General features: G+C 37.6%; 1 protein-coding gene across 1 annotated transcript; it reads right to left on the bottom strand.

Moving 5' to 3' along the window:
• Nucleotides 1-28,041: 28,041 nt before the first annotated feature.
• CENPF (centromere protein F) lies at nucleotides 28,042-71,633 on the bottom strand. Its single transcript, XM_026846395.1, has 19 exons — nucleotides 71,451-71,633; nucleotides 69,891-70,087; nucleotides 67,571-67,686; nucleotides 65,419-65,510; nucleotides 61,675-61,942; nucleotides 59,925-60,127; nucleotides 57,097-57,222; nucleotides 52,953-53,081; nucleotides 51,247-51,369; nucleotides 47,433-47,568; nucleotides 42,786-46,219; nucleotides 38,885-41,176; nucleotides 38,186-38,338; nucleotides 36,923-37,099; nucleotides 36,009-36,170; nucleotides 34,242-34,425; nucleotides 33,072-33,548; nucleotides 30,923-31,116; nucleotides 28,042-28,434 (listed from the first exon to the last, which is right to left on the bottom strand). The coding sequence occupies exons 1-19, from the start codon at nucleotides 71,610-71,612 to the stop codon at nucleotides 28,225-28,227; spliced, it is 8,835 nt and encodes a 2,944-aa protein (XP_026702196.1). The 5' UTR covers nucleotides 71,613-71,633; the 3' UTR covers nucleotides 28,042-28,224.
• Between the last annotated feature and the right edge of the window lie 456 nt (nucleotides 71,634-72,089).

The raw sequence follows: 72,089 nt of genomic DNA, 5'->3' as shown, positions 1-72,089 counted from the left end.
ATCTTCTGGGGACATGCACCCAAAATGATGTGCCAGCTAGAACAGAGTAAATGTTTGCTATCATCCTGTTTTCAGGAGGAAATTAAGACACCAGAGGTTAATTAACATACCTGTGATCACACTGGAGCCTGTTGTAGAGCTGGGAATTAAATGATAGTTTCTAAGCCCTATCGCAGTGCTTTAATCACAAAACCATCTTTCCCGTCAATTTCAGAGCCAGTGCTGTTGAAAGGAGTATTCATAAAAGGGGAGGAAGAAGGTATTGGGAGATACTGGAGGATGCACAGAGCAGGAGTCTTGTCATAACAATTGTGCACTGACTGCTTTAACTTTGCATTCCTAGTCCACTGCCAAAGGAGAAAGCAGCATATGTCAGCAATCAATCAGTACTTTAAACAGGGATGAAGCATCTTGACATTTCCCTTGTATTCCAACTTCTGGAATTCCTTTCCTCTTGAACACCTCCGTTGCAGCATCAGTGTAAAAAAAGTGCTGTTATCCCTCTAGAGGCTTGTATGTTCCTGTCAGTGATCTGCAGACAGATGTTATGGCTTCTATTTCTGGTGTCACTAACAGCATCTTTTCACCACAAAATATAGAATCAGTTCAAATAACAAGTGACATAGCTGTAGGAAATTTTCTATTGCCAAAGTAATAGAAATTCTAGAAAAAGTTTTCGATTGCTCCTTGGCACAAAGCAGAGTTGACAACAGAGCATCCTTCCACCTGCTGTCTCTCAGCTTCAGGTAAGACATGAAAATCTGTAGCTTGGCTAGAGGTTTGACCAATTTTTAGTAATTTTTAGAATCTTAAAAAAAAAATCAAAAGCAGTAATGTTGGATATATTATTCTGTTGGACCACCTTTTCACAGTATAAATTACCACCATAAATCTGTACTGACATGAGGAAGGGAGGAAGGTCTGTATCAGAAATGTGCTGAGACATGCTTTAGATGAGAAACAGGCTGCAAGAATCGAAGATGCTCTAAGTGTCAGAGTTTGCTTTTACTTGCTTATACAGGAAGTTGTGAATACTTAGAGGTTAAGAACAGGTGGTAGTTACAGGGCCGTGAACTTCACCATTTGAATATATCTTATTTATACTCACTAAAAGATTAAGAAAAATAGACTTCCTCTACATAAGTAAAACAAATGCTAAATTTGGTCTTTTCTCAAACAAGAGAAGAGAATGTGTTCTTTCTTTATTTTGATGCACTCTATGAAGGAATTGTGTCAAGTGCTGTCAGTTCCACTGATGTCCATTAATTTGTTAATAAGGCAGAACCAGTCACAGCAGACATGGGTGACAGTCAAAGATTTCAGGCAGTTCAATATTGCTGGACTGGGTGGTTTATTATGAAGAGCTGATTCCTTCTTGCCTTCCTCCTGAGGAATTTCCTGTTAATGTCAGAATGAGCACCCACATGTGCAGAATTTGGCATGGGATTAGAAAACAACATGGCAAACAACAACAGGCAGTGTTGCTCGGCAATGTTTCCTGAGCATATCTGACATTTCACAGACTTTTCTTTCCCTATAAAACTCATTGATAGTGAGTTTTGATAGTGTTGTGGCATTTCAATACTGCTGAAAACAAATAATGTTGAACCAGAGCTTGGGCCTTAAAAAACACCCATGTGCTCTAGATTAATGTGCCAACATAGGCTTTCCGTAATGATAGCTAGCATGGCAAAGAGCATCTGAAATCAAATCTAAGCAATTGAGCCTCACTTGCCACTGGTTTATGCTGAAGGAATGGTCTTGTTTGCTCTGAAATGCCAAAACAAGCAGTCCCCAGAGCAGACAAACTATCACCAGTGCAGACTGTGGTATTTGGCCCATAGATGCGAACATTGTGAGTAACCGTCCTTGTATCCCTTTGTATTGCACTGGCCAAAACTCTGCAATCACATCAGTTAACAACAGCAGTAAAAATGGAGAAAAAATGAAATTTCACAGAGGGTGATAGGTGATCCATGGTTACTGACATGTATCTCAGAATTTCATAGACACAGCATGAATAAATTGCTGCAGTTACATAGCATGTTTTTTTTTCCCTAAGTCTTCTCTCCATTCACTGCTCTTTTACAGAGTGGGGAGAAAGGGTTTAGATGTCCAAACCTTACTAATTTACATCCCACTTCTCACTAAACTGTTTCAAAGGCTGACTTACCTTGCTATGAGGAATATATGCCTTTCTTTTAGGATTAATTTGTCCAGTCTTGGTAAATCTTTGTTTGACAAACTGCATTGTTGAATTTCTATTCTGTCTGTAGGTGCTCGTAAACTAGAATAAAGTTATTTCTTAACCACCCTTTTGAGGAACTAAGTACATTCAGCTCCTTAAATCTGTCACCATGAAGAGTGTTTTCCAGACTTAATCATTCCTATGGATCTTCTCTACATCTTACCCAATTTATAAATGCTTCTTGAGTAGCAAAGTTTTAGAGCAGGATATATAATTCCAGCGGCAACCATCCATCTGTCAAAGGCAACTGCAGTAAAGGCTCACTATACTTACACTTGAGATTTCCACTCTTTATGGGCAATGATATTACACTAGTTTTGGCTACACGGTCGCTGTGGGAAATTCCAGGCAGCTGTTTGTCTAGGAGAAGGTATGAAGGTTTTTCAGCAGCACTGATTCCCCAATAAGACTCACCTCCTTTAATAAGAGTCTGCATTTTCTCAACAGAGATGTTCTGTTATCCATGCTGAAAAGTATACTGCTTGCCTACATCTATCCTGTCAAGCAATGCAGGTCACTTTGTTACAGTAAAGCACTGCTTTATTATTCACAAGTTCCCCAGCTGTAGTTAATCAAGCTTTAGGAGGAAAGATATGTTTTCTTTCAGATAACTGAAAGAAATAATAACACAATTTTTAAAATGATCCTGGGATAGAAACACCTGCCTTGCGAGGAGTCTTCACTTCTAATTCCATTTTCAGATCTGTCAGCCCTTTTGTAAACACATATAATTTTGTAGTGTTCTAATTTCTTGGTCAAAATGTCATGCAGAACAAAGGCAGGGAGCTTACAGAAGTCTTTTAAACCAACACCTTTATCTCACTCAACCACAGTCAGAATCTTTCTTTTTTTTCTGATCAAGTTATCATGGTGATTTTTTTAAAAACCTTTTTGATTGGTGTTGCTCACATTATTTACTTTATCTGTGTCTTGTAACAGCCATTCAGTTGTTATGCTCAGGACCGATATGATCCTGGAGTTCATTTACCACTTTTGCTCTTCTTTTTTCCCTGCAGTCCTTTGAAACTTCCTTGTTGTTTCAAAAGTCATCAGAAGTTAAACATCAGCCAACTCTCTTAAAACACTTGGTAGGAATTAAACCAGAACTCCCACTCTGAGCCAAAACTGAAGGCATGAGCCAAGGTGTGGGTTCTATTTCTAACTATAATCACTGAGTTTTATAACATCTGGTAAACAACTTAGGGGAACCCTGTTCCGGCTTTATATCCCGTGTTCATACTTGGGCCATAATGTTCTTTCTTAGACCTGAAAATAACCTTCTGCTTTAGGAGGCAGCTGTGGAATCAGTCTAAGGTGTTTGCCAGCTCTTCTTACTATTTAAGACAAATATAAATAGAACTGAAAGGCACTAGATTTTTAAATAAAAATCTTTTTAAAAGTGGTTCAGTTTGTTTCATTCTGATTGACCAGTCTTATCAGCTAAACTGCTCCTACTATGTTGAGTAAGTTTGTGTCCACCATAGGCCTTTCACATAGCAGCAAAGGAGAGACAAGTTGTTTTATTAATTGGCAAGCAAAAAGAACTGCCAGGAGAACAGAATGGGGGCTATAGTATCTGAATCTTCCTGTGTTTTTAAAAAGACCAGATTTCAACTAAATCTCTTTTATTTTGTGTACTTTTGTTGCACTGACAAGTACCAGACACCAGTACAAGTATCAGTGAACTTGTACAATAGCACTGATAAATTAACACCTGCCACAGTAGGAAGGATGATAAATTAGCAAATAAATGAACTTAACAGAATGGTTGTTGAATACATTTGCCTAAATAACTGCAGGCTGGTCATACCACATGTTTCTATTCCCTGGGAAGCAGCAAAAAGGCAGCCAAGAGATATTGGCTGTTGCAGGAATAAAAATAGTCATTTCCTGAGAGGATTCATGTGACACACTGAATCATTATATGCTTCCACAGGTGAAACCTTGCTCGCTCCCCACCCCCTCCAGTAATTATTCCCAGTTATGGTTTTAACCATGAAATACAGCTGGTTCTTAAACACTTCAGCTAGGACATGAGATCGAAAGGCAAGGGATGTCTAATTTTTTCATTCTCCAAAAGAAAAAGAAAAATCCCTAAACCTATCATTTGGGATACAAAGTTTGTGTGTTATTTTCCTTTTTGTTCTTGGTCATTGCTAGTTGTTATTAGAAAATATTTGGATAAAGGCAGAATGGTCAGGTGATCCTTTTCTCCCTATGTAGCTCTTGTCAATGAGCAGTCCCTGTGGCTGGGCCAGGCTGCTCAGTGTGGCATGGCCATAGCTCACTTTCAAACAGATCTGTAAGGAGTACATGTGAAAGCCAACGTGACCTGAAAACCTAAGAATGACTTCCACTCTTAGCCCCTTCATTCATACATCTGGGGAGCATACCAGGTCACCACGGGCAAGGTCATTTTAGGAAGGAAAGTGGCTTAGAAAGGGAGCGGCTTGAAGCACTACTGGCAGCTGATGGGCCCTGGGATCAGGCGAGACTCAGCAACCCTGGAATCATGAGAAGGTGCATAGGGAAAAATGTGAATGAGAAAGAATAGTAGAATGAGAAAAGAGAAACCAGAGAGAACAGGGCTAGAAGATGGTGAGGCACATAAATCCCTTAGCAGACATGTCAGCAAACCAGGATGTGCTGCAGGAGCCCTCAGTCTGCCTCACATGGCTGAGGCACATATAAAACCCAATAGTCTGGGCAATGAAACCTGGCATCTAACAGGAGAGGGAAAGGAGAGTTTCTGTGAGACATTCTGGCCCAGGAACTTTTGCTAACTACTCAAAACATAAAGTTATAATACAGTGAAATAGTACTTATTTGAATAGGCTTGATGCCACGTGACATGTTTATAACCCATATTTATAGTAAAAATATCAGTGAAATACTAGACAAAGTCTGTTTTAAACCTGTGGCTCTTTGACCTGGAACATTTTATTTGCTTGTCCTTAGCAAGGCTTGGTGAAGGCTCAGCCATGACTTGGGTAGACAGTTGTTGTCCTGCCTCACCTGCACACAGACGGCACATGCAGAAGAGCAGAGAGGCACAAATGTCACTTCTTTCCAAGGCCTCACAAGTCATCAGCACTGCCATGAAAGCAGCCAGGCATCCTGACTAGTGGTACTGTTGCACAGACACTACAGCAAGCTGCTTTATCTGTTGTTTTTCATAGGACTGCAGAGTGCAAAGTCTTTAATCAGAATTGGGGGGTACTTTGATTGGGCACTGTACAAACCTAGATAAAAGACAATGGTATTAATCTCTGTATGAATGCGATTGAGCAAGTACATTTTGTTATTTGTTCCAGTGAGTTGTATAATCCTGCTTCTCAGTCATCCAAATAGGATTTAGCATTGTCAACATGTTTTTCTTAATAGGATGATGCTATGAACTCATGTCCATGCAAGACTGGAAAGCCAGATTACATGCCTCGGGAGACTATATATTGGTTTTAGCTGTTAGTGAAATCTGTTTTTTTCAATGACCGGGCCACAGCCTTGAGGCCATCTTACAGGGGAGTTGTCAAGAGATGGCGTGCCCTATACAAGAGCCATCAGAAACTTTGGAGGAGCCGAGTGTTTAGTGCAGTATCTAAGTAGGGATTTTTTTTAAAAAAAAAAAAAGTCTCAGCTATTCCTTTTCCGAAATTAATATTACTTTAAGACTAACTAAAGCCCTGTAACCCTTCTGCTAACTCAGAAATGTGTAATACTAAATTCAGGTTGATGCATCTCCCCCTCCAAAAGAAAATCTGCAGTAAGTGCTGCTCTGCCAGGTTTCAAGCATTATTCTGTCATATTACTGGTGAGACATGCTGCAATTACACCACTTTGGAGGAGGACTTGCTTCTCATTAAAAAAAAAAATAATGCAGCATTTTGTGAGCTTAAGTTCTAGTACATTGCCACAATAGCAGTGTAAGGGGGTCCTAGGCTAATCATGAACCAGTCATGCATCGTGTGAGGAATAAGTCAGTATTAACCAAAGCAACATCACACTGCCAGAAGTCACCTTTCACTAGCCCACCTGAAGCCTTGCTAGCCCTCTAGGATTACCTGCAGCTGCACCCAGAGGGGAAGGAGCAGAGCACATCTCTCTGCTGGCTTGTCTGGCTGTACTGGCATGTGCTACCACGTGCCAGAGCTCCACAGGGCAAGGAAATTGTGGCAGAGCTGCATTTTCAATCCAAAAGAGCCATATGCATCTTGCAAGACCTCAGTGGATCTGACTTTACTGAATTTGTGTATGAATCCTTAGTTTCAGCTTGAACTGCTGGGGCTAATATTTTTTATATACCATCTACAAAGAGAAAGGTGTTGTTCACATCACAATTCATATCCCTGTCACAATGCATATCCCTTTTCTCAGAGCTATGCCTGGAAGGAACACAGCAGGTAGAAGAATTCTGGTCATGCATCATTCTTGTTTGCATTGCTAAAAGCAAGGTTCTGACAAAAGTTGGTGAATTGTGAGAGGCTTTGAATGTGCTCCTGTGTGCCTCTGTGGTCCTGGGTAATTCATATCCCCTTCTTATCCCTATGTATTCATATTATTTTATAATACTTTACATATAATATATAAAAATATATCATATTATATAGAGGAATAACGCTTATTATGAGAATAATTATTCTTACTATTACTCTCACTGGCATATTTTCAGTAAGATCAGAAGATCCAAAGTCCGTTTCTGTTCTTTTTGGATGAGAGGTGCTAGCAGAAGCATTGCCCTCCTCTTTTCAGCTTGAGTTAGGCTAATACAGAAATCACACCTTCTTGGCATTACGGTCTGCACAGACCCCAGTGGCAGCCTGACTTCGGTCATTCAGCTATTGGTACATAGACTTACATCCTTACCAGATTGCCTCAGCTTTTATTCTGTTTTGACCAGCCTCAGCTTCTGTCTAGGGTAGGGGAAAGAGCATGCAGAAGGTGGAAACAAAATGTTGCCATACTCTCTTATCCCACCAGTAGCTCATTACTTACTCTGTGAGTGATATAATGGAGTCCTTGCTTGCATTTATTTCAAATTCAGACATGTGCTAAGCATGGAAGCAGCAAGTGCCAACTGTAAAAAGCAGAGTGATTGTCTTCTCTGTCTGTGACTTGGTATTAAGAGGACAAAACAGAATAGTCTTTAGTGGCAAAAAGAAGAATGTGGAGTAAGACTCTATGACTTGACCACTGATTAAACTGGAAAGTGTTGTGTTTACATATTTACATGTACAGACAAGGATCAGCAGAAAAGAGACAGACTAATTCAAGACCTTGAGAAATATAAGAAGGATCTTATACATGATCTTCCTGCCTCACCATTCAACTCCAGAAGCATTTCTCCAAGCCAGCAGAAGGTATGCCACACAGGTAGTACTGAGTCATATGTAAGGGACCAGTTTCCCCTTAAGTTAGCTGTACTCTGAAGTGCTGGGGAGTGCCTGTAACACAGCAGTTAAGTGCAGGTTTATTCAGTGTGTCTTTTTATAGTCCAGTCAAACAGAGATAATATTTGACTCTCAGTTTTGCCAACTGGCAGCTATCCTCTCATCTAACTGTTGCTATACCTACACGGCCTACAATGACAGGTACCCATGTCATGGCTACATGGAATTGACTGAAATGTGTCGCTGCACTGCCAGCATGAATGTGCACGTTCACAAACCCACAGCGTTCTCTTTGCAAATGGATTTAGAATTTTTAATAAAGTATTACATGGGAAAAAAAAATAAATTGAGTGAATTTATTGAAAACAGTTTGCTGATGTGTATGAAAACATTATTAGGATGATTCTGTACACAGTATTTTCAAGAGAACTAAATCCCAATGATTTTCTTAGCATTCCCACTGAACGCAATGCGATAAATGTATACTGTTTTACAGCATCCTTTGAATTTCAGAATGCTGTTTACTGGTAAAAACAAGACCCTAAAGTAAGTAATCCCAATTCTATGTATTGTGCCAGATATCAGAAACTGTACAACCTCATGCTAGTGTGAGTGGGTCTGTTCTTCACCAAATTCTGCCAACAGACCTCACCTCAATAGACAAAGTCTTGCAAAACATTTCATTCTGCCATGTTCCAGAGTCTCTCTGGGGCAAAAATTCCTCAGCGGACTATATTTAGACTGGAAAACTTTCTATTTGTTAAGAATTATAGTGGGTTTACCACTAGATTACCAGTGATGATGTTTATTAAAGAATGTCATCCAATCCAAACACAGGCATTATTTTGATTTGTAAAATCTTGCTCCCACTGAGATAAATAGCAAAATGAGGGGCCACAATTTCACCTATGGCATTTATGAGGATAACAGTGGTTCTGTTTGACTTCAAGCTCATGAGATGGAGTCATGCTCACACCTGCACAGGCATACAAGTTGAGAGAATAGAAGATGCCATTGAAGATAGGCTGTGAGATTACCATCGAGACATCAGTACCATAGATGAGAATGCACAGAGTCCAAGGAAGAAAAATTCTCCTATTCTCCCTCTGTGGGACCTGGCAAGTAAACCAGAATTTCTGTAATTCCCAAGACTACTTGTCATTGGCAACCTCAACCTTGTAAAGAGAAGGAAGGGGAAAAAAAAATAGAAAAAGAACTCATTAACTAGCTCTTACACAGTGTCAGGGTGGCTTTACTCCTAACTGCAGTTCCTGAAACCAGGCAGGTCATTTAGACCACTTGAGACAGTTAGAAAACAGTTTCTTAAAATTCCTTCTGTGTGAATCAATTTGTAGGAGGCACTGGTTTTGGTGAATTGCTTTTGCAATTTTTCTATCAGTTAATTTGTTCTTTAACTTACAGGTGAGGTGGTCACTATTGAAAAATGGTCAACTATATTTGACATCTGGTCAGAACAACTGTTCCAGGGCAAAGAGAGAGCAGCGTCCCTCTGTATCTTTTCAGAAGCTCACTTCAAGGACTCCGACACCAGCTCCTACTGCAAGAAAGACTATCCATGATACTGCTCAGCATGCTTTGTCTCAGACTGCTGTTCACAACTCTATTACAGACAGATCACCTGCTTCACCACTTCTGCAGTCTCCCATGCGTTTAGGCAGTTGCAACAGAAAGATGGCATTTCAAAACTCTTTTAATAAAACATATTCTGGGGACCTCCTTGACAAACATTCAATTTACTTCACAGAAAAGAAGCAGGGTTTTACCCCTCGAATCTTAAGGACATCACACCAATCTTTTCTTGTAAAATATAGGTATTATAATCCTCCTCCCCCAAAAAAGAGCTCCTCCCCTGGCAGATCATCACTTAAATCAGCAGACATCAATAATGAAAAGAAAAGAGAGTTGCACAGGTACTTACTTTGTTTATATATCAGTGCTAAAAGTTAAGCAATTTTGCTCTCAAATATATCGAGGCATAACCATTTTTCACTGTGATTTTAATCTTTCAGAGTTTTAGAAGATGCGTATGTGAGACCACATTCAGTTCACTTTTCTGAGCAGCCAGTTGAGGTTGGTGTACCCTGTTTGTTACAAAGAAAAAAATAGAGCCCACTGTTCATATACAGAAGTTATCCATCTCATTTCCACACAGCAAGGACAATGGAGCATATGTTAAGAGCAAAACTGAAAAATCATCTCGTGAGAAGTCAGTTAGATTGCAATTGAGAAATCTAGCATGTGTGGCTAGATAGGATCAACAGACTTCTGTGAATAAAACAGGAACAGCTAAAGTAACTGGTCTCTCTGAGAAACACAAATGAGGTGTTATGCGATGTGAAAAACTGTATTCCAACACGAATCTGCTCTTCTGAAAGAAGAGCTTTTTCCTACTTGACTGACTTCTTGCTGCACTCTTAACATTTCAAGCAGTCATTTCAGATTTTGGTTGATTTATAGCCTTTTACTCCATCCAAATAATAACTTGGAGCCCAGAAGTGTCCAGGCAAAGTGCTAATCACTTGGCCTTACAGTCAGTACTGTAGTATGCCATACAAGACTTTGGAAGTTGCACTCTATCAGTCACCTGGATTTTTAAGATGAAGGGGAGATTAATTTAGTGAATTTTATTGCTTTTAAAAATAAGGGATGCTTAACAGAAGCCAGAGTAATGCATGATAGAGAGGTTCAGTACAATTCCTTGGTCCACTTGCTCATTTATAGAATTGGTGCTGAATTTATACGCAGCTCAGTCAAGACACCACTGGCATGATTTGTGATAGCCCTGTGCTAGATAGGACTATTCCATGCCTTGTTCCAGCCACCAAAACTTTCATTTTACAATATTATCAAAAGAAGCTCCTATTCTCATTTGATAATCCACAAAAAAAGATAAAGTCATTGTCTGGTTTTCCAAGTCTTCTTTCAAAGATACAAATGTATTTTGCACATCCTTTTTTTTTAAAAAAAAAAAAAAAGCTGTCTTATTTGAATGAGGTCTGCAAATAATTTCCATTTTGTCAGAAGTTCTGATTTTCTTTATAGCATCTGCATCATTTTTCTCAGATTATACAAGCTTGTTTCCATTTCTGCTAACACAAACCTACCTCATAATAATACTTTTTCTTTATTTATATGGTGATTGACACTCAAGACATTTATTTTACATGAGCTGGCATGTCACTTCGGTATGATGATGATATGATTTTGATATGTTATGAAATCAGATTTCTTCCCCCTCATGCTCTGAATGGAAATATAAAATGCTAACACAAAGATAATTTTTTTTTTTTTTTTAAATCTACTCTTCCTCTTTACTTGTTTGGGGCAGAACCATGAATTCTGGATTCCTGATTCTGAACTGCCACTTTCTCCAGGATCACAAATTGAAGAAAAGTAAGATATATATTTGTTTATCCCTTTTAACTATTTCTAAGTTTTATATCAAAATATTGAAGTAGGAATCTAGTGGAAAATTGAAAACATGGCACAAGGGCCAGTTACCAGTGGCATATGTTGTGAGTAGAAAAGACTCAATTAGGGATACAGGATTCAGCTACTTGCTTGAGAAGTGCAGGATCAGAGAGTTGGAGGAGATTTTCTGAGTCATGCCACTCAATCCCCTCTTACTGTAGCAAGCTAATTATGTTAAGAATAAGTGAATAATAAATAAACACTGTTAATAATAATATATCTTCTAATACCTACACTTTGTTCATTGGAACTATTTTTTTAACTGATTATTCACAAGAAGCATAGATATTATTAATTAATGAAACTAACTGATTAAAGTAATTAGAGAGTTGTCCAAAAGAGATGTGAAAATCAGTCATTTAAACAAGCATAAACCTGAATAGTTAAAAAATGCAGACTACTAAATAGATTAATAACTTTTGGAGATGTTGGCAAAATTCTTTATCTGAGTTAGTTTAATTACTGTAAAACTGCTACCTTTTTGGATGGTATTGTAAACCTTACTTGTATTCAGCGTATGTGAAAGATGCTGACAGATTGTATGTTTGTATAGAGAAGAAGAGTATCTTCAATTTCTTCAAGATCTTACAAGTGATATTTTGATTAGAAGCTGTTATCACAAAGAGTAAGTGCTTCGCATTGCTTATTTATACCCTTGAGTAACAAAATTTTGACCAATTGTTTAGGCAGTGCAAAGAATTGCTGGTTTTGATGACATGAAAGTCAAACTTAAGTTTAATTTGATTAATACTTTTGTGACTGCACTTTATAGGAGTCATGATTTAGACTGAGTAGCTGAACAGGAAATATTTTCAGCCAGCCTTGTATTTCCCATTTACTTCTAGTAGAAACATGGACACATCATGCTCTCTGACCCTGTTCTCAGGCTCGTTCCTGTATATAGTATGGTGATAGACATTATTGTTACGACAGCCTCATTCCAGTTCCCAGTCAATCCTGAACTAGCCAGCCATGGAGCTACAATGAGTCTTCCCTAGCAAACTGCATCATAGCAAGATTTGGTATTTAGAGTTCTTCCTCCCTCCTGTAAGAGCAAAATAAATAACTGCAATAATTGCTTTCTTTAGGATGCATGCACTATCAAGTTAATGATCCACACATAAAGACTAGAGCCGAATGCCACCAGTGCTGCTAGTATCTAACTGCAGCATCCTTTTCTGGTTTCATGTTCTGTACATGACATCCTGTCTCAAAGACACCACACACTCCCATTTCTAATAGAAATCTATCACGTTTCTAATATTTACAGAGCTGTGATAAACCACAGGTCTGTTTGTAAGCCTGCTAAAAGTGACAACACTGTGAACTCTTTTCCTATGCCATTTCCCAGCCTGCATCTTAAGTGGGAGAAACTCTTCCTTTGATAGAGGGTTTAACCCCAATTTTTAAGATTTCAGTCTTTGTCAAGTGCTGTGCTTTGATTCTGGAGAGGTGCTAATGCCCTAAAATCAATTAAACTCAGTCTGACTCCAAACCAATATATTTCCCTTTCAATCGGGATGATTTCAGTTAAAATCCCTAAGGCTCTTTTAAATATATATATATATATATATATATATAAAAATTGGCGGTTAACATAAGTGGTTAGTTTGTTTTCTGAGCAACCAGTTAAAGATAAGAGTTCTCCTCCTTTCATCTAGGTATAGCATTTTTCAGAAAAACTGCAAGGCCCAAATTATAAGTAAATTTTCTGGTTACGCTCGGAGAAACAGTGGTAGCTTTGAAAAATACCAACTCACCACACATTGAAAAGGTTAATAAGTATCATGCCTGCCCATACATACAGTTAAAAAGAAGATAACATTAAAATAAAATGAAACCTCAAAAAGTTACTGTGTGTCAGCCTCCACATTAACAGGAGGATTAGTATCCTTCAGAAAATAAGTTTTTTTCTCTATAATCTATAGACAGTGGAAAACAAATGATAGAACACAGACATGTACCAGTATGATGAAACAGCAGCAGGGGTCATGTGTGTGTTCACATTAAGCCGACTCAGAACATCGTGAGGCACCAGGGTGTCCATGCTCAGGCTTGCAGGGTGAAAGGACCACTCTCTGTTGACTTTAGATGGAGCCTGTTTAGATGCTGTGCACTCTTCCCTCAAAAATAAAGGTTACTAAAAATACATGAAAAATCACCCATTGTTTCCTTGGGTAGTCTCTTATAACAGAACTTAATTCCTCTGAGAATGAAAGCAAACAATCAATAGTGGCCTTTCATTTTAAATCAGTTGAATTTCTAAATAGATTTTGTGACAGACTAGAAAAGACACAACTAATGGCCTTAGCTAACCTGCTGCAGGATTAATACGATGGACACATAGTTTAAAATCTTCATTTATTTAGACCAGTTTCTCTACAGCTGAAATCATAAATGCCCTCCCAATTCAAATATACAATATAAAACCAAAACAGCTCTGCTGAGCCCTCCAGCTCATTTCAGATATTTTCATTTTTTATTAATGTCTGAAAATGCAACTGTTGGGTTAGATTTAACTGAATTGTGATTGTAGAACCTGGAGACCTCACCTCCCTAGTCAGCCAGGTCTTTATTTTTACCAGGACTCATCACCACGAGTACATCTTTTACTTGAAGCTGGTCATAGCCATAAAAAAAATATATATTGACAGCACTTTCTGAAGGCATCTCTCTTTCTCTAGTACAACTAGTTAACAAAACTATGATCATTTCAACCACTTCAGTGTTTGCCTTAAATATTACTGAAAAGAGGCCCAAGAACAAAGACACTATGGAAATGACCTTCAGACATCTAAAAAGCATTGGCTAGAGACAGTTCCAAAGTCCTCTTTGAGTAATGCAGTACTCTGGACAAAGGAACAACAGCTATAAATGAATCTAGGAGGCTGCTTGCAGTACTGCCTAGCACCCCAGTACCCTCAGCAGTTTCACCCAGTCAATGTGGCGGGACAGTACTTGACAGTAGCAACAGAGACACTTAGGCCCCAGCAAAATATAGAGGGGGAGTATAATGTGTCAGAGAGCTCCTATATTTATGTTAATTGTGGAAGAACAAATTGGAATTATATATGTGAAAGACTGTCCCTGGCACAGTCCCTGCCATACCGCATGCACCTGGAATAAGAATATTCAACAGCCTTAAAATATTTAAGAATTTATTTTTGAATCCATTTACACGGATGTTAGGGATGGGGAGGAGATGGAACAAAAGTGAAAAGTTGGGATGTATTTTGAGTGATCTGAAAGACAGGCTGAGTGGTATTTTTTATTTGGAAAGATATGGCCTCTGAACAGTCTTTTTTTTCTTTTTGCACTGATGTTCCCTTTTATTCTTTTTTTTTTTTTTAAGGGCATTAGAAGATGTATTTCAAATGCACATTAAAAGTAAGAGGCATAACCTTGATGAGGTGAGCAAAAACATCTATTATTAAATATTCTGTCACCTCCAGTAGAAATGTTGTATATCAAGGCTGAGCAACAATTTATGTCCTATTGCATGCTACACAATTTAAATACAAGGCGAGGAAAAACTGCTTCTATAAAAGGGTGTTTTCCATGGACTGGTAAAGAGATTTTTCTTACCTTTTTGTGTATTATTCTAATAAGGTTTCTAAAAGACAGATAACATACTTAGCGTGCAGAATGGCTTTAATTACATAAAACCTGTTTACAAAGAACGTTTGTTGCTGCAGTTTTTTGCTGTGACTGCTATTTTCTGGAGTAGACCAACAAGAGAGACTTGTAGGCTGTGACTAGATCCAGTAAGAAGATTGGTTTTTAGTAGTTTGCTTTTACACATTTGGTCACCAGAGCAGAACATAAAACTCAATATTAAAAAAAAAAAAAAAAAAAAAAAAACCTCAAGTGGTGTCTGCTGAGAATTACACACCTCAAAATGCTTATCTGAACATCTCACATGCTGAGAGGGAAGCGGCCTGGGGAGAATATGAATGCCAGGGACAAATGCCTAGCCACAGTCCTGTCTCTCCTCTGCAAATCTGGCATCTTGTTTAGGATGAGCAAAAGCACCTCTGCCTGTTTTAATCCAGTTCTTAGAGCCATCTCCTGAGAACAGAGCTTATAACTGCCCTTTGAAAAATCAGAAAGAACACACTGGTTTGCTTTTAAGTCATTCACAAAGAAGATGGCATTAGCAGTATCGTTATCTTTGCTGTTATCCCAGATTGATTGAAGCATTTGCCCATGATATGGGGTAAGCAGATTCCAATGCCTTCCCCAATTTGGGGTCACTCAAATCCAACACGATACCTCATGAGCAGATGACTCAACTGGGCTTTTGAACTAGTTCCTCTAGGTTAGATAGTAGGAGCAAAAGGGGTGACACTAGCACTATAAACTGAGGTTGCAGTACTTGTTTAAAAGGCACTAGGTTGTCTTCCTTGCCAGTAACTGTGAAATACGAATTCTTTCTTCTTCGCAGTCTCCATTAAAGAAAAATTAAAGAAAAACACATTGCTAAGGGCCTGGAGCAGAACTGTGAGCTCCAGAGGGTGCAAGAGTTTAGTCACAGTCTAGTCACAGTCTTCCACTTGAATTGCTTGCCAACTGCTTGTTGGAGGGTCCCTGCCCAGTGCACAGGGCTTGGGTTGTGGGGGTCTTTCATCCCACACATCGCCCCTGTCCTGCAGGGAGTGAGGCTGCTTTCTAGCCTCGACAGTGATTTGATGCTTGAGTCCTCCTCTAGATATGACTTTAAAGGCCTCTATACAAGAATTTGGTCTGGTGATCCAGAGGATTCATGGTCGGAGGTTTGAACTTTGTAATTCTAAAACTCATGTTGCCTCACCAGATTCAGGTGGGAACATTTCTGAGGAACTGCGTAATGTGGCTTTTAAATGGGCTACCTTTGCTTATTTGTTTCTGCAAATTTGTAATACTGCCATTTAGTATTGTATTTTCTTCAACACTAGGCATGTGGGAGTTACACATATGCTTTGCACAATGAATAAATAACAATCAAAGGAATTACAAAATAATTAGAATGCAGAAGGTTATTTTTGTCTTCCAAAGTGCTACAATCAGGAGAGAGAGGGTGTTTTGGTATGTTTAGATGCTGGTCTGAGTGACAGTCAGTAGGTGGCAAAAGTGTTTGAGGAACAATCAGAGCTGAAATTAGTGAATTTTAAGTTGGTTTTGTAAGAAAAAAAAATCAACAACGGCACGGCAATTTGAGACAATATGTAATCTGCATATGACTAGAGGATGCTGAGCATATTTGTAAGGTCAGCTCTTGCAAGGCTCTGAGTGTCTTAGAGATATAGCTGAGAATCCCTTAATAGGAAACTGAAGGTACCAGATTCCTTCCAGAAGGATGAGTTTGTAAACAGTAGTGGATCTTTACTATATGCTGTTGAAACACTGTTCTGCACCTGAGTCAAGCTTAAGCACGGTGTTTTCCTCTACCAAAAATACTGATGACTTTAAAGAAACTCAGAAAAGAAGAATAAAATTAATTGATCAAGAACAGAACTAAAGAATTTTTTGAACCCTATATTCCCATGTTTAGTCATGCAACGATGGAAGGAAAAAGACCAAAACTGCCCCTATATATTAGAAGGATGTAGCATACATGGGAGAAAGAAGTGTTCTTTGGAAAGATTAAATAAATGCAAGCACAACCTACACCAAGAGAAGCTTGTGGGCAATGACATTTATTAGAACAGGCACGGTTCTCACAAGAAAAGTAATGTAAGCTGAGTCACTTTGAGACTTTCAAAAGTGAATTGGCCAGTGGATGGAAAGGAATTACAGTGAGTGGACTATTTGTCCTACAAAAATGTATTTTTCTCTTTTACTTTGTTGTCAGACCACTCTTTGTATTCACTATCACTGTTTTCTGGACCAGACAAAATAAGGAGATGGAAACATTTGTCAAGGTCTTTGCAGTATTTTATTTTATTCCCTGTGCTGGATGCCTGCCAACTTGTTATTTGGGTGCTTCCTTCTCTGGACTCTGCTCTTCTGTGTACTTGTTATCCGAAACCCACACCCCTCTCCAAGTTCCTGCTGGCACTTACTCCAGCACAGCGTCTGAGATTTGTTCCTTAAACAACCTCCACGCTGGTCTACTGCCAGTTCATGCTTCATGAGGATGTTTAAACGCATACAGCTGCATTGCCTGACCCACCGTCCTTGTTTGGCCATGCATCACAGCCAAGCAGTCCTCACCACTCACCAGGGAATTCATGGCTGTAGTACCTGTAGCCTTTTCTCCAGCTTTGAGAAAGAGAGTAGCACCATTGTTCTTCCAGGGAGAAGGTTACACGCTCAATGGGATGTTACATGGTGACTGAGGGGAAGAATAAAGCAATTAATTGCCTTATTTTGTTAGGAAAAAAAAAATGGTAACTGTATAGCAGGGAAGGAGAGAGTGAAGAAAACGTAGAAAAAATGTAGGAAACATATATGGAAGGAAGAAAGACAGTGCCTCAAAACCAAGAGCCTTTTAAAAGTGACTAGCACCTTCACCTTTCATGTTATTCTCTGGGTACCTACATGGCATAGCTATTGGTGTGAAGTGGGGCACAAAAGGCAGTTCTTTCACTGGACTCCAGCTCAAGGCAATTTTCAATCTGGTTCATCAAGATATGCCTGAGGAGCAATTTTCTTTGCTTTGGAACATGCAATTTCAAATAGTGTGCCCTCAGAGAAAGCACGCACTAGTCAGTCCTCCCACCAAGATTTATTTCTGCTGTTCACACTGTTTTACTACCTCTGCAGACTGCATTCTGTGGTCTGCTTAGAAATCTTCAGCTGAGGGTTCTTTTCACTTACCCAGCCCTTGAGGTTCAAGAGGTTCAAACTTTTTTTTTTTAATGTTTTAGAACAATATTTTTTTAGCACACTTATTAAGAAATTGGAGAGTTTTTCTAACAAATTTTCACAGAGCACAGAGGTTCTCCCATTTTCTGTAACAATGAAATGGTCTCCACTCAGGAAAGCTTGTAAAACGTTTTTCATCTAGTCACATCAGGCAGTTTTATACCTTTAGAAATGCAAGGATGATATTTCAGCTGCGGAATAGTGGTCTCAGAACCTGATCCATACTCAGATACAATTCAAGCAGCCACCATCCCCATGAAAAATATTTCCGTCAAAAGCAAAAAAACCTGCTGGTTCTTGCTAAGAGATACAGATAAAAGAGTAGCTCTTAGAATCTAGGAGCCTAGAAAAAATGTCACTCCTGGGCTTGAAAGCCACTGAAATGGGTCTGTAAGTGCATCATTTCGGGAAATTAATGGGAAGCTAACACAGCACCTGCAGGGGTGCAGGATGCGGTACCCGTCTGTCTTGCAGTGAGCAAACTGTTCCAAATAATTTATTTCCTGGAATTTTATCATATAAAGCCAAAAGCTCCTGAAGACACGAAGTAGTATCTTACACTTATTTTTTGCCTTTGCTTTTAGGAGGCTCATAAAGCATTCAGTCTCAAAAACATGCAGTGTAAAGATACCAAAAGATTTACCTCAGGTGAGGGGGAGGTGAAAGACAGCTGAAAAGTGGCATCCAGCAGTGTTACCTAATTATTTCAGGACTGGAACCTAGAACAGCATAGGCAGCTGATTGCCACAGTGGTGTGGAAGCTAAAAGGCCATTTTACTCAACCAAATAAAATTATTTACTTTGATTACCACGCGAGCATAGCCTCAGTGATAAGACCTGGCAGGAAGTGTCATTGGGAAGTGTCATAGCCAGTAATGGAAAGGTCTATTTTTAAATATCCAAGGTAAAAAAATCATTTGCACAAAAAAACATTTTTGATGTACCGCACCCCACCACTATCCTGAGTCACACTGAAGCAGACATGGGAGAAATCAATCTCCACTTAATCCCTGGTACTATCTCCTACATGTTCCTTGTTTCCTTCTTCAAGTGCCATACCCTTTCTACTTAGCCCATCACGTCTCATGGGATTGCCTTAGGAGGAGATATATCAGCAGAAGAGTGTGGTTTAGGATGCTAATGCAATAATTATTGGCTTAATCATCAAAGTGAATAAGCAATTTACCAACAGTCCCTTTCAGCACTGTGCAGTGTTACCATTTAAATACAGATTTTTGTAATGTACCATAATTAGATACTGCACATGGGAAAGTTTTAAAAGTAAACCAGTAAAAATGAAAATGACTGCTCCGAGATGAGCACAGGACCCAAGTTTATTCTTCTCACAACAGAAAATGTCAGTGATCTGGTATGTGGAAACTTTCTTCCAAACCAGTACTGACCCAGTGGCCCCATCACAGGCAGAAGGGGAAATGTCCTGTGAAACAAGTTCTCTTCTGCATGGGACTTAGAAGAATCCTACTTTATTTTGGCAAAGTAGCATGGCTCATATTTTTTAGAAATTCCAGGATGAATACTTTCATTTCAATTTCTTAAATTTCTTCTGAAGTTTCAACTGGACATACTGATTTCAGTGCCTGCTCTGGCAGTATATACTGCATAGATGAGTATACAGAAATGTTGCTCCAGCTCTTTCCATTTCATATGCATAGTCAAATGTGTGTGCACAGTGGCAAATACCAGTTTCTTCACATACAGAGATATCTGCCTATGTAAACAAGGGTTTCAATAAATGAAGGCAGTTGGAAAATATGAATGGATGAGTATCGTGTAAACATGGTTCATCTCACAACCACAGGACATGTGTGCAATAGAATCTTCACACCTCTGTAGCTGACAGCTTCAATCACTTTAGCCACTGAAACCAAGCCTAACCCAGACCATGCTTTAGTTTTATGTCAGCAAGCTTCAAAATGAGATCTAGAGGGGAAGAGAGGAAAAAGTGACATTCACATAGTTCAAACACAGGATCAAATCTGCTGGCTCAGCACTGTGCAGGCCTGGCTACAAGATCTCAGTCCTCAGCCTTCTGTAGCCTTGGCTGCTGTACCACATTTTTCCCTTTTGGTGAAGGTTCACTTTAGCAGTCAACTCAGCAAAACAGAACACAGAAGATAGAAAATTACCTTATAATATTTACAAAGAGCAGCCTTGGGTAAAGGTTTTTATAACTTTTAGATTAGTTCAGAAATTATTATAAAAATTGCTTTGGAGCCATTAAAGAGGTTTTAAAGTTGCTTTTTCACTGTACTTGGGCATTTCTTAATGTCTGTTAAGGCCATAAACTCAAAAGAAAAAGGAAACCCTTGACACTGAAGACTACAAATTCCATCTGTCAGTTTGACAAAGCACATGCACAGAGAAATCCATTGGATCTCTATCACAAGGAGTTTGGATTGCTCCATATTTTCTGAACACTAGTATGCTGTGCTAGAAAAGTGAAAAAAGTGCTTTTGAAGCACTGGATATTTATTATGTGTTTCCAAGCTCACGGAGAGTAGATTAACCCGTGTCCTTAGTATGTTTCAACAAGAACAACTAATTTTCTGTTAAAGTGCTTAAGATTAAACGCCCGTCATAAAGACCTTCAAATTGAACTAGAGTTTCAATAATTTCCCAGTAAGTTCCTCAGAATCTGCCCATCCTTTTTCCCTTTCTATCTAGACTCGATTTTTTTGTCATGAATACCCACAGATCTTCTTTCGCAGAACAAAGAGAGGCCATCATGATTATTATCTCTTAATAAAGCAAAATTCCATGGGGATGCTAGCCTATAATCCATTTTCCACTTGATTCATTCTTACTGTAATAATTTTCTCAGTCTTGAATTAGTCAAATCACACTGGTCAGGTGCTCTCAGTCCATTCTACCGTCAACTGCCATTCAGAATCTACTCTTGTACTTTTTAAGGCAGGTGAACTTTTTGCCTGCTTACTAATTAGCTGGAATCCAAACCTCAGTCTGCCTATTTTCCCATCTCCCGTTATGATTATACTGGATCACTGATGTATTTAGCTCAGGTGGTCTTGGCTCTTTTTGTAAGGCTGAAATAGATAGACACATGTGGTCACAGGAAAACATTTTTTAAAAAAGTGTTTTGCTCCAATCATTTCTGGAACTTCAAGTTGGTGTCTTACATCTAAGGAACCTGTGTACGTGGTAGGCATATCTTTAGACTATAGGGAGTCCTAGGCTATGATTTAGTAGCAGTCTTCCACATTATTCTTACAAAGAAAATGTAAATTTGCCGCTACCTTATGCAATGTGTTTCATGGAGCTCTGCTCCATGGTAGCTAACTGCATGCAGGCTCTTATCTTCCCACAGGCACTTACGACGGAACAGGTCACACAGAGAGAAAGGGGATAAGGATGAGAGCCAAGTGCTTTCAAGCAGTTACCTGCACTGTAGATGCCTAAAGACATTCCAGTACCCCAGGTGTTGCTCAAGCATTGCTAGTGCTGTAATAGCTGCAATCTTGTAAAGAAGTGCTTGCTCTTGGCTTTATCTCGTATTTAACATAGACGGAAACTGCAGTTGCAATGTTAAAACTAAACTCTTCACTGCAAAGTTCCAAGAATGTTCCTGTAATGTGCTGTGACTCCTAACTCAAGTCTCGTGCCATTAGTGCAGCACTGTTTCAGGCACATGGCCTTTTGCCATGGCTGGTTTGCAGAGTCTATTCAAATGACCAGCTGTGTTTTGCTTACCTACATTCACTGCAGTTTTGGTTTGATATTGGATGGCTTTTCACCACCTCTTCTGCACTCTTTCCTCTGTGCTTCTTCCCAGCATGGGATGCATTTAATAATAATGCATAATAATAAGAAGAGAGATAATTTGGAGTGCAAAATTTCTTGCAAATGAAAGGTAAAGTCTCTGAGACTACTTGAGTGAGCTAGAGGAAATAAATGAATAAGGATAGTGGGGACAAAAGTGAAACACCTACTTAACTGAAACCTCATTTCAGTCTTTTTCTCCAGTTAATTAAGTATTGAGGAAAATGGATGCAGAAAGCACAATTTAAAGCAATCAAGTACTGCCAGAAATCAAACCAGCAATTTGAAAAGAGAACAACACTGCTCTCTGCCATCTGACAAAGTAAGATATTTGACAGGGAACAATATGTGCTGTACTGGTTAATTGAGAGGCGAGGAGAAGAATAATCACAGCTGCATTACTGAATTTACAAAAGTATCTCCAGTGTACCACAGGGACGATGTGAATTTGTGGAATCCTCCTGCCCGCTGCAAGCAAGCCAGCAATCATTTACGTTCCCATCAACATTTTTACAATGTACCCTAGGCAGCAAAGCAGAAATAGCAACTGTGGTGGCTGAAACTGGGAGATTTGCCTTTAAAATTACTAAAATCCCACACTTTACTTTGCTGGTGAGGAGATATAAGAAATGTGGGGAAGAAATCTTCTTAACGCTTCCTCTTCTTTGTTAGATTTCACCAGAACACAGTACAACCCTTTACCAGTTCACACGGTATGGAAGATGGCTGTTCCTGCAACAGGTTAGGTTGACTGTGTTTTTGCAAAGCATCAGCTTTAGAGCAAAGACAAAACCTTAGTTTTCCCACTTTTTAGTTCTAAGCTGTAGCCACACAATGTGAACTCTTCCCACTAATTTATCTACATTTTGGAAGCTCTAGCAGAACTTTCGAGGCTTTATTCTTTCCTGCACTTGATTCACTAAACTTCCTTTTTTTCCATGTTATTTTAACAAATTAAAATGATGCTTACAACACAGGCAATGTGCTGCTGTGTTAAAGAAGTCAGCAATGGGGATTGAGACACCTGAACAAACCAATCATTTGGTACCCTTCCCATTCATACTAAAAAACCCAGTGTAAGGGGATGTGCAGTTAATGGGAGATTATTATTTAGATTCTTGGATATAAAATAATACTTCCACATGTAACAGCCTGTATCAGCAGATTTGTTGATCTGAAGTTAATATCAGGAGCCAGACACTGAACACTTAAATAAAAAGAGAGGTAAAAGAGCAGTTAACCAAGTTTAAAAAGCAGTTAAGCAAGTAGGAGATCTGGGAATCACAAAACAGATTCTTTCCTTCTGTAACTGCTCCCAAGAAATTGACGAGAAAAAAATCCAAAAGGATGAAGTATCAGTCATCCCCATTACTACTTTTAGTCTTCACAATCTGAATCTAAATTAATTAAAAAGGATCCAAACTATGCTCCTCAGAACTAAAATCTTCAGTCACTTAGTGCCAGACAATGACTAAAGCCACACATATCTTTCAACATCAACAATAGTATTGAAAACAGATTATTTTTTAGCACAGGGTCAAAAGAATACAGAACACTTCCCTTCAGAATGAAAAAAAAAAATCAAAGCAGTTCCCAACCACAATTAATAATTTTCCACTCCCCTTCTTTGTCTCTGAAAATAAACACAAACCCATCAGTAATCTGATGTGGATACATAGACTTGTGAAAAAGGCAATCTTCCTTCAAAATATCAAATACACTTACACTGTATTTCACGTGGTACTCAGCAGACCTTCTAAATAGAGGAATTCTGAAACACCACCCCGTACTGAGAGCGGATTCTCACTAAGCTTTAATCTGTTTAATTTATGAAGCACAGTAGCAGGAAAGCAAAATACAGAAAGTGGCTGATTTTTCTGTGCACCCATCAATCCACAGTGCATTCACTTAAGTATTTCAACAACTGGATTGTCAAAAGAGATTATGATTTGTCTGCTGTTGAAAAAGCTTCCAGGAAGACAAATAAAACAATGCATAGTACTAAGCAGATTTAGCTGTTTTATAGCTACATCCTATTTTTCTAAGTTCCATATAGTTTCTAAACTCTACACTGAAATGAGTGTTTGGGCATGCCTGTATGCCAGAGAATATGCAAACACACGTATATGTAACAAAAGAAATGTGCCTATCTCCTGTCACTGGAACTATAGGTTTATTAGTCAGTATTTTAAGCAAATCCACAACATTGCTTGTGAATACTGCTATTGCAACCTGCTTTCACAGCAGTCCACCATGTATTCAGTTGTCAACATCTTTAGAAAGTTAAAACAGACGTTTTCAGTTACTGTTTACTGCAGAAAATCACTGGCAGCCTATAATTTGTGGTTATTTATGATAAGGCAGCAACAGCAGAGGGAGGTGAAGTCATTGTAAGGGTTAAACAGCTGAACTCTCAGAAGCCATGAACAAGGATCAGAAAGCTGAAACCAGTTCTGGGACAAATTCAGAGTGTTCTCACCACAGAGGTGCAACCTGGGTCATGGAGTGACACTGGTTTCCCCTACGGTACAGTGTTTACATTGTTCAGCTATGTTTTCCTGTCTAAAAGGAACTCATTTGCAATGTATAGTACAAAGAAAATCCCCATTAGATGTCTGTTGCTCTTTCCTCTGTCATTGCTCAGGTTTTAGAGCACTATAGGATTATTGTCCAATATGCAAACCTGAGACTATACAGATTAGGATTCACCACAGCTCTGCCTGGTATTTTTCTTCCTCTGTTTCAAGTATATTAATTTGTATCAATTGTAGGGCACACCAACAAAATTAGAAAGCTGGGTAGAAAGAATGTGTTTCTTCTTTCAGCTCCATCCTTCCCTCGCGCTGGTCATTACCAGACTGGCAGACTGAGTGATCCTGTGTGAGCCAACAAACATTAGTGAGAGCAGCACTGTACTCAGGACTGGAACTGCAATGAAATTGCAGAGCAGCTTCTGGAGGCTGATGATTGAGAAAGTAGCACCGGCTCATGTTCAATAAATGACATTTCTCCTACTAAGGATTAGGTTTTTTTAAAAATGGTACACACTTTACCCAAATGGTAGTTGATTAAACTGTGGCTGTCATGAGAAGCACAGGGGTATCTCAGGCCTGCCACTGTGGTGCTGTTCCCACCCTCAGGGCTTGGGGAACTCCTGATCATCTCTCCAGTGCCCTCCTGAAGTCAGGGCAGGATCTGATCTGAGGGACATTTTAAATTCTGAGATACGAGAGATCTGTTTAAACACTGGCCCTTAATAATAATCCTGGAAGAGCAACAGCCAAACATCTCCTTTCATGACTCCATTTCTTTTATTAGGTAAAAAGGAGAAGAATAGTTCAAAGCCTGAAGAAAGAGCTGAACATCACAAACCAACCAGACCCTTCCATCAGCTGTAAGGGCGCACGGCAAAAGGACGCCAGCATTCTGGCCACGTGCTTTTAACTTACAACTCTGGGCATTTCGGAGAGCGTTCAAAATTATTTAGGACAGCAAACTAGATTTTACAGCAATTACAATGTAAACCTTGGGCAAACAGGAAAATGAAGAACAGATCCAACTAATGCATCTTCCAGGGATGTAACAGTATCACTATGGCAACAATCAGGTTAGCATGAGAAGAACAATACCAGAGCACCAAAGACATTTTTACAGGGACCTTCACAATCAGAATAGAAAGCCAGATACAAATGTCCTTTCATTTGTTACAGATAGCTGACACCGACAAAACACATCCTGTGCAATCCCCCTAACTAGGAATTCTGATGAGGCATTTTGATTTTTTTCCTGCTGCATGCTTGATTTACATATAGGTTGGAAATTAAGTTTTCAATAGAGCTTTCAAAACCCTTTATGAATTGACCTGAAGTCACATCAGTTTGCAATGGGATGTAGAATATTAAGTCCCATTTTCAAGTGACTGAGGTATTAATCTATGTAATTTAAGAACTCTTGATAATCTTAACCTATATTATCCCCTATGCAAAAAAATCTAAGATTAACTACTACTACAATACATGCTCATTACTGAAAAATAACAGGCATTGTAATGCTTCAAAATGCAAACATTTCACACTTACTGAAATCTAAAGGTTTATAAAATACAAACATGGCCAAGTAGGAAAATATGTAATTACTAAAGCCTCAATCTTTTCTTTTAGTGATGATATTTACTTACTTCATTGTAACATGTTTAAATTTGTCTGGTTAAGATTAGACAGCTTTCTAAAGATAGATGTTTTTTCCACACTCTCCTCCAAGTGGGACACTTTTCAAGGCATCAGATTAAAATAGAAAAACAATTATTGAGACAAATAAAACACACCAGTTTTGGGGTTTTTTCTATATCATCTACTACCAGTGTGTTTTCACATCCATGCTTCTACTTAAGAAAGTTAATTTTTTTTTTAATTGCTACAATTCCAAATGTTATCTTAAAATAATTTGAAGATACAAAACCTTATCAGAGATAATTTAGCTTTTATGAGCAGCTTTGCTGATATACTGACAGAAGATGAGGCAATCAAAATGCATCCTTTAAGATGGGCCTCTTTCAGTCTTCCTGGAAGATGCCTCTAGGCATCGTGCCACAAGGATTGTTTTAATTACCTAATAGTTGAGTTAACAAACAACTAGAGATGTTTAAGAAAAAGTCACAAGATCTACTGATCCAACCCCAACCATAGATATATCTAGTTACTGAAGGGTATATCTTGTATATAAAGTTTTTGTTCTTTTGAACTGTGTGGATTATTCTTTTTAGACTCAAGACAAATGCTGAACTTCTTTAAAAATCTTTCTGTTAGACTGGTGAGCAGATTATTTATTCTCATAAACTGTGTTCTAACAGACAATGTGTAAGGAAGGCAGAATAATGGTGTGTACATATATGTAAATAGACAAAAACCACTCCACTTCGACTGTAAAACTAAATGACTTCAAGCTTCATTAGAGAAGCAATTGTTATACTTTGAAAGTTCAACTTGGAACAAAAGTATGGTCTTAAGTTAAGGAATCTTTTTCAAAGAGTAGAACACATCATTACCCACCTTTGCTGAAAGGAGAAACCACATCTTTCTGATAGAAGAATGACGTGAAAAAGCCTCTCTGCTGTGCAGCTTGGAGTCTTAAGGCACTACTGCTCACGTATAGTAGCTTGATTTTCCTAGTACCCGGCCTGAGTCAGCAAGCACAAGTAATAAGAATTATTGGAAAGTAATTTCTGTTGTTGGGTAATGAATGATTTAGTTGATGTCATCCTTTTTTCTTGCACAGAATCGCTCTGTGCTACTGAGCAAACCCAGTTAGACCTTTGAAATCCACAAGTACAAGCTTGTTGTGGTGATCTTGTGTAATTGATCATCCTAAATTCAAGTGTACTATCATGAACTAGATGGGGTTATTTTCTGATACTAATGATACCAGAATCTTAAATGCTACATCCAGGTGAGTTATCTTCCTTTGGGATCTCAAATAGGATTTTTCTTGAATGAAAAGGGGCTAACTCAGGGTGCTCTATGCAGAATTTTTTTTTTGATACCTGACCATTTCTCTAACATATCCACTCTCATTACATCAGGTACAAACCTGCAACAATTTTCATCTAAAGCAACACATTTAAGGCCAGGCATTGTCAAGGTGAAGGGTGACCTGCAGAGAATCGGCAGACAGCCATTACTGGTAGAGCAAACAGTTTGTTGTTATGGTGTCCTTCCTGGCCAGATAAGAGTGCCCACGCCCAGCTTCCTGAGGATTACTGGCTGGCCAAGGGCCATTTTGCAGAGGTGAAGATTAATGTTGTAAGACCTTCAGCTACGGTCAAAGCGAGATCATACTGGGAAGTGCAAAAAGATGAATTGGCAGATGCTTAGTTTTAGGGAAAACAGACAAGCCTACCTGGGTTTGTTTGGATCAGGTTTCACCCTGCTTTGCATAATGTTATTCCTTCTGGAAGAAGGGATACCAAGACACAGTGCACTGGTCGTGTGCACTGAATGCACCTTATGTCTGGGTTTATATTTGGTTTTGCATTTACAAATGAAGTCACTGCTTCAATAGTGCTTGCCTCATTTTTCCTGGAATCTAATATTTTTAGATACTTAGGTGAGTTTAGTTTCCATTTGTAAAATAACCTTCGGTACACAGAAAAAAGGCAACAATGAACTACATGCCAACATGTAGGCTGTTTTTTCCATGGTTTAATTCTTAACAGATTTATGAAGAATTATTTACAGAAAATTCTACAGAATATCAATTATATCTGCTCATTATCATTCCACAAGTTTAAAAGACTATTGATATTAGTAAATATTCAAGAACAAGCTCTGCAGAATCCATATATTGTTAATCACTGGATAAGAGAAAATGTTGCCCTCCATATAGTTCTGATATTTATTTCACAAACTGGTTTTTGATTGTCAGTTATTCTGGAGTTGTGATAAAATCCACACAGATTTACTGCACCTTACAGTTTTCTTTTTGCTCATCTTGCTCAGGCAGTCCTTGTTCATTTAGAGAATTCTTGGCTTTGTGCATCACACGACTCTCCCTGATATTATCAGAGGCAGTTTTTGTGGATCGCTTATATGGGCAAAGTGTTGACTTTGAAGTAGATTTCATTGGTGGAAGAGCTGTTACTGCTTGGGACTGCCATTCATCATTTATCTGTAAAGACAAATAAAAATGTCCTATTTTACTGGTAATGGAAAACCATATTAGCTTTCTGCAGTGCATCAAAATACTTACTCCAATAGACTAAATATTGGGAATTTGCAAAAACATATACATACATGTTGAAAACAGAAAAAATTATTTTGAAGACATTTATCGCTTTGAATATACAATACAGTGGGACCTGATATCAATTGTTTTGGTGGTGCGTAAAATGGAATATCTGCTACACAGCTGGCAAGCTATTTGTCAGGAGCAGAAAAAAAACTATATCAGGAACAGACAGTACTCTTAATCTGTTTACTAGAGTACCAGGGATTGTGTAAGAAGATCTGTATTTCATATTTCATGTAGATATTCTGCAAACATAAAACATAGTTGTCAATTTTTTTGCTGACATCTGGACAGAAACCACTGCTTTCACATTTTAACTGATGTGCAAAGCACTCAATTTAAATTCTACATTAAGTTCACATAGGAAAGTGAATAAATTTGCATATGAAAATGACAGGGCACATTTTAAACACCCTGAGAAATTTGCAACAGTTTGAAAGGAGGTGTCTGAAATGGAGTACATAAGTACCTGTCAAAAGGAAGGAAACAAGGTTTATTTCACTTTCAAAATAAGACACGCTGTTTACTGTATTAATATAAAGCACGAAGCTACACGTTTTGATGGTTTCAACAAACGTTGAAACAATAGTATGAGCGATACCTCCAGAAATTCCCAGATGTACGTCATCTTGAAATAATAAACCACACACATACATCCAGTAAACTCCAAGAAAAGGTGGCACAAATTCCTGGAACTAATGACTTTTGCATATTTACACTTGGGGGGAAAAAAAACCCCAACCCTGAAATTTTAATTTCTTCTATATATTTGAAGGTAGGGATTAACTTGTCCTTAGACCTAGACAATACAAGCTTAGGCAAAGAGAAGGACTGTTTGGAAAATCCCTCCCCCAGTTAAATTAAAAACAATTTATTACTGATTACTTGTTATTTGCTGTAACATTGACTATGGTCACTGAGAGCCTACAAACAGCTTACACCATCATGGCAGGTGATTACTACACAACTTTCTGCAGCTTCCTTTCTTTTTTGCACTGCTGAGTTGGTTTTGGTTTTGTTTTTTTTTTTTTCCAAAAGCAACACCCTCCATTTTCTTCTAAAGTTACAGGAAAACATACATAAATGGGTATAAATAAAATTTATTGGCATCACTTAATGAAACAGTAATAAAACACAGACCTCCAGGCAATGTCTGTAAGAAGCAGCAAATTTTGGCAAGCAGGGTAACTAACCCTTGAAAAAACATACATGAATTCAGTGGATTCACTCTCACTTCAATACAGATTTCCTATTGCTATAGCTCAGAACAAATTATGGCTCTGATCTGACCCATCTTCCCAATGGTGCTTTCTGGCCTCAAAACTATACATCCACCAAACTATGTGGCTCTTGCCTTTACTTACTCTTGGTATTTTGCCAATATCCTTCACGTGCTAACACGAAATAACTGTATTTTTTAAAAAAACCCAAACAAAACCAAACCCAAAAGTTGTACTCTTGCTTTGTGGCTTCACTCCTGGCTGTGCAGCACAATCCACTGATTGCCAAGAGAACGCTTTTGTGTAACCTGGCAAACGAAGAATTTTTATCTACTGGCATATTTCTATGGAGACCTCATGTAAAGAGGTATCAATCTATAATAACGATTCTCTTATTGCTCAGCCTGAGATAGCATGGTTAAAAACTTTGGAGGAGACTTCAGACAACAAAAGGTTTATTTCTGTCCTAAAGCTGGAACATTTTTCTATAATCTGCAAAGCATTTGCATCAGCTTATAAAGAACACCTTATTCTGATGTACTCTGAAATACTCAGCAGTGTGTCATATTACTGAGAACACTTGCAAAGTTAATGTAAACTTCAGTTACTTTCAAAACCAAACTCTAGTATTTATTTGCTTTGATAACCTTAAAATCTGGTAAGCCCTAACATTAAAGTCGCCATTCTTTACCATCTAAGTGTTCGCTTTTTACATGTTTAACCGCCTCTCAAAGATCTGTAGTTATTTTATAGCATCTTGAATCTGGAATTCCAAGAAAACTTGTTAGCAGAAAAACAAGACTCAACTGAGACTCCAAGAAGTAAATTATTTTGCCATTTACTTTTTCCTGTAACCTAAAAAACTACAGCATTATAAGAAATTGAAAATATACATCTAATTTCTGTTTCTCAGTGGGTTTCCCTATGGAGTCACAAATTACAACACAGGAACAATTTGCAGATTGCTAGCATGGTCAAGACCTCTCATGTTTTAGTGATTCAGTATTTATGATCTTATCTTCACTGTATTGCTGAGAAGTGTAAAGAATGAAGATATGTTCTCAAACTTACTTGGCAAGATGAATACATTTAGTGAATGTGTTAGTTTTCCTGATAACTTTCATACTCAGATAATTTTCTATAGTTACCTTTTGTGGTTTGCTGCCACCAGGTGTCGAACAGGAGAGCTCACCAAGATTATCTGGTCCTGATTTTTGTACATCTTGCGTAGGCAGAGACAATTTCTCACTTGTGGAAGCCAGACGAGGACTGCTTCTTAGATTTAGGGTTGTTCTACGTAGGATGTAAGGGCTAACCTTTCCAGTGGGGATATCAGCAAACCCTGAAAAACACACAGCTTCTACTAAAAACAGCTAAATAAGCTACACTTTCTCAAAGAGATCTTCTTTTTTCAAAACAGGGATAAAAATAGCTGATTAAAATAAATAATTTGTTCTGTTGAAGAAAATGGATCAAAAAGATTGCTGAACAGATCTTGTGTATTCCAAAATTCACATGCAAGCCCTGGAAACTGAAGACAAGGTACAACAGTAGTTCTATAGCAAAGTTTTTCAAAGAAGTGTTTGGTCTTTTTCTTTACAGGTACATTATTATCTGAAGAATAATTTCAGTCTGAAAACATGTACTGATTTTACTAGAACACAATCAGAACACGTTACCATGACATACTCGTGATTTTTCATATTTTTCTCTAAGTAGAACTATTTTGTCTATTATCTCTCTAGCCTAGAAGTAAAACATTAACTGGCACGTATGTCCTCAGAACAGGTATACTTCCAGAAAAATAACAATGCTGAAAAGAAAATTAAATGCAAATAATGTGTAGACCTAGAAATCCCGACTTTTGCGAGTGATCACTGATGTTGAGGCAATTCAATATCCCTATGGCTTGTCTGTTAACGATTGCAATTGCAATTATTAAGGGGGTATTTTAATAGGTAGTTGAATGTACAATAGATTTTTCAAGCTCTGATTTGTGCAATCATCTCAGTTATTTTCTGCTACAGTCAACCGTTATATGGAATATCAGGCCACCTAATTTCATTGCATTCATAGGAGAATGAAACTGAACTCTCACAAAGATGGTAATATATTACTGGTGCGGGCAAGACAGTTTTAACTCAGGGAATTTTAATCAAATAAATGTATTGCCAATTAACACAATTACTGATTCTGGTATCAAAAGAAATAAAAGCACACAAATAAGCAAACATTTGAGGAAAACACCTCAGCTTCCCTCCAGACACTTTTCCTCTCCAGTTTCTAGTCTCCAATTGTCTCTCTTCAAGCAACACCTTCAGTGAGGTGATGGGAGTGCAGGAGATTAGGGTCAGATCCTGCTCCTTGTTTTTAATTCAATTGTTTTGGTACAGAGGAACTGACAGGCTGTAGTCCCTTTGGGGTCATATCTGTTCCTCAGTCTCCTCTCAGACCCCCTTGGGCTGCCCTCCAGTTCCTGCTCAGGCCACCACTGCACCCCTCAGCCCCATGCCCTGCTCGGTATGATACATTGCTTCAGCATTACTCCTGTCCCTCCAGCCCCAGCACTGTCTTTCTCTCACCTCAGCATTTACTGCCCCTTCTTACTCACGTTTTCACAGAGGCATGACACACACCTCTGACCATTTTGGCACACAGCTTTGTCTTTTGGGCCAGCTGGACACAACCACATCTGGCACAGAGCAGCCCTGACCTCCTTCCTCAGAGTCTCCCTGCAGCCTTCACCACCAACCACTTGCCTGTCAGACCCCACAGACCCCACTATTAAGCACCTCTTTGACCTCATAAGGAGTAATACTGAAGGAACTGTGGTGATATGGGGGGAGCAAACATGACTCCATCACAGTAGGGTACTCTAGCACTCCAATCTTGTGGTCTTTAAGATTAGATTCACTCCACATCTATTTTCCTGTAAATTTCAGTGAATTGGTCAAGTGATGCTTGATATCATATGCTTAGCCCCTAATACAGGCATCATGAGGAACTACAAAATTGTGACTGCCAGGACCATTTAACTCTTAGCAGAATGGTAGTTATTAAACCAGCATAAACTTATTATGCTAGTCTAACAGCACTGCTCCACAAGCACTAACTTGACACTAACTGGCACATCTCCCGTTGACTACTTTCATCTTCTTGCATCATTGTCACCAAAAATGTTTGCATTAGTCACCTACTCACCCAGAATAAAACTAATTCAGCTAAACAAAAGAGAAGAAAATCCACCTGCCATGCTCAGAGAATGTTTGCCTTTATAAAACACTATACTATAAATACCTTTTTTCACTACTACTGGAAGGCCATCTGGCTCACCATCTGTGTTCTCCTGACCCAGCAGATTTTGACGGATATCATCCTTCCTTTTTTTTTTGGATGAAGTCTCTGGCACAGGGGATCTTGGTTCTCCATTATCTTTCTTGTTGTCTTCATATCTCCGCCTTTTACTTGAAAGCTTCTTAGTGTCTTCATCTGACCTCATCTCTTTGACAGACTGATTGCTCACTGTTAATGAGTTATCCGAATTCAGCAATGGAGTGCTGACAGCATCACTCATTGGCTGTTTCAGCCGAGCACTTAACAAACTGACTTGTGTTTTTAGCATCTCATTTGCTTCCTCTAGTTTATAATATTTAACAATTAGAGAGCAATATTTCTCCAAGTTCTCATTTGCTTCTCTGGTTTTTACTTCTATAGATTCCTGTAATTCTTCCAGTTTTAACTTATTTTCTTCTGTAATGACATTCTCATCAGAACCTTTCAAAGCAAAATAACATTATTCATATAACTGACATAAAGATGCATATATAAAAACTTATAATGCAATGGTCACACATCTTTCAATTAATTATATATGTTCTATAACTGTGCAACTATAAAAAAGTGACACCATATAACAAAATCAGTAGTATGTTAGACATAATGTATTTGCTAAATGGAGAACAAGCAAGCAAAATTTGAAAAGAATCCTTGACTAGTGCATGGGCAAACATTTTCCCTGTCATTTTGTAACTTCTCAACACTGGAGTTTGTACCCCTAACTTTAAGTATCATTTACAATTCTGTGCATCTCATGAGATGAGCCAAAATATCAAGAACAAAGTAGGAGAATCAGAGGGGAAAGCTTGCTGGAAAACGATAAAAAACTTTGTATACAAACTTTTGTTATGAAGAAAAACACTTCCCTTCTTCCTGAAGTCAATTTTAACCACAAAAAATTAATATTTAAAATATGTATTCATAATCCAGAGTTGCCTCTGGTACTTCAGAAGAAAGAAGATTAAGTGGATTTTGAAAACGTTTCACACACTTGCAGTTGCACTTTATACTAGTTAAGAATCATGCTCTGTATTAGGGTTGCATATGCAAAACGGACATTTTAGGGAAAGAAAGTTCTGCAGACTACTGCACTGCCAAGAAAGCATTAAGATTGAATCTAGATTCAATTACCTTCTTCCTTATACTTCGATGTAGTTAGATTTTTCTTTAACAGTTCGTCACATTCAACTAGTTGTTTCTGCAACACTTCCTTTTCCTGTTCCATCTGCTTACACGATTGCATCCAGAGCTGTACTTTACTGTTGGCAAGTTCATTTTCCTTCTTCAGTTGAACTATAACTTTAATATTATCAGCCTACAAAATAAGGAATGTAGTTATTACGCTAGAAATATGGTTTACATTAAACATTGTAACATCAAACAGAAGCTCAACTGTTATGCAATATTAGCTGTAGAGCCTGGTTGTAACATATACTTGTTTGCTTCTTTCTGTACAACTTATTACAGCAGCTCCCTTGCTGCAGGAGACATGAAAGTCCTCTTACACAATGGGTACATACAAGGCGATTAACTCGGAAGAAAAACAAGCCTTCAAATACCAATAAGGGAGACTTATTCTCTTCAGATACACCAATAAATTATGAATGTTCAGATTACTGTTGTCAAGACCAGCATCCTATCTATGAGAAAAGTGGATGAACTCTGAGGCAGTAGTCCTTTTTGCACCTGTTATCACTTCATTGATGTGGCATAAGAAAAGTGCTGCTTTCCAGATAACAGACTTCAAGCCAATACTCTAAATTGTAAAGTGCACTCTCCTAGTCTCAGTCTCCTTTATTCTTTGTCCCTAATGCATCTTATTACCACAGAAGGAAGATAACCCAGGCCTGCTTTGCACTCTAAATTCCAGTTCAAAAATATTATGCTAAGCAGCAGCAGATCATTCCTTTCCACCCACTTCTGCTCTCCTGGGCTGATCCCTGCTCATCTGCTCTGGTACCAACCTGTGTGTAAACACCACACAGAGAGCATGGCTAGAAGCCCTGTACGCTACATTTACACTACCATGGGTACAGGTTTTTGTCACAGGCACATATCCTATAGTACTATATCATTGGACTGATGGTATTAAACAAATTAACACCAGAGTGGAGAGCCCTATGGAATAAAGAACTGTTGAGCAAGATGGATGTATTGAAATTCAGTGTTTGCTTACAAGTAAACTGAATTGACTATGTTTCTTCAAGAGAGCACTTAGAGAGATACTCATTCCTGAAGTGGGAGTACAGAACTGGAGCCAGCAATCAGACAGAAGCAGGACCAAAAAAAAGTAGATGAGAAAAATGCAAGGGAAATTAATACAGAAATTCACTTATATAGACAATTAAACTCCACCTGTGCTACTAGAAAGCAAACAAAGCACATCTAGAACTGTTCCCAGCTATCAGTTGTTCACAGTATGTGGAGCTCACGTTCTATCATCACTGAGAACAGTTCTGTTGTTTAGAGTTATACTCAATAATTGTAATGAGAATTGATGAACTATTAAGAATCAAGAGCAATGTATCAAGACTAAGAACAGAACACGGTATATTTTATCATCAAAGTAATTCACAAACAGCAAAATAGAGGCACTCTTTGAGTGTATTCTAACCAAGTTATAACCCAGTTGCAATGTTCAGTGTAGACAATAGACCACTGTGTTTAGTATCATATAAACCAATTCTAGGTGATCTCAGTCGTGGCACATGTAATAGTATTTTTCTAATGTAGAACAATGTTTCCTTCGTGCTCCATATTCTCATTAGTGAAACAAAGGCTATATCAAAGTCAAGCCAAAGCTCTGTCTGGAGTACTGGTTCCCAATCCTAAATTTATTTTACTACACAGTACCTTCGGTCTCATGTAATTGGCAATGCTTACATATTTTTTTCTTACCTTAGTTTTTAGGAGTTCTTCTAAGGTTTGATTAGCTTCCTTAAGGGAATTATTCAGTTGTTCTTTATTTGACTTCAGATTCTCAATTTCCAATTTCTGTGAGCTGATTAGGTTCTCCAGTGAATTCATCTTATCTTGACAGGCCTCAATTTCTACTTCATTCTAGAAAACAAAAATGTACCTAATTACTACGGTACTTAAAAGAACACCGAGTTGTATTTTAAAGATGTACTTCAGAGCGTATCACAGCCCACAGGAATTCCACAGCAAATTTGCTTATTATGTTTTAAGGAGCTTAAAACTGAAAGAGCAATTTGTCTCAAGTATACATTTTGAATACCAGAATCTTGCCTCTAAGTAGTCTGCCATTAGAAGGCCCTTATATTTTACTATAACTTGCTCTTAAATTTACTTTATATTTGCAAGAATTAAAATTATTAAGAAATAATTGTAAGTAAATTGTTTGCCTGTGTCCTACTGGATACAAACCCATATTCATACAGATATTTCTGAAGAAAAGATGATGGCTCTTTGTATACTGCATGGCTGAGAAACATTTCCAACAAGTTTGCCCTTATATTCTAAAGCAATTAACCTTTCTTCCCCATTCATACCAGAACAATCATTACCTGGACTAAAACATACTGTTGCCTTACCTTTTTCAAAATTACAGTCATAGATAAATTATACATACATTTAACACTTAACTGAGTTCTGAGGTAAATTCACCTTTCATTGCTTGCTATATGGAAAATAGTTAATTTAACACTTTCTGAGTTCCTGAGTTTCTGAGTTAAGTATATCTAGAGTTTGGAAATATTGTTAACAAAGACAATTTCTTTTGCAAAATTTTGTAAAATACATAGAATTCAATTAAAAACTCACAGTCCCATTCTTCCTATTTTCTGATTTACCTTTTGGTTTGCTTCTGTCAGAGCATCCTGATGCTCCTTCTCTGCTTGAAGTAGTCTGTCTTTGTATTCTGATACTTCTCTTTTCATTTCACTTTCTTTTTCTTGTAGTTCTTTCTGGACCATCCCCAAGCTCTTAGTCAGCTCATTTTTTTCTGACATAGTTAGATGCAGCTGAATCTGTAAACAGTAATAGCACATTATTTGGTATTTAGAATTTGCTCAATGAAGGAACAGTTGACCCATTAAACTATTTGACTTTACATCTAAAACATCTTTGCATTTCCAAAACCAAGTTGGTAAAAAAAAAAAAAGTATTTAACAGTGGCAAAAGACATTGTAAACAAAGAATGAAGATCTAAACACAGAAAGTAGGAGAGGAAGCAAAGGAGGGTCTTCTAAAATTAAACATTATGATCTGAGGGATATGCCAAGCACAAGTTTGCCAACACTTAAGCAACACTCCCAAAAATCAAAGCTTAACCTCTCCAAACTCTCTGAGGAAACACTCTGAGGAAACAGAGTGACTTCAGAGGTTAAGGGTCACTTTCCTTACCCCCTTTAGAATGACAAAGCTTTCTCAGCATTTTCATTTTGATCCACTTTTATATCTCTACTTTTTGGACAGCTAGCCTGTATTTCCATACGGGATTTCTTAAAGTTGTAGAAATCTCTTCTTTTCCCACTCAAAATCCTCAACACTACAACAGAAACAAGCCCCTGTTTAAAAATTTATGCATAATGTTAGTAGGTCAGAAGACAGCTTAAGCTGGTTTAGGCACATAATATTGTTCACAAATAAGACCTACAGTCATCTAGATAGTAAAACAGCCTCTAAGAATTAAATATTGATAAATTAAAATCTCTAAAACTATTTTTTCCTTGACTGTCCTGAAAGTACTTTAACACTACTGAAAGACTGAAAGTAGTTTAGTTTTAAAAAAAACTTGAGAAATGTTACATTTTTCTATCCAACATCCTCAGTCTGATGATTGAATGTCTGTAGTAAAGAGAATTTCTTGGCACTGAAAGATTTCTAGACACCCACCTGTGGCCTTTATGCCAAGAAAACATAGTTTCAATAGAAGGAAGAGGGAAAAGCTATTCACTTCTGCCTCAAAAGAGAACATTACATTTTTGGAAATTTGGAAGCAAGAACCTCCGATAACTGTATGTTAGCACAGCTCCCTTGACCAACCTCCACATATTTACTGTACTTGAGCATCTAGTCTTGAACACAGAAATACTATATATGAAGTAACTAACTTTGTTTTTTTCTGAATGCTCTTGAATAAGTTGTATTTCTTCAGCAAGCTTGTTTCTTTCTGCAGTAAATTCTTCCTGTAATTTGGAAATCTTCTGTTCAGTATCACTTAGCTTCACTTGCAGCTCAGTACAACTCTCAGTCAGTTCATTTACCTGAAATTAAATTTTCCAGAATTATTTTTAATATTTGGGTCATGACCTCAAAAAAAAATTTCCTATATGCAACACGCAGTTTTTAAAATGGGTTGTTTTATTGCCATAGCTGGTCCAACTCCAAGCAAGAGTCACAACAGGCTAATGTTTTCACATGGCAGGTGTCCAATTGTTGTTTTACTTTCTTTTGAGCTCCCAAAATACTTATTCTTGATATAAAAACTCACTAACCCAATACTAATTTGTTTTTCCTCTTTCTTCTACAGGAAAGAGGAAACTACCCTTCATTATTTAATTACTTAAACTCCTATGCCTACTTTCGAGCAACCTTCCCATTCATCCTACACAGAACAATGCCATGCTTTCCAGCTCTGTAACTTCAATGCAAACTCACGATTGCATTGAAAACATAATTTTTAAAATAGGATGTTTACTGTAAAAGGTTTAAATTATTTTAGGATATAATTTATTAAGGAAGTGGTAAGCCCTGAGGACACTATCCTTACTCCTAAAAAGGAAACTCTGCCCTAACAGAAATGGTATTACCTTTTTAGATAAAGAGTTCTTCTCACAAAGAGCAGATTCCAGTTCCTTCTCAAGGTCCTTATAGGACACTTTTAGAACATTCAGGATATCCGGAAAGGTTTCATTGTCAGATAAATGTTGCTCCTTCAGCTGCAACTCAACCATCAAATTCTGCAGCCTTTTTTTTTCCTGGTGCCAACATTCATGCTCATGTTGCATGTGTGTCAGCTTTAAAGACAGCTCCTCTGTTTCTTTCACCTGCTTTTGAAAAACACTGTTTTCCTGCACCTTTTCATCAAGTTTTTGTTTACAATCCATCAATTCTTGAACGAGTACTTCCCTCATTTGATCCAATTTGATATTTTTATTTTTTATTTCCTGACATTCCTGTAATAGCATTGTTTTATCTTGCTCCAGACAAGCCACCTGATTAATCAAGACTTGCTTTTTTGCTCTAGCATCTGCTTCTTCCTTGCAAGAAAACTCTAATTTTTCACTTATATCTTTGAGGTCAGATTTCAGCAATACCACAATATTTTCAAACTCATCCTTGATTTGCATCTTTTCTTCCTCCTTTTCTTCTAACAGTTTTGCTGTAGTTAAGTTTGAAGACTCTAGTTCAAGGATTCTTGCTTGCTTTTCTTTCAAATCTTTAGCCAAACACTCTTTTTGTGAGGTGAGGACATCAATTTGTACGTTAAAACATTTCAGCTTTTCAGTCATCTCTTCCATCTCTATTGTTAATGTTTCTGCCTCTCCTTTAGCAGTCTCTGACTGAATAATTGCATCTTCTAGATTTTTCTCTGACATTTCTAGTTCCCTTTCAAGCCTCTCTATTTTATCCAGAAGAGAGTCAGCTTTTCGTTCACTCTCTTTAAGCTTTTCAACAGCGTGATGTTTTTTCTTCTCATCGGATTCAATTTTTACTTTCAGCTTCTCAATTCCATATCGCATTTGGTCTACTTCCTTCTGGGCTGAACTGAGTCTAGCAGCAAGTTCACCTTTTTCCATTAATAAGCCTTCCAAAGATCTAGAAAGTTTTGAGTTTTCCATTTCTGATGAACTTAACTTACTCTGCATCATTTCTAACTCTCTTATAATCAGCTCTTTCTCCCTTTTCAAATCTGCTACTTCATTTTGAAGTTTTTCTTTTTCTAAGGTGAAAGACACAGCATCATTTTCCAAACTTTGCAGCTTCTGCAGAAGATGATCTTTTTCATTTGATAATTGATTTACATCAGATTTTGCAGTCTCAAGCAGTGTGGTTTGTGTCCTCACTTCACCCTCTAACCTTCTAATGAATTCAGCAGAATGCACCTTAGTTGACTCTAGCTCTTTTACTTTCTCTTGTAGCTGCTGATACTTCTGATCCAGTTCTTTTTTATTTTCAGACAAAATACTCAGTTCTTCGCCAATACGATTTCTCTCAGCTGTGACTGAAACAATGTGCTGTTGAAAGCTTTTCAGGTTAACTTCCCTCTCCCCTTCTAATGGCTGACATTTTGCCTGAAGCATTTCAATATCATGCTCTATGAACAAGGTATGGTTCTCAATATTAACTTGCTCAGAGTTTGGACTCTTCTGTTCATTTTCAGATGCAAAAAATTGTTCATGACAATCTCTCTTGGTCATTTCTATATCATCCAATGTGTCTGCTGCATTAGACAATCTAACTGCATGTAACTCCGGCTCAGAATTTATGTTCTCAGGCTCTTTTTCTAACACAACTACTTTAAGAGACAATTGCTGCTTATTGACAGAGACTGATTCCAGTTGTTCCTTTATGTCACAGTTCTCTTCCTTAACAACTACAGTAGCTTCCTCCAGTTCTGCAAAAGCTGAGCTCTTCGGAGTTGATTGTGCATTCTGAAAGTTCAGCTCTGAGTTCAACTGTTGAACTTTCATGAATAAATCAACATGGTTTTGGCTCTCTTCTTTCTCATAGATCAGCTTCAAATTTTCAGCAGTCTGTTGTTTTGTCTCCTCCTGAAACATTTCGGTGGTTATTTGATTTTCACAGAATTTCCCTGCACTCAAAAACTTACTACTAGTGGAAAACGACAATGCACTAGCATGGTCTGAAGGGCCAGTCATTTTTCCTGACATATTTCTACACTCATTTTCTTCAGAAGTCTTCTCAGTATAATCTTCCATTAATCTTGCTTCAGCAGTCTCAGTTAAATTTTCACACACAGAGGTATCTCCTACAGACATTTTCTCGATGGGGATCAGTTTAGGTTTACTGCTTTTCAGAGCTGAGTTTCCAATAGGCACCCCCAATTGATAAGGGCTATTGTTTTCTTTTTCAGTGTTCTGTAAGGGTTAAGAATAAATCCATTAAAAAAAGGAAAAGAATATATACAAGAAAAAAACAAGGTGAGTTTTTAAAGTTTTCTTAAGCTAGGAAAGCTCCTCCTCTTATGCTATATAATAAATAAATAGATAGCATCCTTCTCTACTTTAGAAGCTGCTTTCTTATGGAAAAAATTTACACTTATTTATACACATGTGTATTTTTGGCCAAAAGGTTTTAAAGATACTAAGGGAGAAATTTCTTTTTCTTTACTGAAAGACTAAGTGCAGGGATATCACATACTTCCATATTTTGGAAAAACAGGTGTCTACATGAGAAAGTGAAAAATTACTAGTATCACTACTGGGGGAAAGGTTTACTGCTCACCTTCTATTAGACACCAGAGAATCTTCAAGGTACGCAAGCCCAAATCCTCAAACGATCCCTTTTCCGAATTACCACTGTCAGAGCTGGGCTGACATTTGGCACCACCTGATGCTCTCATTTGTAACAATAAAACTGAGTAACTTTAAAACTTGAGAACTCCCAAAAAAACCCCTGGGTCTGAAGGCAGCACCTGAATGACTTGTACAGAGTATTTAATCTTAAAAAAGCTCAATCTACATATGGTAAGGAACAGTATTTCTTTCTTCAAGTGTCTATGTATCAGTATGGATGCTCTATATGAATTGAAAGAAACATATGCAAGGGAAAGATATTCTTCTCTGCAAGGAACAGTTACTCAGTGTTGCACAGCTGGCCAAAATGTAGAGCTTCAAGATGCTCTGACTACAAGAGCAGTGTTAAACTGTAATTTCTGAGTTTATATTGACTGGGCACTGGAGGCCACTTGCACAGGACTTAATGGTCAAAACTGAAATTCTCACAAGCAGAATATGCACCTGTTAGATTTATTTAGGGTTTTTTAGAGGAATTAGGTATCATACATGTGCAAGAATTAAACTGATTTTCTCCATTCTGAGTGAAGTTTTGATTCTGCCACTCCTTACAAGAAGCAGCAAAATCTAGTTCACTGGTTGCATGCTGTCTACAGCACTGAAAGAAACAGCTGACTCCCAAATTTTGGGTATTTTGAAGGAATTCATGCTGAAGTGAAAATTAACTGTTCTGCTACCAGCTTGTTCTGTTCTGTTGATGGTACTGAAAGGAATTAGAGGGGTGGAAGCAGTCGTCGTTTTCTTGTCCACTGGACATAGAAACATAGGACATGTCCACGGGGACATGGGAAGTGTGTGCATCTTTAAGTGACTGTGTTAAATCAGAGATCTAAACTCATAAGCACAATACAGATACATACAGTGCATGCACATCCACTAACACAGCAGGATCCACGCTGACACAGACCTGAAGAAAACCCAGGAAAGTAACACAGTGTTGCACAACTCTAATTAGACTAAACTTGTTGCTTTTGTCATCATTTATTTTTCATAATCCCTGTGATGCATAAACCATAACTAACAGTACAGATTATTTTTCTAATTTCTCTAAAGAACAGTACTGCTTCTGTGGGACACAATTTTCAACACATTTAATTCTAAAATTTATGTTTGGCTTACTATAAATCAAAGGTTACACATAAAACTGATTTGCATGACATCAATTACTTACATTTTCAATATCCGTGCATAGCAGTGAATGAGAACTTAAATCAAGGACTTGTAGTTGGAGTCTAGCTGCTTCCAGCTCCAAAGACAGATTCTCAGTTTGCTTTCTTTCTGCTGCCAGTTTACACTCCATCTCCATAGTCACATTAATAAGTTTCTGCTGCCATTCTTTCTTGACAGATAGATTTTGCTGTTTGAGGTGAACTATTTCTTTTCTTTCAGAAAGTATAACTTTATTCAGCTCTTGTATTTCCTCATTTTTCATATTCTCTTGAATGTGAAATTGGTCTTCGAGCACCTTGATGGCCTTCTCATATGTTTGACACAGCGTCTGAAGTTCTTCAATTCTACTCTCAAGGTTAGATTTTCTAGGACTAATACTCCCATGCTCTCTAACAGAGTCCAATTTGTGATCAGTATGACATTTCTCAACCAAAACTTTTGTTGCACCTTCTGGAATTATTTCTGCAGAACTCTGCAGTTGATGTGTTTCCTCTGTCCATTTGCATGTACCACTGTTAGAAGAATCAGCCACCTCACTTACTTCTATAAACCAGGGACTTTCACAACAATCTGAGGACTTAGTTTCATCTAATTTAAACAGTGTGTCATTTTGGTTAGGAGATAGTGACACTTTCACAGAATTGATATGAGCATTGCTCAGACTTGTTGACAACACAGAATTTTCTGCCTTCAGTATTTCAATACAAGACTGTAGCTCAGATATCTTTGAGCTCATAATGCAGTGTTGTTCATACAACTTCATATGCTCATTCTGGAAAGACAAAAGCTTCTCTCTTACTTCAGCAAAGTGTATTTTAACTTCTTTACTGGACAATTTCAAATCTTCATAGTTAGAACCGGATCCAGTATTGCATTCTTTAAGTCTGAAGGCTGTTTCTTTATCATCAAAATACATTCTCGTATCACTGTTATCACTTTGATCCATAAGTTCATCAGGAAAAATAGCTTTCTCTGCTTTTAAATTTTTATCTGTATTTATTATGTTCTCTTTATCCTCTGTCACTTTATTAATACCTGTGATGCCATTGGTTTTTGAGTCTTTAAAGCCAGAGGCTAATACAATGTTCTCATTCTGCAAACTCTCACACATTTTCTCAAGCTCACTCAGACTGTTTATTGTTAACTGCAAAGAGGATGCCAGCAAAACCGAAGAATAACTTTCATCCATTCCTCTTCTGCCACAATTCTGGGAAACACTATCATAATTATGCTGTAGTGAGTGGCCATCTTCATCTAATACTGTAAGTGAAGAATTTGGAGTTTTCAACTCTTTAACAGACAGTAGTTCTTGCTGCAGTCTCTCTTTCTCTCTCACACTCTTCTCAAGTTCTACTTCCATGCCTTTTAAAGCAGCCTCCAGTTGCATCACTTCTAACCTGTAGTTCTCTAGGGAGAGTTCTCTGTCCTCAAAATCCATTTGAAGAAGTTCAAGTTTAACTTGGTATTTATTCAGCTCAGTGTCCTTTTCTTCCATGGACTTCCTCAACTGTTCCGCATGGAGTCTCTGTTCACAACTAATGTCACACATTAGAGGTTCACTTTTTGTTTCTAGTTCCTTTCCCAATTGTTCCTTGTCTTGAAATATGATACCACATTTCTCTTGCAGTGTATTGTGTGTTGCTCTGACATTTAACGATTCCTGTCTTAAACTGTCAAGCTCCATAGAAGGCACATGCTGGATATTGGGAAATTCTGACTGCAGCTGCTGAAGTTCTTGAACCAAATCCTTTTTTATTTCTTCTGAGGCTATTAATTTATGTAAGATATCTTTATTCTCACTAAATATCCGATTCTCTAGTTCTAATTTTGCTTGCTTTTGCTCAGATTCAATTCTCTGCTCTCTCAGAATGCTTATCATGTTTGCATTTTCTTCTTCGACCAATTTATACTTTGCTTGCAAAACTTTAAGCTCCGTTCTGATTTCTTCAGTTCTTGATTCAATACGTTGCCTTTCCTCCTTTTGGTTTACAGACATTTCAGAAATTATTTCTTCTCTTTCCTTTAAACTATCAGAAATATTTTTATTTGCTTCCAGTAAAGTTATTTGGTCTTGCTTTAAAGCTCTGCTTAAATCCCTAAGAGTTGCATTTTCTTCAGTAAGTTCCTCAATTTTTCTGCTATATGAGCAAATTATTGAAGACATGTCCTCCCTCTCTGAATCCCATGTTCCAGACATGAGCTTCAGCTGTCTTACTGAATCCTCAAGTGATTTATTATTGGTCTTTAAGTCCTGAAACTCAGCTTGTCGGTTTTCTAATCTTTCATGCAGAGTTTGCAGTTGCATGTCCTTTTCCTCAAGACTAGCTAAAGTTTCTTCAACTAATTTCTGACGTGCTGAAACATCTGCTTGCAAGTTACTAATGTGCTGTTTAGTTTCCGTCACAAAGCTTTCGTGCATCTGTTCTACATTAAATAATCTTTCCTCTGTTTCACTCTTCTTTTGCATTAAGTCTTCATACTGCTGCTGCTGATTTGAATTCAGCTGCTTTTGAGCCACTAAGGAAATCTCAAGAGAAGAGATCTGGTCTTGTAAAATGGCCAGATCCTTAGTTTTTCCTGCTTCTAGAAGAGTAGGACATCCGTGATCCTTAGCAATGGAGTTATTTGCTGCAAGCTGCATATTATCTAAACCAGTTTTATCCTGAACACTTTGTAAATTAACATCTTCTGTCATTTCTGAAGTACTTTTTGCTTTTATAAGACAACAGATTTTTTCATATTCACCAAGCAGGTTATGGTAACTTTGTTCCCTTTGTAGTCCTTCACTTGCTGCTAACTGTAACTTTTCTTCTAGTTCACCTACTTGGTTGGTAAGCTGGAATATTTTACAGGACATATTTTCTATCTCTTTACAGTACTTTTTATCAGAACATTCTGCTTTCCACTGAAGTTCATCAAAAGCCTTTTTTTGTTGTTCTAATTCTGCAGTTTTACATTCCAGCATGTCTTTAAATTCTTTAATTTCTGTGCTTTTCCTGCCACTCTCAGTTTCCATCATTCTGAGTTTCTCACTATGTTCATGATTTTTCATTTGCTGACTTTGAAGGGAACTCTCCAAGTCATTAATATGAGCCAGCATACCTTCCTTTTCAGACTTAAGTTCATTTATAAGATGATCACTTTCGTGTTTCCATTGAGAAAAAGCAGTAGCCTCTTTTTGCAATTCTTCACATTCTCTCTGCTTGAATCCAAGGAGCCTCTGCAAAGCTTCTGATTCCTCCTCCATTTTATTTATTTTACAGTTTTGTTCCTTAATATGATTATCTCTTTCCTTGAGCAGGTCTTGGGTAGAATCGTGTTGTTTTTCCATGTCAGCTAAAGCTATCTTCAGCTTCTCCAGTGAAAGGGAGCTCTCTTGCTTTTTAAGTTTCTCTTCCAGTAACTTCATCTCTGCTTCCTGAATAGTATTCTTATCTGTAAAAGAAAACACCATCAAATGTTTGTCAGTCAATACTGGCAACTCTAACAATAAATATTACTATTTACTTTTACTATTTTCAGTTCACATTCTAGTGCAAAATATTATTCTCAGGTTATATCACTGGATAAAGGATAATTGTTTATTATCACCTTAGGCTATTGGACACTATGTACTCATAGACACTGTCAACTTTCCACTCTGCAGTCTGATACAAGCCTGCACTCCGAGCTGGTCAGTCCTTACTTCGCAGGTATAACTACCTCTTGTTTCCATGTCTCACTTTCACCAAATTCTTAAAAAAAACCCCAGGAAATGATACTTTATATATATATTTTTATATATACTTTTTTTTTTTTTTTTTTTAAACACAGGACAGGTCTAATTCCAGTACGTGACCTTCCTGTGCATCAGTCTTATACTCCATTTTGGCCAAAGAATGTCTAGTTCTACACTGTCATTTTCCAAATTGTCACAATTGTTTCCCTGCCTTGATAGGAACAGACTAAGAACCACCAAAGATAAGTACAGGGCAGGGGGAAGGCATTACAGTCCACTGGGAAGGCTGCACATTTTCTATTCATTCAAAACCAAACCATCAGTTGAAAGGCAATGAAAAAGTTTGTTTATTAATTTTAAGGAGAACAGAATCAAATTCAAAAGCTTCATTATCAAATCTTATATGAAGTTTGATGGATGCCCAGAAACATGTGGTACATGCAGAGAAAAGCGGTAATCTGTCCCCTCTTTTTAGCCAGATCCCACAGAGCAGCAAGGTATATTTCAACTCAATTCCTGAAAAACTGTGTTCTCAATTAGAAACAAACACTGCAAACAAGACTCAACTATCAGTGGTTATGTAACATTTCCCACCTCTTTTTTTAAAAAAACCCCACTGTGAAACACAAAAGAACTACAAAACAGAAGTATTCCGGTTTAAAGAGATACTATGAAATTCAGTCTGATGATAAGCTCAGGACATTTTGATTAACTTCAAAACTGTGTATCTTTAGGAACCGTATATGTTCATAGACAAACATTCATTTCCATTTAGGACAAATTCGATCTTGGTTAAAAACACTAACCATATTCCACAGTGGAAACCTTTTTACTTAATTCACAATGAATCTCACAGGATTGCAGGGAATATAGATCATTAAACATGTAACAAGGTAACAAGAGTTCTGCAAATTTAAATCCATAACTCACTTTTCATTTCTTCTGCAAAATTCTGGCTTTGCTTTAGAGACTGCTTAATCATATTGAGTTGTTCTTCAAGTTGGTGGATCTCTTGTATTTTTTTTTCAAGTTGACAGTCAAGAAGTTTTTTCTCCTGCTTCACTTCCTAAAATAAAACCAAGTAAGACCATATTTCATGTGAATTTCCAAGAAGATCAAATAATTCAGTTTATTTAAATCAAAGGAAAGATACTCCATTAGGTCCTATTAAGTCTCTGGGCAGCTATGCCTAGGTTCCTAAGCAGTGCTTGGAAACAAACTGAACTATTCTTAACTAATTGACAGAATCTGAGAGATGCTGCCAGTTGACGTATTAGCATGCTCCTTGTTTGCATAGAGCAAACAGCTCCACATGACCTGCCCCAAACAGATTAAAACAGAACAGGACACATCCTACAAAATTTGAGCTGATGAAGTTAGGCTACATTCCCAAAGCAACAAATGAAACGAATCCCTGCAATGGCATCAAAATTAACAAGAAATTCATAGACCAGATTTTGCCTATCACCTCATGTAGGGTCCACTGAATATCATCATCATGGCAACACTGGTCAAACTTTATAAGTGCTTACTCTTTCAAAGTGTTGTTTTGCCATTAAGAGTATTTTCTTCTGAATAAACTGAGTTTAAAAAAACAAAAACCCAAACAAACACAAACAAAACTATGTAACTACATTGCATCTAGGAAGCCAAATAAAAGTCCTTTTAAGGAAACTAATCCTTTTTCTCCAAACTCCTGTGCTGCTGGACAACAGATGGCATGGAACTAGCATGGCCCAATTGGAAACAGGCCATCAATTATTCACCCATTTACTACTAGCAGATGGGCAGCAATTCACAAAAGCCAAACTCAAGAAATGGAAAGGTCTGGATGAAAAAAATTAAAAGCTTGCTGGCATGGCAAGCTTGTTTTTGCAACAACATAAATAAATCACCCTCAGAACATGATTAAAATTGTCACTGTCACTAACAGTTAACTTCCCTTCTACTCATAGCCTTCCCTACCCACAGTTAAAAAAACCAAAACAAAACAAAAAACAAAAACAAAAAAAAACCCAAACAAGTCACATGTAAGTTTCAATGAAGAAAGTTTTCTAGTAATCTTAACAATTTTTCAAAGAAGTGTAAGTGTCCAAAGTACTTGTATTCAAAGCGCCATAAGCAGACACAATACAGGTAGACGAACTAAACAAGCCTGATCATTAGAAAAATCTAGGGTGATCTACAGAAAGAAAACCAAACAAATTAAAGAAATTAAAATGGCTGAAAGCTCCAGTTATTTTAGTTTGGTGCAAACATTCCCAATAAGCAGCACTCAGCAAAACCCCAGAACCCATCATTTAATGGGCTAAGTATCTGATAGTAACTAGATATTTACACTTCCCAAAGCTATAAGCAAAAGAATAAATTTGGTTTCAATCCAGTTATCGATTCTACTTGTACACTGTATTAGTCCAGTTAGTCATTCTGCAATTGTCCCTTCAAAAAAGGAAAAAACAAACCAAAGCAAATTCTAGAACCTATATACAGGTGGAACTATTATTCTGAAGAAACTCTTCACGGGGCAGGCTTTGAGCAATTTTCCCAAGGATAGATATGGGCTTGTTTGCACCATCAAAACATAAGCCATATGCTAGGAAGCCAGAATTCTTAAGCTAACAAGATATCACCACTGCAAAGTTTAGTAGTCCTTAGACTAAGCATATCCTGTATGTCTCACAAGTATATCTGTTTAACATTTTTGAACACCATCCTTATTATACAGTAAGGACTAAACACAGCGGTGGATTAACCAGTGGAAAACAACTGTATTCTCCACTGGGTAGTTAGACCATCTGTGTAAAACCACAGCAATTTCCCTTTAACAAAGGGAAAGAAATGCCAATCTCACCCTTGTTTTCTTTTGCTATAAACTCTCTACTGTCAACAAATCCTCCAAGCCTTCAAAACAATTCAGTGCAATTTTTTGCATTATACCTATTTATGGGTGAGGAAGACAAACCATGCCCTAAATTCTGCTGACATGTACCATGCTTTCTCATGTTCAAGTCTTAAAACAGAGAAGTGTTACTGAACTCTTCAAATATTACAATCTTGCCAAGATTAAGCCTCTTTATAAATTTATTGGTCACATTCTAATACAACATCACTGTCACCAGCTGTTCCAACCGTCTGACCAAGACAAACAAATATGAAGAAAAAAAACTGACTATAGGTACAGCCTAGTAAGGTAGATACAAGACTGATAGATAAAATTAAACTCTCCCAAGTATTTGCAGCAAAAAAGGTATTTCCACAGATTAGATGCTCTCTGACAAAAGGATCTCAAAAAACTGTATCAGATCTAACCTCACTCCATAATTTCAAAGCCAGAAGGTGCACAAGCCCACAATATCCAATATAAACTACTCTCTTTTTCTAAAAATATGAAAGATTACATTAAGAACATGCAAAGCCTTGATGGAGGCTTTCCTCTTCTGGGATACATTGGGAGAACAAAAATTATCTTGATTAGCCTTATTACTGGAAGTCACGGGTAACATTTATTTATGAAATAAGCTTCAAGGACCACTATCTGGCATGGAGGCCAAGTGCCATGTAACAGGTTCTGTCTGTACCACTAAAGCCTTCTATATCTTCCAAAACAGGTGGCTCTAACCAAACCACTTGCTGGGAATGGTCCCAGGCTCATGCAAACTCCCAAACTGTGCCTGGGAACTGTATGAAAAAGTGCTAGTCAGCTGAGCCAAAGCCATGAAAAGTGCTGTTCTAACAATTAACAGTATAAATAGTCACATTCCAATAGCTGGGAATGTTCCCAGATATTGTAATCTACCAGCACCCATATACCTAGAGTTTCACAATATACTGAAGCTGGACCAACATTTGTGCTGATCTGAACAAAACCCACTAATTTTAAATTTATACATATAATTTTGACAGGTAAATTTTTGGCAGAAATGATGCCAGATTATATCTGCTCATGACAACAGGCAACAAGCAAAATAAGTGTTTAAGTAAAACAAACCGTGACACGGATTACATGGGTATTGCGCTCTCTTTTTTACTTCTGATTCTCTAAATAAAGGATAAAATTTCCATTGAGAGGTCTATAGTGGCACAACTGTAGCAATTTCAAGTGTAGCTTCTCTAATTGCCACCAAAACACAACAGTATAACTGAGAAGACAAAGGAGACATTAAAGTGAAAAGATTTCTCCATGTGTGAATATGACATAGTATAGCAGCATCCAAAGACTTCTCTGAATTTATCTTCATTTGAAGGAAAGTTTTTACAGAAGTGTATATTTGTTGAACTGTATTTCTTCTAAGAAAAGTGCTTTTTTTACAAAAAAGAGGATATAGTAAGTCTTTGTACAAAATTGCTATTTGGCAGCATGCATCACAGCAGTAGTCAATGATACTAGAATTTACTTTTAAAATCCAGACAAGCATTGATATATTTTTATTTCAGGACCAAAAGCAATAATCTCTTGAAACAAAAACCTATGTTTAATCAGAGATAAGTCCAACATGAACTAGAACCGTATCAGCAGCATTACAGCAATGAATCCTAACCACGCAGCCAATTCCACAAATTGCATTAATCTACATGATGTTACTTAAGACCTCATTTTGTATAACAACTAAGATACATTATTAAGATAATCCATAGAAGTGTTTAAAGAAAATACACTATGTGAGTTAATGCTTGACAGGATTAATGTTTACAGAGTGCCAATTTATGCTATTAATTCTATGAACTATTCGTCTGCATTGGTTACCTCAAATCTTCTTGTCAAATCAGTTTCCTTAGCTTGGGCTGCTAATAAAACCTGCTCTGCTCTGCACAGCTTCTGGGTGAGATCACTGGTATCATTTTCCAAGTGTTGTTTCACTGCCATTACCTGTAAGCATGTTAAAAATCGTCATTTCATTCACAGGCATATATAACTTTAAAAAAAAAAAATCCCTCCCATTCATGAACTCTAACCCTCTATTACAAAATGAAACTACATTATGATACCTCACCATGAACCTAATGTTGCTTTACTGTGGTTTAGAAAATAGCTGCTGACTGCCTTTCCACTCCTTTGCCTCTGACCAAAAAAGATGGTATGTCTCTAAAACACATATATTCCTAGACTGTCTTGAGATTGGAGATACATCACTACAATGATATCTGTAGGATATAAATGAGATTGGGAATATAATAGCCTTTTTGCTCAACTAGGAGAATCAGAAAGGTAGGATGGTAACTGTACTTACTGCTCCATTGATATAGATTTTAAGAAAACTGAACAGGTTTTAGCTCTTTCAAAATAGTCCAGATTTCAAAATGCTCCAGATCAAAAAGGAAGGAAACGTCATTAACAGGTCAAAAAAAAGGAAAAAAAAGTCTACTTTGAGGTCATTGGGTAATAAATTAGGTTTCTTGAAGAACTAAAAGGCATGTATTTTTCTCTCTATGAAATCAATTTCTTCAGTAACCATATGCTAAAGAATGTGCATATAAAGAAACCTCCACGGAAAACATTTGACTGAATGTATTCCCATATTTCTAAAATAAAACAAACCTGCAAGAAATCTGTTGTCAGTTTTAGAAATGCTGTTTCAGTTCAGCTTGCCTTCTAATGGGGCTTCTTAATATAGCTTTCAAAAACTTGTGGCCCTTTTCAGCAGTTCAGTAAACTCTGCTGCTTTATAGCTGCTCTCAAGAGATTTTGGAGGCTTTTAAACATTCCCTTTTTCTGGTCACCCACTCTTCAGGCTTGTGCTGCTTTCCAAATTCCTTAAAAACTGTGGGTTTGTGACGACTCATGTTCTAATAGCTAGTCGCTGCCAAAGCTGTGGAAGACCTCTTTCATACTGATGTTCCTCCTTAAATAAGCCCCGACACTCATCTGATTTTGTGGAGAACCAGTTCAGGGAGTTAAACTGATAGCAAACACTTGTGCCTGTGTACACACACGCAAATTTATATATAGTTTTTTTCTTTGCTCTTTTTGCTCCTGTATCAGCTCTCTGCAGGGTCACATGAGGGGTAGAGCACTGCTAAAAAAGAAGTACGAGGAGCACATGACCAGGGTATGTGAAATGAGGCTGGTCCAAAGAGCAACTACCTGATAATCAGTTTAGCTCTATCATCAACCTTCACATCTGCACGTTTTCTATATAAGATGCCTCTTGTGATTAGTCTTGGCTGCTACCCTCTCAAACGGATTTATTTTAGGTGTCCTGTTCTGCATTCACATTTCCTTGTCTCTGGGAAGTGAGCTAGCCTCAAACTTTTAAAAGACTGTAATTCACATTTAAATACATAGTATTTCAGTGAGAAATGGTAAATACAAAACAGGTAAGACAAACTGTACAAAACATTAATACAAGTTCCCGCATTAACTATTTTTTGCTTTACTTATAATTAAGGCAGTACTGCTGAGACAACTAAATACCAGCTCTAGTAGAAGATTTTCATATTAAAAAAGCATACTCTGTCTAATTCTGCCTGGAGAGCGTTGAAGTCATTTTTGGCTTGCTGCAGCTCCTGATTCAGTTTGTTTCTTATCTGGTTGCACTCCCGATCCAGTGTTTGTAAGGAACGTTGCTGACAAGAGAGTTCCTAGAAAACAGTGGTACAGTAGCAAAGAAATAAACATAACAGCAACAAGTCTCTGTTTTGGTTACTGGAACAATAACAACTGATTTTCATTAGCAGATACTGCCTGCTCAGAGTTTAAAACCAACATTGGTGCATACAGCAAATGTCACAAGGGCAAGAATGGCCTTAATCCTATTTACATCATCTGCTTAAAAACTCCATTACAGCAACATCCCTATCACAGAAAGGGGAAAAAAAAATAAATCTAAAACTAGTGAAAGTAATGGTATTAAAATTCTTCATCTTAAAGATGTTTCATATAAGAATTACATTACACTGCAAGTGGACAAACTAATCTCTACTATTATTTACTTTCTGTACTATACATACTATAGGGCTGATTTTTTTTTTCTAGAAAAATTTTTAAAATTGTCTTACAATAATACCTAGCATAGGACTGAGCAACAAGATAATCTTACAAGGGCAGTCACGAAAACCGCATAAAAAAATAGAGTTCCCAAAACAAACTTCCTGAAATCTGTAGGACAATATAGTTCACGTGGATCTTATGACATGCCAAGTAGGCAGCCATTAGGATAAACAGCTGTACTTGTCATTTCTCAGCAGGCCTGTTCCTATGCCTTTGGATCTTACAGTTCTGATTCTGCACAGATTTCAGAGGTTTATTAGTATGTTAAACAGTAAGAGGAATGAGGATAATGAAAAGCAATGAAGGGAAAAACCCAGGATATTTACCAGCAATAACCGCTGTGCAAAAGTTGCAATATGCTCTACTAACAAATGTAAAATCCTTGTGAAGGGGAAAAGGCAATAAAGCTCTTGTGCTTATCTTAGTTTTTGAATATAGGCATAGTTACTTCATACAGACAAGCTGCTTCACTAAAAGACATAGTACCATACTGCCACCAGTGAAACAAAACGAAATAAAGAAAAAAAAAAAACACGAAAAAACAAAGAAAGGAAATGTTCCCAGTGACAGAACTAGACCTGGCATTTTCTGCAATGTGGCTCTGGCTTCCAGGTGCATGAACCCCCTACCGACAAGTCAGTATTTTAGTCCATCATATGTGTGAAATTATGTCAGCACCTCTTACATTCTGCTCGAGAGCAAAAACAGCACAAGAGGCTGAAGTACTTCCTACACCAGTAAGGCATCCAGTAAACAAAAAACTCTTGTTTATCAGGGTGTCCTGGCTTGAGTGAGTCGGGGGCTTTTTGGGTAGCAGGGAGGGGGTTACAGCAGTGGCCCCCTGTAAGAAGCTTCTCAAAGCTCCCCAACTCCAAGTTGGACCCACCTTTGCCCCAAGGCCAGGCCAATTAGCTGCACCTCTGAGATGGCATATTTAAGAACAGGAACCTGGGAGGAGTTGAGGGAGTTGTGAGGAGGAGTTGCAAGGAGAACATCTGTGCAAACACTGACGGCAGTGAAAGAAAGGAGGAGAAAAAGGGGAGGTGTGCTGGAGCAGAGCCACCCTATATCTCGTGGTGAGACAGCAGGGCCCCACCCCACCACCATCCATGGGGGTCTACGGTGGAGCAGATACTGATTTGTGACCTGTGGGGGCTCCACACCAACCTAGGTGACTGCGCCCAAAGAGGGCCAGGACCCTGTGGGAAGAAGGCCCTGCTGTTGTAGTTTGGCACTGGGAAGACTGCAACACGTGACAGGGACCCACACACCCATGGGAATGACTCATGTCAGAGTTGGTTTGTGGAGGACTCTCTCCTGTGAGAGTGGGATCATGCTGGAACAGTGGAGTGTCAGAATTTCCTCCCACTGAGGTGAAAGCAGCAGCAGGACTGACTGTACCTCCATTCGGTGCCCCCTGTGCCACTGCAGGGAAGGAGGTAGAGGTATTGGGAGCAAAGCTGAGCCCGGGAAGAGGGAGGGATGGGGGAAGGTGTTTTCAAGATGTGGTAATGCTTCTCATGGTCCCACTCTGTTAAGTGGTGCTGTTGTTAGTGTCTGTATTATGTTCTTTTTTTCTTCCCCTAACAACTCCATCTTTTGTCTGTGACTTGAAGGAGGAGATCATCCCTTCCTGGGTCTTTTGTTTCCCTCCTTCTCAGTGCTGGGGGGAAAGGGGGATGTGAATGGCTGCATGGTGTTCAGTTACCCACTGAGCGCAAACCACAGCACTGGGAAAATAAGGATAAAAGTAGGACTATCATAAACAGTAAACCCAGAAAGGTCAATGTTAATATGTGTGTGTATATATATAATTTAGCATTTTTCTACAAGAACCCAATATAGATAAGTCTACAACTGCAATCCCACACAAGGTGACAGAAGCACTGTACAATTTAGAAATGAAAGACGTGACACTGGCTGGGTGTCACAGTACCTAGTAACACCAATAACTAACGCTGAGTAAAGTACATATTAGCTCTAAAGAGCTCTTCTGCAAACCTCTGGTCAGGAGCATTTCCTGAGCTCATGCAAGAAGGCCCTTTGGACGCTAGTGCATTCATTAATGAAACTATGAATTCAATGGCTTTATGTCCCAAAGCATTCTAATAATTATTTCTAAAGCTGATGGACTGAAAAGACCCTGCTTTCTAAGCCCTATGTGTTACAGTATAAGAGAAACTGCAGAAAACCTTTCTTTCAATGAATGCTCAAAAAAAAAGTGCTTCCTCTAGTTTTAGATGTCAAAAAATTAGTTATGCCCATCTAAGCTAAAACTGGCTCCATTGCCAGCAAGCAAACACATATCTCCAGAGTTAAGACCAATATCTAAAGGTCTCTGGAATAACCTGCCTTCTGAAGGTGCCTCTGTCTCTGCAGAGTAGAGGCTTAAGCAACAAGCTTATACTGTTTGCAGATGTCTGAAGGCCGTATGAATCTCACCTTTTCAATTTGAAGCTTGGATTGAAACAAATAAAAATCAAGAAAGAACATTGGAAACCATGCTCTGATGCAAGTGCAACTCTGAAACTGGCCTGTGTTACAATTTCAGAACAAGGCCTGGAGCTTCTCAGGCCTTCCTGAAAGTTCATTAAACACATTCCTGGATCTTGCTGGCCTTCTAGAAACAGAAGTGTAATGAGGAACACACCAACAATGCTTTACAGGATGGAATTCAGTAGTACGAGCACCAGTATCTAGGTTTCACAGAAGGGAAGAATCTCTCCCTGAGAAAAATGCAGAGATCAGAATTTCCACAATATTACACAAATTACACAGTAAAACAGAGTCTTTGAACTGGATTCAGTCAAATATTATAAGTAAATGAACATTAAACTTCATAAAAGCATGTAACAGCCACTCCAGCAGAATTCCTCTGCCAGTTATTTTATGGATATGCCTTGGAGAAAAGGTTTCAGGTTAAACATTTCACAGAACAGTCTTCTTCAGAACAATGCCCTTACCCAATTCCCCAAAGCAAACTTAAAACACTCATCTGAACTGGCACTATCACTTCCAAATCTATGTCTTGTATTTCTTAACACAGATTGTATTAAGCTTAAAAAAAAAAGTACAAAATATTTAGACTTAATCCAAATCTTCTACCTAGAAAAGTTCCTGGGATACTGCTACACTTTGTCTTTCTGAAAAAGCTGGAACAAAGGAAACAGAAGACATATATTCTAGTTCTCTATTTTGCCATCTTCTGAGCATGAACCAAAAATAGAGTAATAGAGACATCATCCTAAAGAAATTATTTTCTTGTGTGCAAGATGCATGAAAAATTATCTCAGATTCCACAGAAATAACTGCATCAGTTAAGTTTGAACTCACATATACATAATGCTGTGAACAATGAAGCCTAGTTTCTCATGAATTTGTATCTCAGTTGGATCTCTCACATACTTTCTATGTCTAGTGAATAGTAACATAATTCTCCATCTCTCCAACAGCTTCTTCCTTCTACTGGGATGTTTTCAATTACCTTTACAATTCTTACTTCTCCAGCAAATGTGATTACCATTAACTGAAAAGCAGATACACAAAATAAGCCATGTGATTTCATCTCCTCAGGAAGTCAAAATTAAGAAGTGCTTCTTGCCTTACCTGTTGGTATTCCTTCTCCTTTGCCTTTATTTTCTGTTCTAAGGACTGACGAGCACTCTCAGCATTTTGTCTTTGGCAATTCAGTTCTTCTGACAATCGTTTCACCTTTAGCTCCATCATTTGGACCTATAATAATTTAATTATCAATCACAAGTGTTAAAATTTCAAGTGACATTTTATGTAAGTTTATATGCATTCATATAAAGAGATTGATTTAATCTACTACAGTTGTTCTAGCATTCATATAACCTACAGTGTAACTTTAGCTGGTACCATATAAATTCTTAGCAATCCGAAGTACTAAACTCATACTTGCTTATGTTAGTGAGAATACATATATAGAGAGAACATATATACTTTTATATATATAGTAACGTGTACATACACAACAAAAACATCTTCAGAAAATCAATACCTTTGACAGTCTACAGAAATGTACTATATCTGACACTAAAAACAGATAAAATAGTCAGTACTTCAGGTTACTATGAACTAAAGAATAATCACTAACTGCTAAACGTCTACATGTTTCAACTGAAAATAACTGGATATTTCACTAATTTGAGTGATTCAGCACACTGATTTGGATAGAAAAAAAGAGACAACTACCTTAGTCTACTTCAACAACAAAAGAATGTTTTTCACAATTGAAACTTTAATTAAAAAAATTATCAGTAGATGATGCTCTAGGTTAACCTCTATGTTAAGAGTATATCACCTTATTAACATAATAAACTGAATTAGATAACACTACATTCCCTAGGTGAACATTGCTGCAGTCTCTTAACTCCCTTAACAGAAAAACGCCTTTTTTTCCAAAACCAGCCTGTTAATGCAAAATATGTACTTTTTTTTTTCCCCCCCAGGGGGTAAGAAAAATGGCAAAGGGTGAACAGGACTCTTCCAGCAACAAGAGCTGTTTAATGAATTAGTGAAACAATAGTCCACCTGTGTCATAAGGAAATAAGAAGCAGGTAGTAATATTGGGATGTCTGGTTATTCAGCACAGACTGCAGGGATCATGAGCTCCTCTAAGATCACATGTGAACTTGCCTGCAGAAAGGCTGCAGACCTCACAAGATGTGAATACACTTGATAGCACAGAGGAGGTGCTATGGTCGAGGTCTGTGAATAGCACTAGTGACAGAGAAGCACACAAGGGGTGTGCCTAAATTAAATTCAGGGTACAAAGCAGAAAACTAAAACCCAGAATCTCAATGCAGTTCTACATCCAAAGCCTGCAGGGCAGACAGAGATCAAGTTCCAGTGCAAGAAAGAAGAAACAAAATAGAAAGGAGCAACCTCCAGATGGCAGGACCAAAGGAACCTTCGGAGACAAGATGCTGCGCTGCACCTTAAGGATGGGCTGCACCTCAATTCAAATGTGTCCACTTAGTCCTACTCCTCTTTGTCCTTCCCCAGGCGTGTTCCTAGCTATATAACCTCACCCCTTCCCTTGTGCTAGATTTAATGCCCCTTTGATTCCTTAGTGAAACAATTCAGCGCTCAAACCCATAGAAAATTAACAAGGCAAAATTAAATATGTAATGTTCTAATCATTTAGGAAGTTGAATCAAATAATTTGGGGAATCAAATTAAATTAAAAGAAAGACTTTTACAGAGGAATTGAGCTGTTAGGTTGGGTCAGCTGTCTTCCCACAAATTCACCGTGATGACAGTGCCTTTATTCAGTCAATGGACTGTATTAAGAAAATTTTACCTTACTCCCAAGTCAAGACTTCCCCAAAATTAGTTCCTCACAGAGCTAGCAATAGCTGAATGATGCTGCCTCTCTCAAGAGACAGACTGATTAAACCTCAATGTGCAAAGGTTTAAGGACCAACACAGGAGTTGTAGGAAACAGCAGTTTTCCAATATACTTAAGTACCATGTAGAGACTTGATGACAAAGATGGGTAACCATTACTATACCCTGAGAAAATACACACAGAAGCATCTTTTTTTTTCCTACCTGTAGATGAATCAAAGCAGCAGAAAAAAAGCTAAAAACATACAGGGAAATATGAAGAATCAAGGAATTATGACTTTCAACTTTGTCAAATACTGTGAAGGACTTTAGGAAGGTAATGCAGCTTCATTAAACAAGAAAAAAAAGAGAAAACTTACTTTTTACCATCTGCAGTTTGAATTAAACAATTTTAACCACTGGCACTCTCTTCTTTGCATGATTATGAGCAAAAATCTGAACTATTTCCCATTTTTATATGTATGCATTTAAATACACTCTGTAAATTCTTGACTAAGCAAATTGTACTATCCTAACAGTTTTCCACTATAAATCCAAACTCCTTATGATTAGGTCATGAAATCCTATTTAGAAACTATGTACATTCTTAATCTTGCATGGCATTTTAACCTAGATTTTATTTTACACAAGCAATTTACAGTCCAAAAACTATGTCCCCACAACATTATGTAGTATAGGCAACAGATACTAATTTTTAGCCAAAGTTGCATGGCAGTCTATTTAGGGCCAGAACTTGCCACCAGATGTCATTGTTGCTCTATGCAACTTGCTCAGAAAATATTTTTCACAATTCCAGTCAATCTTGCCCGGGTATGGAAAATATTTCTTCAGGTGGTGTAAGAACCTTCCAGAAAATGGGTGACTGCTTACGAGTATTTGCATTTTTACAGACAGTACATACCAAATGAACATATACTTCTCAAAACTTGATGCTCAGCAAATGCTCAAGAAACTTATATGAGAACCTTGGTTCTTACAAAAATGGCTGAAAACTGCCACAGATTAATACTAGGAATGAATTGTAAGGACACTCAGAAGTAGTGTGATGCAACACATTTTACCTGTGCAGTAGCTTGATCAAATTGAGTTCTCAGGTGAGTCAGTTTATCTCTGGTTTTGTTCAGAACTTTATCCTTCTCTGTTAATTCCAACCTCATTCTGTCCAGCTGCAGTTCAGTCTCTTGATGTTTATTCATATAGGATTTCATCACTTTCTCTTGAGTTTGCAGTTGTTGTTCTAGGTCTTTAACAGTGGAATTTAATTCTGAATTTTAAAAACAGTAAAGATTAAGGATACTTTCAGCTTCGAAAGGTACACCCTCCAGGTACTCAAACTTCCAAGTGTCTACACATTCTAAAATATTTAGTATGGTTGATAACACCCAAGTTCCTCACACAGGCAGACACACTATAAAACGTTCATCAAGCTAAAACAAAAATTTCAAGTCTCTTCTACTACTGCATCAATGACTAAAACTATCAAGACCAAAAGACAGCTAACTAAATCAATGATTTCCACTTCTCAATATATGAGAACACAGCAAAATGCGAGGTCAGGCACAAATGCTGCAAAGGTAAAGACCGTTTGTTCCTCTGATGGTTTGGGTTTTTTGTGTTGTTTTTAAACACACAGAAATATGTCACTCGACATATCTATTTTAATTTATTAGTATTATTATTATTAAAAGGAAAGAGATCCACTACAAACATTTGTTTGGGAAAACTGTGAGCCTCTGCTTCCAAGCCAAGAGGCTTTTCAGCTACTGGGCATCTGTAAATACAGTATTTTATATTTTAATCTTTCTTCCTGTCCCAAAGCAACATAATATAGAGCAAAACCAACCAATCTTGTCACAATATATCAGCAAGACTTTACCTTCCAAAAATCACAACATAATTTTGCAGTAGAAATCATTAGTCAGCTATAGGGAGTGTTACCCAGAATTACTATTATCTAGTAATTCTTTTTATTAAAAATACCCCTGTCTTTCTGCTGCTGAATTTATATGGCTTCCAAGTTGAAAATGCTGCCTAGATTGATGTTTAACATATATGTATTTGAATAAACAGTTTGGAGAGTACAGGAACTTGTAAAACATTTCTACAAGAGACAGTTAGTGGAAAAGCTGATCCAAATAGTAGGTTTAAGTAAATGTTCACTAAATCCACAAGAAACCTACTATTTGCTCACTTCTCACTATCTGATATCAGGAATGAGTATTTCTTCATGTCAGTATATATAAGATCCTATCTTGCTTTTTCATTGTACTTTTCACATCATACTTCATTCTCTGCTTCCAGGAACACCCATTATGGACCAACTCAGTTATGCATTAAGCATGTTCAATCAACGAATTTTTAACACAAGTATTGCTCAGCCATAAACCTCAAGAGTCAAAAAAATTAAGAAACCAATATAATTGAATTTAACAGTGAGATGTAATGAAATCCTAAAGAGTTTAACTCTGTTTTAAGAGAATTGTTCCATAAGCAATGCAATTATTGGAGAAAGCCATTTTCCTTTTATATGATGTCTCCTACCCACTCCTAAAATAGAAACTCTTCCCTTCTAACTCTCACACCCATTATGTAAAAGATACCACAGCTTGTATTTAATCTCTATGTACCAGTTGATCATTGAAAATACACACACCAGCAGCCACCTGGGCTAGCTGCCAAAGGCAACAACAGGTATCTTTCTCTTTTCCTCACTAAAGCACTAATTTCAATACCTCTCTTCTATCCACCCACCAGCTTTCATGAAACTATATAGGAGACTGCCTCTGGGTTTTAAAGAAATGTATCAGATACCTTGGTTCTGTGCTCTTAGCTGGATCATTAATGAAGAATTACAATGCTCAGCAAAGCTGTTGTCAAACTCATTCTTCTCCGATATTATACTAGAATTTGCTTCTTTTTCCCATGGAAAAGAGGATGTTGTAGAACTTCCCCTTGCAGGTGTTTCTTGATTTCTAGATGGTGTCTTTTCTTGTTGCCATGAAAACACAGATGAGGAAGCCTGATGCCGAGCAATCTCCCTGTGACTCAAGCAGCTTTGAGGATGAGGCTGATTTATTATCTGTGTCCAAGAAAAAAAAAAAGAGATCTACCTTTATACAGCTCCATATCCAACATATAACAAAATAATTACTTCATTAAGTAGATAATAGGTCATGGTCATTTCACATTTTTATAACATTACATCATCCCCCAGTGCAAACTACCAATTTATATATTTGGTTTTTATACTAGATAAATTAAATAACTTTAGCCCAAGTATCCAAGAATAGCTGATACTTATAAACACAAACCAGGATCTCCAAAAAGTAGCTCAATCTGTGTATCTTTATAAGTAACATACACAGATTTTTTTGTCTTTTTTGAGAGAGATCCCATCATTTACCTTTTTAAAAATCATTTACATTTTTACAGGCAACTGCTGACACAAGTAAGCTGCAAGAAATATAGAAGTCTAGACTATACATATCTGATACGTGACCCTTTTTTTTTTCTGGACCCTTTTTTTTTTTCTAGATTCAGAAAAGACTGATTTATTTAAACTTATGCACGCAGAATACCCCCAAATTGCAATAATAAAATATGCCAGGTACCAGTTTTCAGCCTGTTCCTACAGAAAAATTAAACAGAGACAAAATACTAGTTTTTTTTCTCCTTAAGTGAAAAAACAACCCTTGAACAATAAAGCTCCCATTGTATTTTTTAAATAGATTTTCAAATGCCTCTCATTTGAATTCATTTTTTTAAAAAACTCAAGCCCTAAACCAGGTAATAGCCATTGTGACTTCCTAGTCCAACTAGAGAACATATGCAGGAACAGCCGTGCTAAGACCAGAAATCTATGTAGTCCAGAATGCTTTGTCCAATCCTGTAAAGAAACCTGTTTATAAATAAAGAGCATAAAAACTTAATTATGCACATAGTAATTATTCCCCTTATATGCCATTTAAATTTACAGAGTTTCCAAAACAGAAGTTTGAATCCAGGAAATTAAGGGGAATTAATAATCACTTTTAGTGAAATCTTTTACATGTACTTTCTCCTTTGAATTTGTTTGCATTTTGGCCTTTTTACAATGCTCTGTGACAAAGAGTTCTGCCTCTTAACACAGTACAGTGTAATAAAACAGTTTTTGTTCTGAGACTGCAGAGCTGGTACTGTAAGCATACCTTATGAACAATAGAAAAATTACCATTCCCTGTTCCCTCTCTTGATCCTCACTTATCTTTGTGCCATCCACTTCTACCATATCTGTTTGCAGATGGGATGAACAGAATTTGCAAGGAATATTCAAGATGTGAGTCAGTTGGCTATATATGGGCAAGGAATATTTTCTCATTAGTTCTTAATTATTTTGTAAAAAAAAAATAAAATCTTTTTCATCATTGCTGAACACAACATTGAAGTTAGCAGACAACTAGCCACAATAATTACTGAACTGCTTCCTGGAATCATTTCATGAAATTTGGAGCCTGAATGTACCAGGTATGCATTGTTCAGATTATGTTTTCCAGATGCATTAGTTCAGTGTAAAACAAAAAAAAGCTAATTTAATTTACCATCTTAATTATTGCATTTATCTAGTATTACAAAATACTGTGTGGTCTTCAATCATATTATTAAACTCTTTTTCAGATCACTAATGAATATGCTGAGTAGCAGAGTTCTCTTTACCAATCCTTTTCATGCTCCACAGTTATCATTCCCTAGCTGTAAAAACTGACCATTTATTGCCATTGCCCTCAATCTTGACCTTTAAATTAACAAGAACTCCTCCTTAACAAAACTGGTTTGTTTTTTAGTGGTTTGTGGATATCCAATGATATTATACTGAGTCACACTTAACTCACACATACTCTAATTTGTTCTTCAAATAAACAAATCTCTGAAAATGTGAGGCATGATCTCCCTTTACAAATAAATAGTTCATCTGTTCTTCATATACCATACCTACATCTGCATCAATAACTGCATTGCTTTAAGTTTCTAACAATTTGCCCAGGACAAAAAGTTGGCCTGACAAAACCACGTTTAGAGGAATCAGCACTGTAAGCTTTTTTTAAAAAAATGTCATCATCCTTATTTCATTCTTCTCTTGACACTGGAAAGTGACAAGTTCACAGAATCGTCTAGGTTGGAAAAGACCTTGAAGATCATCCAGTCCAACCATTAACCTAACACTGACAGCTCCCAACTACACCATATCCCTCAGTGCTATGTCAACTCTTAAACAACTCCAGGGATGGGGACTCCACCACCTCCCCAGGCAGCCCATTCCAACACCTAACAGCCTGTTCTATAAAGAAATACTACTGACATCTAGTCTAAACCTTCCCTGGTGCAACGTGAGGCCATTCACTCTTGTCCTATCGCTTATTACTTGGTTAAAGAGAGTCATCCCCAGCTCTCTGCAACCTCCTTTCAGGGAGCTGTAGAGGGCGATGAGGTCTCCCCTCAGCCTCCTCTTCTCCAGACTAAACACCCCCAGTTCCCTCAGCCGCTCCCCGTATGACCTGTGCTCCAGACCCTGCACCAGCTTCGTTGCCCTTCTCTGGACACGCTCGAGTCATTCAATGTCCTTTTTGTAGTGAGGGGCCCAAAACTGAACACAGGAATCGAGGGGCAGCCTCACCAGTGCCGAGTACAGGGGTAAGATCCCTTCCCTGTCCCTGCTGGCCACGCTATTGCTGACACAAGCCAGGATGCCATTGGCCTTCTTGGCCACCTGGGCACACTGCTGGCTCCTGTTCAGCCGGCTGTCAATCAGCACCCCAGGTCCCTCTCTGACTGGCAGCTCTCCAGCCACTCCTCCCCAAGCCTGTAGCGCTGCTGGGGGTTGTTGCACATCACAGTGATTTAGCGGTCCCACACTGAAGTGCCCTATCAATTCATGGGTAAATATTATCTTTATCTGGTGATTTTTTAATTACTATTCATTTTATCAATCTATTTTAAGACTACTGACTTTTCAATTTGAGCCTGTGCCACGGATTCAACTCCAATTAAGAAAAGCTCTGATACAGAAAACTTTCTAAGCCTTGAGATAGTAGATACCAAATTAAAAAAAATATTTCAGTTTCTCTGCAATGGCCCTTTTTTTCTTGAGGGCTTTCACACCTATTGGCCTCAGAGATTCTCTAATGCAGTCCCTAATACTTTTGTGTTTGAAAAATTTACTAGTTTTTATTTGCTAGGCAAGTTCTCATAATCATTTCAAGGCTATTTTATTATCCTATCATATTTAACTCAGCAAAACTGACACTGTTTTCTCTTGTCCTTACTTGCACAAGTCTTCCAGTTTTTGAAGGATGTGTTCTCATTTTTAATATCCTTCTTTCCTTTGCTATTCAATTATGATAGCTTTTCTGGATTCTCCAAGATTACTTCTGAATGGTAGTACACACAGATTATCTTTTTTTTTGCCAATTGATGTACAATATGTACAGTATATTTCACTAGTTTTCCACTACATTTTCCAAGTTTCCTTAGTAGTTACTTTCTTAGATATCACATATATCCTTCTCAAGACATACTTACCTTAATCTGGATGTTTCTCAATTCTAATTCTAGCTTTTTTCTTTCTTGTACTTCTTTCTTGTATTTTTCTTCTAGTTCTTCAAACTTAGCATCTACAAAGACATTATGAATACTTCATCATAATCTGATTTAGTACATAGGTAATCATTCCTAGCCTATTGCTATCACAGGAATGATAAAATGAACAGCTATCAGAAGTATTAGATTGTGAGAAAGAAACAACAGTATATGCAATATGGTCAGCAATTTAGGACCTCAAAAGTGCACTGGGTGGATACCTGGTATTTGACATTAGAATGAATACACAGCTGTTAAAACTAAGGATCTAATGCCAGAAGGGGTTTTTATCTCCATCAAAATATGCGTATATATGTAATATAGACAAAAAATACCTGTTAGATGTGTTACATTTTATCTACACATACATATAGATTAGGTACTTTTTTCAAAAAAGTTTTCCTACCAACAGCACAACAGCATTAATATTACTAAGAAATGACCAGAAAATAAGGCTGGAGCTTTTCAAGTTCCTTTCAGATGCAATAGGAATTGGACAAAGAATTTATTTAGAATTCTTCCACTGAAACTGTAAAAGGAGCATATTAGCCCAAAACAAAAGTCCTGCTTCCTTTTTCTTGAATTTGTATATAATTCTACAACTCTCCCCCAAACATTCTAGAACTAGAATACTTTGTAGCATTCTAGGGAGCAGCTGAGGGAGGCAGTTGTCCCACTCTACACTGCACTGTGCAGCCCCACCTCAAGTACTGTGTGCAGTTTTTGGTGCCTCAACATCAAGCTGTTAGGGTGGGACCACAGGAGGGCAACCAAGATGGTGAAAGGTCTCAAGGGCAAGACTTATGAGGAGCAACTGACATCACTTGTTTTGTTCAGCTTGGAGAAGAGAAGGCTGAGGTATGACCTCATCACAGACCAAAGCTTCCTCAAGAAGCAGGCGGGAGATGCTGATCTCCTCTCTCTGGTGACCAGTGATGGGACACGAGGAAATGGAATGAAGCTGCATCAGGGGAAGTTCAGATTGGACATTAGGGAAAGGTTCTTCACTGAGAGGGTGGTCAGTCCCTGGAACAGGCTTCCCAGGGAAGTGGTCATAGCACTAAGTCTGTCAGAGTTCAAGGAGCATCTGGATGATGCTCTTAGTCATATGACTTAGTTTTAGGTAGCCCTGTGTGAAGCAGGGAGTTGAACTTAATAATCCTTATGGGTCCCCTCCAATTCGAGATATTCTATGATCTTAAAGAATTTAATATTTCAGCTTTCAAAGGAAAACCCTCCCCAGCAATACCATTTAAAATAGAGTTATTTAAACCATTTTAATCTAATCCTCATTTCAGGATTGCCATGCTTAGTAGAATGCTTGACATTGCCACTACTATACACCTTTTCAGATACATAAGAAATTAGAAGAAATAAGAGTGCAAGAAAGTATCGCTGATTTCCCCTCAGAGTAAGACTGAGATACCAAACTCACTCAACATTTCTTCACAGCAAAGCAAGATATAAACAGCATGCCTAATCCATCAAAGTTTTTCAGTATAGACAGCACAAGGGTGTCTGGCTACAGAAAAGTTTTCCAGTTAAAGAAACTTCCTTTTGCTTTTCCAGTTCATTTAAATATTTTTAAATTATTTGATGTCACTAATTTGAAGATAGAAGTGATACTTTGAAATGGATACAGTGCATAAATTGTGCACATTATCATGCACAATAATAGTCTAAATAAAAAAGAATTTTCTCAAAGAATAACACGTGACTGTTGACTGAACATCAGTTAAAGTACCCGTGGTACACAAAGGAAGAAATCTGCTCTTCGCTCCATGAAGGGAAAAGCTGACACTAGGAACAGGCATTCAAAAGATTGCTGCAGTCTGTTGATGGATATTCCTATTACTATTCCATGTCCATCAACATAGTGCTGAAAAGATGTAATATTTGCAGTAAGTGTTCAATCTGCACTAATAATTTTTAAACTTGGAACCTATGATGCTAGAATTAGACACTCATAATAAGCTATATAATAGGGACTAGGCAATTCAGTACAAGTGTTCAAGTACAAGTTCGAAATACTTCTCCAACTTCCAAGAAAACTGACAGTTAACTATCAGTGCTAGAGGAAGAAAAAATAATTTACCGTTATGACTTTGAACTGGTGTTAAAGGAGTAGTAGAACTTTTCTGTGGAGTGCCACTGAATGATAACTCTCCTGCAATCAATGTTTGCTGACTTCTCTCAAACTCACATTTGTATCTGTTCAGGAAAGAAGCAGCAGCAGAAATCAGTAATGGAAACTAAATGGTTAATTATCTATTTTTAAAAGTCTGGAATATACAAGTAAATTATATGATATTAAGAACTTAGTTTCAAGATCAAGTCAAGATACAGCCACTAAAAATTTTTAGGTACTATAACACAGAAATATGAAGAATTTATTTTATTTGGAATTTTGACATATTTAATAAATTACATAGGAGTCAAAGCTAAAAACCAAAACCAAACAAACCCGAAGTAGGTAAAAAAAATAAGTTAGAAATGCTTAAGATGTCACTGTATGAATCTGTAGTCCAGCTAAACACACCGAAATAATTGTAAATACTGGCAAAACTCTTACCCTTCAGTAAGCATCTTTACAGTAAGAAAACATACTATTTTTATTCTGTCCTGGTACTGTGCACTTTGAGAAACTTATGCATACCTCCTGAAAATGGAAGGGCATACCCTCCGCCTGACAGTGTATTTTTCACATGTACCATCTTCACTGCTACCTAAAACACCACAGCAGATTCCTTTCCAGGGGCTTTTGTGAGCGTGGTAAATTACAAGCTCATCCAGTGAATCCAGATAACTACTTTGGAGGTTACACGGCAACTTTCATCCTGCCCAGAGCACAGACAGTGGTTCCAGACTGCAGCCCATCACATCAGTGACTCCACAACCTCCCTTTCCATTTCCCCCTCCCATTTACAGCACACCACCAAGAATGCCTCTCCCAGGGGACTGTCAGTTGCTATGAAGTGGCAAACAGTTACCAGCACAGACCAAACCAGAACCAAATAAAAACCTGAAACTGATTGCCCAGATCAAACTACACTTAGCAACTGATGATCTTTTGTAGTATACAGCTACATGAAGTAACATAATGGGAAGGAGAAATTCAGTAAACTGGACTTTATTTGGGGAATGGATAAATGGAACACATATCCTTAGCCCGCAACCTCTCTGGCCCAACATGTGACAGCAGATACAGAAAACAAGTGGATCTATCAAGCCTATTGAATCTCACTAGTCATCTCTGAGGGATCTCAGCAACTCTTTACACAAAGCTGGTGTTTCTATATGCAGAAATTGTTTTGTTGAAATTTAGAATCTTCTTACAGCAGTCGAATACTTGAACTACCTTTAGTTTTTCCAAAGCTGGGGTGGGACAGGTGGAGGATAGGCTGAGGGAGAAACCAGAAAGAGCAAGACAGCTTCCTCTTTATTTACTTCTGCTAGATCACGCAGAATCTTCAAAAGTTACAGGAAGTAGACACACTTCAGACAATAAGAAAAAAACACCAAACCAAAACCAACCAAAAAAAATGGTATCACAGAATCCTCCTCTCTGCAACAGTAGTTCTACATCACTAGTACTAGCACAATAGTTTATTGCATAGGCAAGATACTCAGCCTTAATGACACATACAAATTTTCAGAAACACTTTTTTTCAAGAATGGAGGGTGGCTCTAGTATGAGAGCAAGTTTAACAGATGACAACATTCACACCACTATGGGCAACTGTTCCCTTTGTGTAGCACCCTCAAATAGAGACTTATAGGTGTGTCTGCATTACAGATTTTTTTATTGTATGAATTGCATTCCACCTCTACAGACAGTACACACATACTGTAAACACTTATTACTGAGAAAAGTTGAGCTGTTACAGATTACACACTTCTTTACCAAAGCAACTGGTTCTGTGATTCAGTCACAGTACCATTGCTTTTGGCAGCTTTTTCTTCCACTCCAATAGATGTTTGTGCCTCCTTCTTCCAGTGATCACGTATTATCGGTGGAATTGATCTTACAGACTGAATCAGCCATGTACTTTCCTTGCAAATCCAAGCTCTCTATAGCTTACTTTTGCCAAGCAACTCAGTTGTGCTAATTTTATTTTGTTTAAAAAAAAAAAAAAAAAACACCACAGAATGAATGGCTCTTTTCACATGGCACTGCAAAATTCCCAAAAATTAAATAAGAACTATGGGTGCTAACTGCTTCAAGTGACACACAGATTTATGTAGAATTCCATATATGCATGTGTGTATATAAAAACAGGATGACGTTTAGAGATTTTGGTCACAAAATCTAAAAGATTAAAAAAACCTAAAAGACCATGAAGGACACATTAAATGAGCAAAACATGAGAAAATAACCACTGCACATAGGTTAGAGCCGTACAGCAAGTCCTCACCTTTTCAGTTCTTGTTCTAGTCGTTCAATGTCTTTCTTGCTGGAATTCAGCTGCCCTGACTGAATGTGGACTTGAGATTCTTTTACTTGAAGGTCATGTGAAACTTTCTGCTTTGCTTTCTCAAGATTATCACACAGTTCCATCAAGCTCTGGTTCTCTCTTTTTAATGTTGCAGCTTCGTTTTTTTCATTTTCAACCTAGGTGGAATATAGACCATTTCAAAATTGTCTTAAGTCCTCTCTACACTTCTGTGCAATTATTATTAATACCAAGTTTACATGCTGCTGTTTTCTTCCTAGCATTTCAGAATTCTGAAAGCTTCATATGTATACACTGTTTAAATATTCGTGAGTGTGAACAAAACCACATTGCCTAAAATTCAACTCAGTGACATTAACAATTTCTGTTTATTGACTAGATACAAGCTCATAAAAAAAATCATCAATCCTTAAATACTAATAACCCACACTAGTCCACATTCTTTACTGATCATCTCGCTTCTCTTTTCAGCCCATCAACTTTAGCAACCAGAATACTCTGACTCACTAAAGAATGCATAATAATTATCAACAGTCATGCTTTGAAATTGGAAATAGAGCCTGGCAGTAGAGATGTCCTTCTCCGCTCCAGCTTCTAAGGGGCAGGCAACATCTTTGCACAACATTATTCTTTTGACTTAAAAGTAGTAAGTATTAGCTGCTGCTGCTTCTGAGAGTTTTAAAGCACACTTATTTGAGCGCACCCCTTCTTTTTGACTGAGGAGCACAGGAGTTCCTTTAAGTGGTTGAAATAAGCACCTGGAAACTCACAGGAATAAACTCAAAGAAAACTACTAGTCTTAAGTTTTGCTATAAAGTTGTAGCAGCCTAAAGGGAATAAAAGGCAACCTTTGTAAATTGCCTCTAAGCTGTGTTCAAACATTACAAAACAAAATTCAAACAAATGGATCACTTCTGATCTGAGACATGGCAGGACCCTGACCAAGAGGGTCTCTGGTTTCCTGGCTAGAGGGCTGACAGGGTAGAGTCAGATGAGGTGTAAAATTACAGTCCTAAAAAAAAGAAAACCAAATCCCAAAATAGCGTCTCTGCCATGAAAAAACAGAGAATTACATAAACTAAGTAAAAGATGATAGGTATCTGCAGGCAAAGTGAAACAGTAAAAAGCTGTCAACTGTGCAGCTCTGTTGTAGAACACAGGCCTAATCATTATCAAGATTTTTAATAGGCATAAAAATACAGTAATTTTTTTTTTCTGATCATAAATAGATGTAGGAAAGCCTCAAAGTAAATGTAAACACCTGGAGATGGACAATCATGCCAAACATGGATAGAAGGCAGGAATTCTACTGACAGTCAATGAGAACTAAACAGAAAGAAAATGAGTATGAAGGAAGATGAAGATAAGAACTTTATATTTCTGTGCGACCTTCTCAGTCAGGGAGTGGTAAGAAACAAAACACTGACCAACCCCCTAACAACAACCAGATAATAAATCTTTATAATTGTCTTTAGCATGGAGAATGGCATTTTAAGGAAACGACCACAGTATCTACATTACCTTCTGTTTCTGTTTTTGCAAAGCTGCTTCCAAAGACTCTAACTGGAATTGTCTTTGCTGGCGCTCCTTTTTAAGCTTGTCTACTTGACTTTCCAGCTCATGAATCTTCTGAATGACTCTGGGGGAGAGGCCTTCTTTCCATTCCTCCACTGCCCAGCTCATACTGTCAGGATTCTTGTTTAATACAAGATGTATAGTACTATGCCTGACACAAAGACAACTATAATTAGATCTTGAAAAACGTTAAATAAGCCTCCCCTTTAAATAAACTGCATTTTTAAGCTTAGCAGTGATCAGAATACAGTATTCCACAACCATGCAGGCTTCCTGCTCTAAATACCAAACGACAACTATTAGGTCCCATTTTGACACACTTATGTCCAGTTAAGAGGAGGTTTTAAAACCTCACGTTACTCAATCTCCTAACAATAACAGGGTTTATATTCCTATGGATGTATTTGACTGCTGTATTTCAGAAAGTTTCTCTCCACATCTTATTTTGATGTTCACACTACAGAAAGTCATTAGCACTTACATCTACGTTGCACTTGGGTGATGTTTAACCTGAAAGCCTTACAAAAACCCACGGCTTTGTTTTAGGTGGCAGTTAAGCTGCTTTTTTTTTTTTTTTTTTTTTTT

This window comes from Athene cunicularia (assembly GCF_003259725.1).
Source record: "Athene cunicularia isolate RWA chromosome 3 unlocalized genomic scaffold, athCun1 chr3_part1, whole genome shotgun sequence".
Classification (NCBI taxonomy): Eukaryota; Metazoa; Chordata; class Aves; order Strigiformes; family Strigidae; genus Athene; species Athene cunicularia.
This window is presented reverse-complemented; position numbering and strand designations above follow the sequence as displayed.

Excerpts from the sequence above, each read along its gene's own strand:
- CENPF (XM_026846395.1), bottom strand. The coding sequence starts at position 71,612 with ATGAGCTGGGCAGTGGAGGAATGGAAAGAAGGCCTCTCCCCCAGAGTC. Across the intron at positions 34,426-36,008 it reads AAGAACTCCTAAAAACTAAG|GCTGATAATATTAAAGTTAT; the intron begins GTAAGAAAAAAA and ends CTTATTTTGTAG. Across the intron at positions 31,117-33,071 it reads TCCAGTAGTAGTGAAAAAAG|GGTTTGCTGATATCCCCACT; the intron begins GTATTTATAGTA and ends TGTGTTTTTCAG.